The sequence below is a fragment of the Zingiber officinale genome, chromosome 1B, assembly GCF_018446385.1.
Source record: "Zingiber officinale cultivar Zhangliang chromosome 1B, Zo_v1.1, whole genome shotgun sequence".
In the NCBI taxonomy this organism is placed as follows: Eukaryota; Viridiplantae; Streptophyta; class Magnoliopsida; order Zingiberales; family Zingiberaceae; genus Zingiber; species Zingiber officinale.
Genome location: NC_055986.1, coordinates 92,036,880 through 92,108,437, shown reverse-complemented (window position 1 = coordinate 92,108,437; position 71,558 = coordinate 92,036,880). Strand labels below are relative to the sequence as shown.

At 36.8% G+C, this 71,558-nt stretch overlaps 1 protein-coding gene across 1 annotated transcript; it reads left to right on the top strand.

Annotated features, from left to right (window-relative positions):
- The first annotated feature begins 21,000 nt into the window (after window positions 1-21,000).
- LOC122040050 (flap endonuclease 1-A-like) lies at window positions 21,001-23,367 on the top strand. The gene is made up of 9 exons (XM_042599425.1): window positions 21,001-21,059; window positions 21,152-21,205; window positions 21,292-21,340; window positions 21,432-21,479; window positions 21,678-21,743; window positions 21,920-21,970; window positions 22,056-22,175; window positions 22,238-22,322; window positions 23,336-23,367. The coding sequence occupies exons 1-9, from the start codon at window positions 21,001-21,003 to the stop codon at window positions 23,356-23,358; spliced, it is 555 nt and encodes a 184-aa protein (XP_042455359.1). The 3' UTR covers window positions 23,359-23,367.
- Window positions 23,368-71,558: the final 48,191 nt, after the last annotated feature.

Genomic DNA, 71,558 nt, shown 5'->3' with positions numbered 1-71,558 from the left:
TCGGTTTATTATCCATACACCATGTCTTGGTTAGTACAATTGTTCTCTTATTTATTTCAGTTTGCATTTATCCTTCTTATATCAGGAGATTGTACGCATGATTAGTGTTATTTGTTATTTTCTGTATTATACATATCAGTAGTTACCCGCTGAGGAGTTGACTCACCCCGTGGATATTTACTATTTTCAGGTTGAGGCTGTCCAGAGGAGTTCCAGTCGCTAGTCCCCTGCAGATCGCGAGGATGTGTATTTATCTTTTGATTTTCTTATTATACTTTTTAGACTTGTTCTGGTTTCTGACATATGGATATTGTGTTATCTTTATTGCCGATGAGTTTTATTGGATATGTTTTGCTACATGTCTGCCTGGATGACAGAAGAGGTGAGTTCATTCTGATTTGTGTTTTATGGGTGTAGTGGAGTAGGATATCGGATTTGAGCTTTATGGGTGTAGTTGAGTAGGGTTTTTTAGATGACTTTTCTTTATCGTTACATCAGTGTAGTTTTACTATTAAACTGCGTGGTGATTGCTTATTTTATATGTGTATGTTCCGGCCGTGTTGGTCGAGGTATCTGGATGATGTAGTAAGTTTTAGATTGTCACATGTACAGGGGAGATGCTGCCAAAATTTCTTCTGGCAGGGACTCCCCCGGGGCGTGACATCAAGACATAATTTTTATTCCTTAAGTTCTCAAATTTTGATATTTCATTAAAACCTTGAGTTTTCCTTTTCTTAGGCATGTATTTAAAATTCTTAGAGTTATTGCCTAAGTTATCACCTACCTTCGTAGACTTAGGTGTGGTAGTTGTAGCATGATATGCTACATATTTTTTTTTAACCCTATCATGCTTTCTATTTTCATGATAAATAGTATTAAAATGATATAAACTAGACCTAGGATGCTTTTTACCATGGGTCAAAGGAATTGGTTCAATAAATGATACCTTAGGTTTCTCTTTAGAAGCTCCCTCTCGACTTGAGCTTCCTCCTTTGACTTTGGTAGGATTCTTTCCCTTTGGACATTGACTCTGATAATGTCCTCTTTTATTGCAAGAGAAGCACATAATGTGCTCCTTGCCTTTGTGTACCATGGGACTGACCTTCTTTGGCTTCTCCTTAGCCTTAGGTGCCACTTGACCTTTCTTCTTGGTCAACTTAGGGTACTTGCTTTTGTAATGCCTATGTTCCCTACACTTAAAGCACATAATATGATCTTTATTTTTACAAATTAAAATTTTCATACCTTTGCTTGTATAGGAGTGGCACTTAATCCTTCATTTGATTTTACTTGACTTGTGGAGGTGGAATGACCTTTGTCTTCATTTAACCCAGAAGTAGAAGCCTCTTCTTACTCCAGTGTCAATGAATGATGCTCCCCCTAAATCCGCCTCTTCATCTTCATCCTCATGAATATGAAATAAAGAGTATACTCCTTTGCCTTTGTCTTGACACTCCATTGAGGATGGATCTTCTTCACTTTCTTCTTCTTTGGATGTTGAGCATCTCTCAACTTCTGACTCTTCTTACTCTTGATCCAATGAGTCTCCCTCTTTGGATTATTCTTGATTTGGCATAGTGGAGGGGACATCATGAATCTTTATTAATTTGCTCCAAAGCTCCTTGGCATCTTCATATTTTCCAATATTGCTTGACAATAAATTGACCAATACCTTAGTCACTTTGTCATTTTCCTCGCATCTTTGAATTTGTTCCTTGCTCCAATGGCTCCTCTTGATGATTTTACCTTTGCTATCCCTTAGAGCCTCAAATCCCTCCATTAGAGTAAACCATTGCTCTATCTCCATCATAAAGAAGTTTTCAATCCTTGATTTCCAAGAATCGAAGCTTGATTCTATAAATGGTGGAGGTGCCCTTATGTCAAATCTGAGTTCATCTCAGAAATCCATTTTCAAGTTAAGCTCCCTTGATGATAATCTTGACTTGTTAAAATTTGGGGCTTCAACTTCTTCTTCCTCAAGCTCTTTACCCTTTCCGACGATGAGTCCAGTAAAGAATGACCTCATTTTGATACCACTTGTTGAGATACTTTGGAGCTAGAGGATGTGTGAATAGCTCATCTCGCTCACTCGCTTGCTTTGTAGATGTTGATTTTACAGCAGATAAACTTCAAGTAAGCCCTCAATGCTAACAAGAGGGTTTACTTAGTATCCACCGCAAGATGAGGTGATTAATCCAAGGATCCACATATGAGCACACTCTCTATTATCAAAAATACTCCTCAGAATAATCAGAGGTGAAGAAATCTTGTACAACTCAACAATAAGATACAACTTGAAACAAGAAGTAAATATAAGAATACAAATGAAAAACCTCTTCTTGCTTGATATCTTGTTGATGAAGATGCCTTTGGACCAATTTGAAAAATGTAACAACACTTATCTTCCAAGCTCGAAGTCCGATGAATAGTAGTGGAGAAGAAATCATGTAAGCGTTATTTTGTTTGAACCTCATTGTCGCCTTTATATCTGTGCTTCTGGATTCCCAATCGATTGAGTCTGCTCCCAATTGATTGCCATGTCAGATCTACATGATCCCAGCCATCCAAACCTCACAACCTGCACAACGATTATCTCCTAATCGATCGGCTGGTCGATTGGGAGCAGTTATATCAATTGGCTGATCGATCCTAAATGCTTCTGTGCTATCACAAGAGTCCTCAGAATCGATTGACCAATCAATTTCGTCTTTCCTCGCATTACTGTGAGAAATCTAGCCCCAATCGATCACCTGATCAATTAGAGTAGCCCAATCGATCAGCTGATTGATTGAGGAGCACACTGTACTCTTTCATAAACGACCATCGATTAGCGTAGCCCCAATTGATCAGTTGTTCGATTTGGCTATCATTGCTCGCAAAACTCTCTCAATCGATCAACTGATCGATTGGACTCTGGTCCAATCAATCAGCTGATCGATTAGACTCTGGTCCAATTAATCAGCTGATCGATTGACCAACTCTAACTTGACTAACTCAAGTGTAGGGTTCCAAATCCCAACATCTGATCAACCGTGGCTTGTTGGAACTCTCTCATGCCTAGCATCTCATAAACCTTGATCTGTTGGAACTTCATTACCAAATCTTTGGTCAATCCTTTGATCGACTTAAACCTTTCTCTCAGTGCTAAATGTTCATCAATCTTGACCCACTTGGACTTACAGTCTCGTGCTAAGTGTCCGGTCCTCCATGACCCACTTGGATTTTCAAACACCAGATGTCCGATTAATCTTGATCCAACTAGATTTCCACACGCCTGACTTCACTCACCAGGACTTCCACCTGATTTCACTCATTAGAACTTTCACCTGGCTTCACTTACTAGGACTTTCACCTAGCTTCAATCACCAGGATTTTTCGCTGCCTAACTTCACTCACTAAGGTTGTCATCTAAATTCACTCACCAAGATTTTTCCCATCACCTAGCTTCTCTCACTAGGATTTTTTCATTGCTCAGCTTCACTCACCGAGACTTCCACACCAAGTATCCGGTCAACACTGACCCACCTAGATTTTCATCTTCTATCAACCTTCCAATTGGACTTGCCCTTGCCCAACTCAGTTAGGACTTTCCAATCAAGTATTCGATCAACTTTGACCTACTTAACTTTTCTGATCAGACTTTGACCATCAATCTCCATATGGACAATTGCACCAGTAATCTCCATATATTGTCAAACATTAAAACTCAAACATCAAGACTCAAGTTTGAGGCAACTAAAGCTTAGTCAAACTGGTCAACCTTGACTCAAGAGATATTGCACCAACAATACCGAATGAGCACTTTTTCTATATAGATCTTTTGTAATAGTCCAAGTGTGCACCTTAAACAATTATAAACAATTTGTATGCCTAAGATGAAGGATACATGATCCTTCATTTCAAATTCATCGAATAGAAATGACTTGATTTCTAGGAATATACCCTTATCATTGCTAGCAAACAATATATCATCCACATAGAGAACAAGTATAATAAACTTGCTCCTATTAAAATTGATATACAAACACTAATCAACTGGATTCTCTTTGAAATTATATGAAGAAACTACTTGATTAAACTTTCGGTACCATTGACAAGATGTCTGCTTTAAACCATAAATGGACTTCCTTAGTTTACAAACTAGGTGCTTTGAATCTCTCAACTCAAAATTCTCCAATTGCACCTTGTACATAGTTTCCTCAATATTTCCATTGACAAACGCAATCTTAACGTCCATTTGATGTAATTCTAGGTTATAATAAGCTACAAGTGTCATGATTACTCTAATAGAATCTTTTGTCGAAATCGGTAAAAAATTCTCCATGTAATTAATGTCCTCCTTCTGAGTGAATTCCTTAGTAACTAAACGTGTCTTATACTTTTTGACATTGTCATATGAAACTTGGTTTGGTTTTAAATATCCATTTACAACCAATAGGTTCACACCTTTAGACAATTTGATAAGTTCCCAAATGTCATTATCCGCCATAGACTTCATCTTTTCCCTCATGACATTGACCCATTTTTTCTGATGATTGGCATTGTTTGACTTCTTAGAAAAATGTGGGATCATCTTCTAATCCTATGTCAAATTCATGCTCTTAAAGATATATAGATCATGAAACATCATGGATCTTCTTTCTCTAATGGATCTCCTTAGTGACACTTGATCTTGAAGTGGTTGGGAGTCATTCTCAACCATAGTAGGGAACACCTTAATTTGAGATGATGTACCTTTCAATTGGATTAGAGGGGCATGAAAATATTATGGTCAACTACCCCTTCCGGTTGTGTAGTTTCAACTGTATATAGAATGGTAACTATTTCACTATCAGTTGTATCAGTAGTTACGATATTAGGATCATCAATGTTTTTTTCAAATGATATTTCCCCTAACTTTATTGCTCTAACCATCCTCAATAAATTTGGTATTTCATGTCTCAAAAAAGGATCTACTCAAGGGCTTGTAAACTTGAAGCTTATTGAGGTTTTAGAGTATCCTCCAAAATAAAAGCTAATGGCTCTTAAATCTAATTTTCTTTTATTAGGCCTATAGGGCCTAGCCTTAGCTGGATGACCCCAGACATGTAGATGCACTAGGCACTCTACCTTCATAACTCATATGGGGTTTTCGTTACCGCCTTACAAGGAATTCTGTTAAGTAAGTAAATCGTAGTCTTGAGTGTCTCATCCCATGAAGACTCTAGTAGAGAATAAAATGTAATCATACTTCTCACCATGTCTTTTAGGGTTTAGTTCCATCACTCAATTACATCATTTGACTCCGGTAGAAAAGAAAATACAATCATACTTTTCACCATGTCTTTTAGGGTCTAGTTTCAAAGCACGACTACACCATTATGCTGAGGGGTCCCATGCATGGTGTATTGTGCCACGATTCCACACTCTATAAGGTAATCAGTAAATGACTCAGGATGTTGTGTTGGGAATACAATCAAAATTTTATATTGGAAATATATGGAAAATAGTATGTGTTTAAAAGATGAAATATTTCTCTATCGGTATGAGACATTTTGAGTAGAGCTTAAAAATAAATCTATGAAAGCTTAGACCCATAGTGGACAATATCATACCATTATAGAGATATGTGAATTCTTTTAGTCCTAACAAGTAGTGTCAGCTCATGGTCCAAACCAGATGTCAAATGAGGTGACCTTGAATGAAGTTGAGAGTGACTGAATGCTTGCGGGGAGGCTCGAATCCAGTCAAGAGTAATTAGATGTTTGAGGGAAGGTCTAGAGTAGGTCAAGAGTGACCAGATACTTGAGGGTATATTCAGAGTAGGTCAAGAGTAACAAAATACTTAAGGGGAGGCCCGAATCATGAGAGTAATAATGATCCTTCATTTAAAGGGAGGATTGTTGGGAATATAATTAAAGTTCCACATTGAAAATGTTGGAGTGTATACTAAAAGCCTAGCTTTTGGTATAAACATTTATCTAGAAATAAAAATCACATTGGTCAAATGTCTACATTTATGATAAATGTAGTTGTTCAATTAATTTATATTGTAGATGACATGGTGTGTGGTGTCACACACAGAAGATCATGTTATCAGTACCTTATAAATTATAAACAGTAGCTCACGACCATGATGGAAAGGAACAAACCATTGGAGGGTCGTAGTGTAATTAGGTATTAGTTTATCTTGACTATATAATTACACTAGTACACTCAGAGTGTATTAAGTAGGACCATTTGAGGTCGTTTCTTTTATACTGACTTTATAAAGAAACAAAGACCTCGGTTATTATGAAAGTGTGTGCTTTTAATCCTAATATAATAACAAGCACATATATTTGATATTTATTTCTTTAATTTATCAATGGGTGAGATTTAGTTCGATAAATCAATAAGCCCGATAAGTTGGGAAATGGTATCACTTATAGTGTGTGTTGTTGATTATAGAAGGAAACTGTGTCCTAGAGATACTAGGTTGATAATGTCCTCAAGAGGAGCTCATAAGGATTGTCATGTTAAACCCTGCAGGTGGACTTAGTCCGACATGATAATAAGGTTGAGTGGTACTACTCTTGGACTAAGATATTAATTAAATGAGTTGTCAGTAACTCACTTAATTAGTGGACATTCGATATCTTAAACACAGGGAGACTAACATACTCATAATAAGAAGGAGCCCAAAAATATAATTTGGGATTGGTGCGGTAGTTCAATAATAGTTCTCTAGTGGAATAAATTATTATTGATAAAATTAAGTTGTGTGTTCGGGGCGAACACGGGATGCTTAATTTTATCGGGAGACCAAAACTAATTCCTCCTCTCGGTCCCTATCGTAGCCTCTTATTTATAGAGTTCTATACCCACCTATACCCACCTTCTATACCCACCAATAGGGGGCCGGCCAAGCTAGCTTGGGAACCAAGCTAGGGCCGGCCTAGGTATAAAATTGGGTGGCCGGCCCTAGCTTGAACCCAAGCTAGTGGGGGCCGGCCAAATTAAATTAAAAAGGAATTTTAATTTTAATTTTTATTATGTGGAAGAAATAATTTATTAAAGAGAATTTAAATTAAAATATCTCTCTTATAAAAGATCTACAAAAGATTAAAGAAAGAGATTAGATCTCTTTCCGTATTTGTAGATTGGTGAGATATTTTATTTTCTCTCTAAAAATTATTCACATGTTGTAAAATTAAAATTATAGAAATTTCCTTTTATCAACCATGAAGAGATTTTTGAAGAGAAATTTTAATTTTAAAATTTCTGGAGATAAATTAGGAAGTTTTAATTTGTTGATTGAAATTCTCCTAATTTTTCTCTATTGATTGTGGCCGGCCAATACATGGATAAAAAGGAAGTTTTATTTAATACTTCAAATTAATTCATGTCAAGGAAAATTAAGGAAATTTTATTGTAATTGAATTTCCTAATTTGCCTAGGCCAAGGAATATAAAAGAAAGGGTGAGGGTGCCTTCATGGGTGACAACCTCTATTATTTTCTCTCCCTCTTTTGTTCCTTGGTGTGGCCGGCCATCATCATCATCTCCCTCTCTTCCTCTAGTGGTGGCCGAACCTCTCTCAAAGGCTTGGAGCTCTTGTGGTGGCCGGATACTACTTGGAGAAGAAGAAGAAGGAGAGGAAGCTAGCATCTCTTGGAGCTTGGTTAGTGTTTTGATTTTCTTCCTTGGTGAAGCTTCTTTCTTTGTGGCCGAACCTAGCTAGGAGGAGAAGAAGGTGGTTGGTGGTTTCTCATCTCGGAAGATCGTTGCCCACACAACGTCCGAGGTTAGAAGAGGAATACGATAGAAGATCAAGAGGTTTTTCTACAAGGTATAACTAGTAATTTTTCTTTCCGCATCATACTAGTTATTTATGGAAATAATACCAAATACAAGAGGCATACGATTCTAGAGTTTTGAATCTGTTTTCGATATAGTGTTCTTTTGTTTTTCTTTCCCTTGTGATTTGATTATTCTTTTCGGTTAACCTAAAGTTATTTTAGGAAATTAAATATTATCTTTCCATAAAAGGTTTTGTCTAGTCGGTGATGGTTGCTCCCATATCCAAGAAGGTCGTGTGCCTCGCCACGTCAGTACTGGGAACCAATTATGGAAATTAATATTTAATGGAATTAATAACTTAAGGTGATTTGGGTCGAACGTGTTAAGTTCCGTAGGAGACCCAAGTCAAAACCTAAAAGAACGAATAGATTAAGTTTTGGATCAAACGTGTTAAGTTCCGCAGGCGATCCAAAATTTAATTTAAAAGAACACATGGTAGCTAGGAAAAGGTTCAGACCTTTGTACAAAATTTTTGTACAGTGGAACCTCTAGGTTTTCCGAGTAGCAACCAACAGAAAATACATGAAAAAGATCATAGGTTTAAAAGATGAAAGATATCTCCATTGGTATGAGACCTTTTGAATAGAGTCTAAAAATAAATCCATAAGAGCTTAGGTTCAAAATGGGCAATATCATACCATTATGGATATATGTAAATTATTTTGATCCTAACATTTAGTTCACCTGATTCGTCAAATCTACCTAGTATTCACCATCACGGTCTGATCTTATGGCCTTAATCTTCTTATCATGATTTTCAACTTCAGTTTTGAAGGTTTTGAATATATCCAAGGATTGTGACTTCTCATCGATAAGGTACAAGTATCGGTATCGAGAATAATCATCTATAAAGCTTATAAATTATGCTTAACCATTCCAAGAAGCCTTAGGGAATATTCCACAACTATCCATATGTATAATCTCTAAGACTTAATTACTCCACCTTGAACCTTTATTAATTTTTTTAGTTATTTTTCCCTTGATACACTCAATGCAGATTCCAAAATATGATAGATTGAGGAAATTGAGAATTCCTAGTGATATTAAATTTTATAGACATTGTTTAGAGATGTACCATAAATGCCTACGACATATCATGGATGAATTTTTATTTGTCACACTATGCTTCGCACTTATACTATGCATCATAAGGTTATACATATAAGTTTTAGTATTCAATCTATATAGTTTGTCAATCAAGGAACCAATACCACATAAGATAGAATTTTAAAAAATACTGAACTTTCCATTTTCAAATGAACAAATGTATTCAGATTTGTCCAAACATGAAATGGAAATTAAGTTTCATCTAAATGACAGTACTACAAATATATTTTCGAAATTCAAAAGTATATTGTTCCCTAAACAAAATCTAAAGATATATCACCTCTATTTTTGCTTTCTTGTCAATTCCCGTATAGATGAATATTTCAATATCAATTGATATTTAGCTCCTGAGGCAACCCTGCATAGTTATATTTATGTGAGTAATTGCACCAGTTTCTATCCACCAAGTGTTATTAGGTACAATAGCTAGGTTGACTTATGAATTGACAAAGTTGAGAAGTATACCATTCTTAATATATCAATTGATGTATATGGGGTAATCCTTCCTCAGATGATCTTTATTTTTACAAAAGAATTAAGTTGGGTCCAAATCTTATTGTCTTTCCACCTTATGCCCTGAAACCCAAGTTACTGCAAATTGTTTACCCTTACTTTTACCATTCCTCTTTTTCCTCTTTTTGTTCGAATACCTAGATGAGGATGCAAAGCGAGCACTATGAGTGTCATGCCTCAATCTCTCTTATTCTTATATACACTGAGCTATAAGCTCATTTAGTGTCCATTTCTCTTATTGAGTGTTGTAATTTATCTTAAAGGCTGTGAACTATGTAGCTAGAGAGATTAGGATGAGGTTCACAAAGACGCTTTCAGACATGTTTAACTTTAGTGTCTTAAGCCTTGTAATCAAATTTGACATCTCCATGATGTACTCCCTAATGTTACCCTTCCTGTTCTACCGCATGGACACTAACTTTGTGAGAATTATAGTAGCCTTGACTTTTTTATTTGAGGCAAATCAGTCTGCTAACTCTCTAATGAAGGTTTTAGCATTCTCATTTTCAGTTATCAAACCTCTAAGTAATTCTTAAATAAACATCTTCATGATCATTAGACTCGTGCTATTTGATCGCTCCCACGTGTCAAAGATCATCTTTTTATCCACAATGAAATCACTAGTCAAAGGTGTATGGCGATCATGTCTAAATGCAAAGTCTAGATCTATGCAGCCTAACAGTATTGTTATATACTCTTTACATTATCCAAAGTTTGTGCTAGGAAGCATTGAGATGTTGTTCATTAGCAAACATTAAGAGTACAACATAAATAAAAGTAAAGAACACAATTCAATTTAATAAACAAGACATGTATCTTTATAGTTGTGCAATAATAAAGTGCAACAAACAAAACATGCAACTTTATAGGCATTAATTGAGATATCTAGTACAACATTACACTAAATTTTTAGACTAAGTTATAACTTGCTATTGGTACTCTCCAAATCACCTTTAGCTGTCATATAACTTATCTTCCTTTGAACTAACGCATTATGCGAATGATATTTTATTCATAAACTTCCTTAGTTAGCTTATGTTTTCTAACATCACTCACAATACTTCTAATCGATCACATAATGCCCCTTCCCTTGGGTTGACACACTATGTGCATAACTTAGAAGTTTAACTTAATTTGTGAACTTTCTTAAACATATATCCAGTATAAGAATGGTTGTTTTTTTTATTTTAACACCCTTAGCATGGATATACATCCCTCTACGCTAATACTTCTAGCCTCCGTAATAGTTCTTGCTTTGGCGATATTATAAGTTTGACTAAGCAGCAAGAGCTAGGAAGAATCTAGGAAAAAACTACTAAAAACGTAGCTAAACAGTCATCAGTTAACTATATCAGATATCAGTCAACTGATACTATCAATAATCGAGTCCCCATGCTCGCTAGTCGACTGGTACACTACATGTGCCAAGTTCTAGACACACCAGTCAATTGGTGTTGAACGGCAATCGACTGGTCATAGTAGTCGAGTCTTGCAATCAAATTAAATATCTTCTATGCTCGGTTCATTGGGCATAAGTCGACTGGTACCTTACAACAATCGAATGATGGTAATCAGTCGAATGTCCCAGTTGAGTTAGATAAGTTTCTGTTCATGCCTTCTCAAGCATCAGTCGACTGGGATTTATGTCAATCGACTGATGTAATTAGTTGAATGCCCCAATCGAGTTTGACTCGCTTCTGTACATAACCTTATGAGTATCAGTCGATTGATGGCAATCAATTTAATGTTCCAATTGAATTTGGCTCCATTTTGTGTGCAACCTTATGAGCATTAGTCAATTGGTCTTTATCGTAGTTGATTGATGTTAATCAGCCGAATGCCTTAGTTGAGTTCAACTCTATTCTGTGTGCACCCTTATGAGCAATAGTCGACTGATAAAATTAGTCGAATGCTCCAATTGAGTCAGATACGCTTCTATTTGCGATTTCAGGCACATCAGCCAACTGGACTTGATATCTATTGACTGATAAAGTTAGTTGAATGCTCCAATATAATTAGATAACACTCTGTGCTTGAATTTTTTGCTATCAATCCACCGGTGGTCCTTATCAGTCGACTAATAGTCACTAGATTCATTTTCTGCTACTTGCACAGTTCACAAATAGAGGTGGAAAAACCCTATTCCATCGCCATTCTTCGTGTTCTTTGTGAAATTGGTTGAAAAACTCAAAATATAAGTAAAAACCTAGCTTATCCAATGCTATAATCGACGGATACATATCGATTCGCTCATCCATATGAAATTAAATGCAAAATCAATGTATATTTTCTACATCGTCGAAAGTAATCCTTATGCCTTAAAATAAGACAATAAGTTAATTCATAGCTCTGATATCAATTGAAAGCAACATAGATACATCGAATCAAAACCATATGATACATCTTAGGTCTAGTTATCATAATCTATATGAATTCATTGCATTAGTCATTGATTTTACTTGTCGTTAGAGTTCTTGTTGTTGACAAATCTGTTGCCAGAGATATTACGAAAATTACAGAATTAAAATTACACAAAATCAATTCTAACTTATCTGTTGAGATAACTTGAGTAGATAATCTCAGGCTGCCAACGGGGCTAGTTTTGCCAAGCTTCTGGTGGTCCGAGTTATAGAGTTAATGTGGTGCGTAGTAGAATCGGGAGTCGATTATCGAATTGGGAAGAGAATTCGCTGACTAAGACACCGAGACCTACGTTCAACGCAGTTTCCTTAAAATAGATTCATCCAACCTCCGACTTTGCTTCGAGGTTTTCTCGAGTTGTCTGTTTTTCAGGATACAACGGTAAAATCATGCACACAACCAAGCATTGGTTGTTCATGGCGAACTGAGAATATACTCGAGTGCTATCATGAGTAATTCAGCCGAACGGATGCACGACTGAGGGAGTTTTATGGGAGAACATGGGTGCACCCAAGTACTTTCTCTTTCACTTATCTTGTGCTACTCTCTATCCTTTGCTCAAGATCCAATCTCCTTATTTAGGAGTCCTCACCTTGCCTATAATAAATGACCAAATTATGATCATTTAATGCTGGGTTTAATATCGCCATTAATGAGATTAATGTCTTCATTAATGTCGAGATGTTACGTAATTATTATTAATAAGTTTAATGTCGCCATTAATGCCGAGACGTTATGAAGTCACCATTAATGAGTTTAATTTCACTATTAATGTTGATATGTTACAGAATCATCATTAATTTCATATTAATGCTTTCATTACACTCTTGAGTAGGTAGTAAAAAGAGATTTAGGTGGCAAAATGTTAGTTTATTCACTTGGGCAAATCTTGCCTCGACCGGTCCGACATTAAATGTGCGCAGGTTGTGCTCACACACTAGTCAACCTTGGTTTAGTACAATCTAGACCTTGGATTTATACCCACCCCTACGTACCCACGCGTGAGAGAGTCTCTTCCCATATATACGTTTACAACATCAATGCATGTGCTATAATTTAAACCAATAATAAAGCAAAGAGACTTCTAATATGGGACTGATAACTCATGCACACTAGATTCTCTTAGTCTCCACCTCTTTACTTTATTCACATTTCCAACAATCTCTCACATGAATGGAATATATGGTATATGATAACATTCAACAGTTGAGTCAAGTATATGATAGGTAGATTTTACCCTTTGAACCTTCCCTTGTGAAGATCTATTTACATATTAGTTGACAGTAGAGATGATGTCCTTGAACTATTTTACTGTTTGTGTAAGCATTAACAAATCTCACCCAAGACTCTCCCTGATACAACTCAGTTCTCACAAATGTGTTTGTTCTTGGCCATGAACACGCTTGATTCTGTGAGAAACTCTAAAAATTGTGTCTCAAATTCTCTTCGAAGCGGCCCCACTTCTTTTTTACATAGGTGGTCCCTCGAGAGTAGTCATTCACTCTTCTTGATCATTAAAAGCCCATCAGCTTACCCTGGTCCGATTACTATTTTATTGGATTGTCCCCCCATAGTGTATCTAGTCAGTGTAAATTAGTTATTCCTTTGAATCTAATTCTTGGGATCTCCAGTCAGCATAGGTTGAGTGTCCTTTGCACTGATCGCTGACAACAACATCAAACTCATTTCTCGTGATGAGCTTGCAACTAACTCTTGATTTAACCCTTTGGTTAGTGGATCCGTTAGGTTATCCTTTGACTTCACATGGTCAACAGTGATAACTCCCATTGAAAGTAATCGTTTAATGGTATTATGTCTATAACATATATGTGTAGACTTACCATTATACAGATGACTCAGTGCCCGACCAATTGTTGATAGACTATCACAATATATGTAAATTGTCGGCACTGATTTTGGCCATCTCGAAATATTTTCTAAGAATTGTTGTAGCCATTCAGCCTATTCACCACATTTGTCAAGAGCTACAAACTCATATTCCATCGTGGATATGGTATTATGGTTTACTTAGAAGATTTCCAAGAAATGGTTGCACCTCCTAGAGTGAATACATATCCACTCATAGACTTTGAGTCTTTTATGTCATATATCCAACTTACATCACTGTATCTTTTGATCACAATAGGATATCTCATATAGTGCAGTCCATATTTATTAGTAAACCTCAAGTACCTCAGTTCTCTTGTTATCTCTTTCCAATGCTCAACAGTAAGATTACTCATGTATCTACTTAGTTTACTTATTGTGTAGACCAAGTCTGGTCGTGTACAACTCATCAATTACATCAAACTTTCAATTACTTGACAGTACTCTATCTGAGAGATACTTTCACCTTGATTTTTTGATAGATATTAACTTGTATCTATCGGCATTCATGCCAATGCAGTATCACCCTTAGTGAATTTCTCAAGAATCTTGTCCATGTAATAGGACTGACTAAGAACAAGTCCTTCTGTTGTTCTAAGAATTTTGATTCCTAGAATCATATCAACTAAGCTCATGTCTTTCATGTCAAATCTTGAGTTCAACAGATCTTTAGTGGATTTGATTATCTTATCATTACTCCCAATGATAAGTATGCCATTTACATATAGGCACAAGATGACGTAGTCATTCTCTGTGTCTTTCATGTAGACATATTTATCACATTTATTAATCTTGAATCCAAATTTCTTCATGATATTATTAAATTTTTCATGTCACTGCTTTAGTGTTTATTTCAATTCATATAATGACTTCACTAATATACAAACCTTATTTTTTTTGTCTTGGTACAGAAAATCCCTCAGGTTGCTCTATGTAAATTTCCTCTTCTAAATTTCCATTTAGAAAGACTGTTTTTTACATCTATTTGATGTATTTCGAGATTCCATAAAGCTACAATAGCCAACAATACTCCGATGGAAGTTATTCTCGACATCGGAGAATATGTGTCAAAATAATCAAGGTCTTCTCTTTGTCGGTATCATTTGATTACTAATCTAGCCTTATACTTATCAATTATGCCATCTGACTTCATTTTATTCTTGAAAATCCACTTGCAACCTAGTGGTTTACTTCCCGGAGGAAGATCCACAAGTTCCCAAGTGTGATTTTACAAGATAGATTCTATCTCAGATGTAATTGTCTCTCTCCAATGAGGTTCATCAGAAGAGATTACTGCTTTTGAGTAACTTCAAGGCTTACTTTCCAATATGAAAGTGATAAAATCTAATCCGTAGGTTTTTTTTACCCGAGCGCTTTTGCTCTGTCTAAGCTCAACCTTGACTGGTTCCTCATTAGCATCTTCACCTTGTGTTTCATATGCTCATTTTGAAGAGCTAACTTCCACTCAGGTCTTATATGAAAATACTTGCTCGAAGAACGAGATATTTCTTGATTCTATTATCGAGTTCTTGTATATATCCAGTACTTGTGACTTATACATAAAAAATTGATATGCATTGTTGTTATGTGCATATCCAATAAATATGCAATTAATTGTCTTTGGCCCTATCTTAATCCTTTTCAGATCATGCACCAAAATTTTAGCAAGACACCCCCACATTTGTAAATGTTTGTAGGATGATTGTCTTCTATTCCACAACTCATAAGGGCTCTTATCTATTTTCTTCCAGGACACCTTATTTAAAAGGTAATTAGCTATTAACACAACTTTCCCCATATGAACTCTGACAGTCCAGAGTTCAATATAAGAGCATTCATCATATTCTTTAGAGTTTGATTCTTTTGCTCAGCAACTCCATTTTGCTGAGGAGTATAAGGAGCTATTGTTGCATGTTTGATCCCATGTTCAGCACATAACTCAATGAACAGTGATATATATTCACTGCCTCAGTCACTTCGAACCACCTTAATCTTCTTATTAAGTTACTTTTCAACCTCATTCTTATATAGAGTAAATTTCTTTATATCTTCATCCTTACTTTTGAGGAGATACACATAAGAATATTTTGTGTTATCATCTAAAAAGTGATGAAGTATTTATTTCACACCATGTGTTGGTATACCTTTGAGGTCAAACACGTTGAAGTGAATTAGCCCAAGTGGTTTGTTGCTTCTCTCAGCATGTTGAAAGGATGACTTTGGCATTTTTACTTCAACACAAATCTCACACTTATGTTTTGGGTCAAGGTAGAAATTAAATATGCTTCGCATGTTTATTAATCTACATAACACATCATAGTTAATATGTCCTAGTCTACTATGCCACAAACATGAAAACTCAAGCATATAAGTGGAAGAGTTTTTATGTTTATTTATCTTAGGCCTAATGATCATTACATTGAGATTGAACAACCTATCAGATATATAGCTTCTTCTTACAAATATTCCATTCTTTGATAGTACAATTCCGTTTGACTCAAAAATAATGTGAAAGTCATGCTTGGTTAATAGTGATTTGGATAATAAATTCTTCTGAATCTACGGAACATACAACACATTGTTCAAAGTAAGGTCCTTGCCCGAGGTCATCTTCAACACCACTTTTCCTTGGCCCATGATGTCCGAGGTTGTTGAGTTCCCCATGAACAACTTGTCTCCATTGATTTTTTCAAAGTTGTAGAGCAACTCCTTATTGCAATAGACATGTCTGATGGCTCTAGTATTGATCTACTATTGCCACGAGTTTAAACCGATCAGGTTCAGTTCTGAGACCATTACATAGAGGTAGTCCATTTCTGGTCCCTTGTTTAGGTTGGCCTCCTGCTTCTTCTTCAACTTTCTGCATTCCGAAGATTTGTGACTGACTTGACCATAGTTGAAGAACTTTCTAGAAAATTTCTTAATGCCTCCTTTGGGTCCCATCTTGGAAGTCTTAGAGTTCTTCCATTTTGAGTTTTGACTATGTTCAACCATGTTGGCTTTCACAATAGCCTGAGAGAATAACTTTCTCTCTGAACTCTTGTTGTCTTCTTTGATGCGAAGTCTAACAATAAGTTCCTCCATATTCATCTTCTTCTGCTTATGCTTTAAGTAGTTCTTGAAGTCCTTCCATCCAGGAGGCGGCTTCTCAATGATAGCAGTCACCTAGAAGGTTTCACTCAAAATCATCCATTCTGAGTGGATCTCGTGCAAGATCACCTGAAACTCCTGGACTTTGCTGATCATTATCTTGGAGTCAACCATTTTGTAGTTCAGGAACTGACCCACAATGAACTTCTTGACCCCTATATCCTCCGTCTTGTACTTCTTGTCCCAAGACTCCCACAGCTCCTTAGTTGTTCTCTTCATGCTATACACATGTACAGCGAGTTGGCAAGGCAGTTGAGGATGTAATTTTGGTAAATTAACTCAGAGTGAGTCCATGCCTCCATTTCACTGATGATCTGCGCATCAACATCCTCAACATGCTTGAGAGGGTCCTCGATCAAGAATCGAGCCAGATTGAGCGTGGTCAAATATAAGAGCATCTTCTACTACCACCTCTTGAAGTTCAATCCAGTGAACTTCTCTGGCCTTTCCCCATGGTTGATTGACACAGTTCCAATCGGGGTGAGGGAGCCTTAATGTGTTGAGTCTGGTGCACCTCAACACTTTGTTCTGTGACCATATCAATAAAATCGAAGTCTGTTTCAAGATTATTGGACAATCTGTTGCTGAAGATATTGGAAAAATTATAAAATTGAAATTACACAAAATCAATTCTATTTGTTGAGATGACCTAAGTGGATAATCTCAGGCTACCAGCGGTGATGGTTTTGCCAAGCTTCAGTGGTCCAAGTTGAGGAGTTGATGCGGTGCGTAGCAGAATCGGGAGTCGATCACCGAATCAGAAAAAGAATTTGCTGACTAAGATACTGCGGCCTGCGTTCAACGCAGTTTCCTTGAAATAGATTCATCCCACCTCCGATTGTGTTTCGAGGTTCACTCAGGTCGTCTGTTTCCTAGGATACAATGGTAAAATCATGCACGCAACCAAACATTAGTTGTTCATGGTGAACTGAGAATGCACCTAAGTGCTATCATGAGTAATTCAGTCAAATGGATGCATGACTGAGAGAGTTTTGTGGGAGAACACAGGTGGACAGAGGTTCGCTTCTTGCTCTTCCTCTCGCTTTCTCTTTCTCTTATCTTCCGCTCTATCCTTTGCTCAAGATCCAACTCCTTATATAGGAGTCCTCACCTTGTTTGCAATCAATGACCAAATTATGGCCATTTAATGATGGGGTTAATGTCGCCATTAATAGAATTAATGTCTTTATTAATGTCGAGACGTTACAGAATCATTATTAATGAGTTTAATATCGCCATTAATGTCGAGACATTACGAAGTCACCATTAATGAGTTTAATATCGTCATTAACGTCAAGATATTATGGAATTGCCATTAATTTCATATTAATACTTCCGTTACACTCTTGAGCAGGTAGGAAAAAGAGATTCAGGTGGTAAAATCACTACAACAAAAACTGCAAACGACAACACCCCTACGACAACAGTTTTAAGAGAAAGCGTTGCGTATTTGCTCAAAGACAACGATTTTTGCCAAAACCGTTGTCTTTGAACTCCCCATTAAATATAAAAGACAACGATTTTGGCAAAACTGTTGTCATTGAGCAATATTTTTTTTAAACGACAACACTTTTTACAACGGTTTTATAAACCGTTGTCTTTATCCGTGTTTTTAGCATCTAGGACAACAGTTTTGAAAAAATCGTTGTAATTGAATTTGGTCATTTTCCCCCCTCGCTGTTTTCCTTTCCCTCGCTGTTTTCTTTTTGGCGCCGTGTTTTTCCTTTGCGCTCCCGAACCTAGGGCAATTTTCTTTCCCTCTCCTCATACAATCTCTTCACGCCATCCCGTCGACCAATGGATCTTCCTCCACAACGGTGTGCTCTCCTCTCTCTCTCATTCTCACCCTCACTCTTGATTTGTCTACCTTTGCCTCCTAAAGGTTCGAGATGAGCCATGTCCTTGGTGCGCTCCTTGCATCTTCCCCTCTTCTGGCACAAGCCTAGACCCGCTGCCTGCGTGCCAATGCAGGTAGCACCAACTTCGTCATTGACAGCAGCGACGATGCGGTCTTCATCACCTTCTCCGGGACGCAAGCCGTCGCTTCGTCATCTGGCCTTGGCAAAGGGTTCTTCGAACCTGTTTCCCTATATAGTGACACACACGACATCTTCGCACCGCTGGGAAGAGGCGAGGAGGATGACGACGGGAAGCCGCAGCCCATGCTCCTCCAAGCCAGTGTCCTCCGCTTGTTTATGAGCTTGTACCACACCTCCGAGTTCCAGGTCTACGCTCGATCTTTTTTTCCTTCGATTAGGGTTTCCTCTGCTTCAGATTCAATTGAATTAGGGTCATTTTAAAAAAAAAATAATTCAACAAATCGTCTTAATCGTATCATTAATTGAATATGGCGATCATTTTCCACGAGATTTGTTCCTCTAGTTTTTCTTAATGACTTCTTAGATCAGAGAAGAACATGAAAACATACGTTTGTTTCGCATGTAAGCAAGCTTCTTCTACAGGGTTTATAGCAGACTGCAAAGGCATCAGGATTTTAGCCATGGCATCCTTGTTTATTGTTGTTTCTGTTCATGTCTATAGAACTACAGCAGAGTCGGAGATGCATATTTCTACATTATATGCTCCAAGAAGACTGCCCATTTTCTAACAAAGAGAGTCAACAATTTCAGTCAAAATAGGCTAATTTTTCCATGCCTGGAGAAGGCAGCAGAATCTTTGATGTCCAAGTAAGTTTGATCTGCTTTCCATCATAAAATTAGCATGTGACCTCTTCTATACTCCTTTTGTTGTTTAGTCAGTATTAAGATAAGAAGTTCTGATTTTAAATCATTAATTAGTATTAGGATGGTGCCGAAGCCGCTGGACTACGAGTTGCTGAATGAGAATGTGAAGAAAGTTGCATATGCTGTCAAAGGGGAGCTTTACCTGCGGGCTTCGGAGTTGCAGAAGGAGGGGAAGAAGGTTATGATGCTTTCTCATACACAATTTTCGTTGATTGTGCCACAACATGATTTGAGTTAAATAGAATAAATTTTATTGAAAGAGACTCTTATTTCGATTCCTGAAAGATCTGACTTTGCTTGTATCAAGATATGAAGTGCACATATGCCTTTGATTCTTTTTATTGTTAGCTTGTTGGGATGCCACTTGTGAGATTAAAATTTGAGGTTATAATACTGCACTCCCCTTGCAATTTATTCTTAAGAAACAAGATACAAGTTGGACTTACTTTCCATGAGATTGGTTTTATTTGTTGTTTGCATATTATTTTCACAAATGTCGGGAACCCTCATGCTCTCGGATAGAAGCCATTAACATTTCCCCGTCAGGTTTCCATTTTTTCTTTATTCTTTCTCAAAAACTACTTGTATCAAAGTGTTGATCATTCTTCTCTATTGCTTGACTTAAGGAACGCAGTGAGAAAAAAATCATCTTCACAAGTCAAAAATTCCTTGTACATGGACCAATTTCTCCTTCTCAGTGCTCCCTGAGATAAAGAGACATTTTCCATTAGATTTCTCTTTTTAATGGTGTAATTTTTTACCTATACTATTCTCCAGGTGGTAGCATTATGCCAAGCTCCATTTCTATTGGATGACCCTAATGTTGGGCTTTTATTCCCAGCAGATGTCATTGCAAGAGCTAAACATTATCTTTCATTGAATTCGGGTGGTTTAGGTATTCACATATTCCTACAATTTTCAACTCGCAGTCTGCTTAAACCTTTTCCTTTTTGATGCAGTCTGTTTCTCAAGCTAAACTGCTTTACAACTTGTTTCCTCTTGTTAACGGTGATCTGGAAAAGAAATGTATTCTGTACTTGTTTGTGCATTTGTAACCCAAGCAATTTTTATATTGGCCTTTTCATAACATTTGTGCCATATTCCAGTTTTTAGTTGTATCTTTATATGTAACAAACCCAAAACATCATCTGCAGGCCTTGTTATTTTTTTTTTCATGTTGATGAGTAAATATTGTTTTAGTCATTCTGATAAGAATCTCTCCTTTCTTTCGAGCAATCAGGTGCATATAGTGATTCTCGAGGACTTCCTGGAATTAGGAAAGAATTTGCAGAGTTCATTGAAAAATCTATGCATGAGTTGGACGTTTTTATTTCTTCTTCTAACTCTTGACATTTTGTATGACCGATAAGTCATTTGCAAGGGATGTTCAATCGAACTATCAGATTATTAGAAGCAGGTATCGAGCCAGTGTAAGTCCATTTGCATGTCTAAATATCATTTTGTTTATCATTCAGCCACCATATTTTATTATCATCTTTTTTATTCCAGATATGTATTTGATGGTCAACCTCCAGAGCTGAAGAAACAAGAACTTGCCAAAAGGCTAGTCTTTACAGTTTTGTCATTGTCCCCCTCCTTTTTTTTTGTTGCAAGATAATGACAATCTTTAAGCTTATTTTATTCTTTAGATATTTAAAGAGGAAAGATGCAACTAACGATCTGAACACAACAATTGAGGTCATTGCTTGTGCATAACAAGTACCTTTATTGGGACTCTTTAGTGTGCTAGAATTTCTTTTGCTGTCTTGGTTACATTTGTTGTTTGCAGACTGGTGATTTGGAGGGAATTGAAAAGTATAGCAAAAGGACTGTCAAGGTAATCTTTGATATTGCTATTTTATTGGAAATTACCATGAGGATCTTATTGATTATGATGCAATCAGCATAAAGTTAGCATGCTGATTATCTGTTTTCTTCATATGTAACATAGAGTTTCTTTAAATATATTTTGAACTTTCAAATTACTTTCTTGAAGAATTTAATTCTAGTAGATGACTGTAGAGTTTTTTCACAGGTAACCAAGCAACATAATGAAGATTGTAAACGTCTCTTAAGACTAATGGGTGTGCCTACTATTGAGGTAAACTAGTCCACTTTCACTTATTGAATTCTTTATCCTTGCTACAAGAATTTGAACTAACAATGACACAATTTTACTTTCTCTTGCAAACATTTCCTAAAGCTGCATGCAATTGCTTAATATACAAGTATTGTATCTCTAGTTTTAGAAGCTAAACTCATCTTTCTGATCTAAAGGCACCCTGTGAAGCAGAAGCTCAATGCGCAACTCTTTTCAAAAGTGACAAGGTAAAATGATGCAATGTAACACATTCTATTTTATTTTTTTTTAACTTTAATATCCGAAACGTATTTGTTTGTTGTCAATCTCTAGGTGTTTGCGGTTGCCTCAGAAAACATGGATACTTTAACTTTTGGGGTACCAAGGGTTCTCCATCATTTAATGGATCCTAGTTCCAAAAAAATCTCTGTGATGGAATTTGACGTTTCAAAGGTATATTTATTTTGCTTATTGCTAATTGAATTACTGTATTTATTCTCATCCTTATTTTTCAGGTTCTTGAAGAGCTAAGACTCACTATGGATCAGTTCATTGATTTGTGTATTCTCTCTGGATGTGATTATTGTGATAACATTAAAGGTAAACTTTCTTATGAGATATTGTACATTCAACAAGTTTAACATATAAGGCTAGTACTCTACTGCTTACTGTTTACGAAATTTGATAACTAATGTTCATTCAAATCTCTAGTATGATAATGCTTGTGTGGTTGAATATGATGTCAGTGCTACAACTGTTCCATGTCTATGTTACTTGGACTTGATATAGTTCAATATGAGTATGATCGCAATCTCTGACATGACTATTTTTACAAATTATACATGTGTTCAATAGGATTAGTGATTGTTCACTCTTAGTGTCACTGTTTGAGTGTCATTATCCAAGTATTTATATCCAACGCAGATTCCATGAAATAAATTATACACATGTCTTTGCCCAATACCTTATTCTAACATTTGATGTTACATGACGCTTATTTAGTTGTTTCTGCATTATGCAAGGACTGACGGTTAAATTATATTTTGTGAATACCAAAGTTCTTTTCCTTTCAGACACAGCCTTGATATTCCTCTTCCAATGTGTTACTCATGAATGCAGCTAATTGAGAGAGGATTTATTATTATTATTATTAGAACCATATTTCGATAAGGCTCCTTGAGTCACATGGAGTACATTAGTTGGAAGAGTTTTTCCATTTCTTCTAGCAGTGGCTAACAGTTCTGCAACATGTACAAATAGATACTCAAAGATTATGTTCAAGGGTAGTCATAAGTTTGAGTCAATGTAAAACTTGATGAAGTTGCAAAAAATCCTCTTTAAACCAGTCATTAGTTGAAAACGTAAGAGAAGGAGGAAAATTTGTAATTGTCTATTTTTTTCCCTAACTGGATAAAAGTAGTTTTTTAGTTGCTCTTATTCTTTGGTAATCATATTTATAGTAATTTTGACTATAACCACCTCAAACATGCAACTTCGAGTATAAAATGGCTTGTTTCCTTGTATTGCTTATTTTCCAAGAATTCATGTTGTCATGTAGACTATAATATGGAATTATGGAATTTTATAAGTTTTGTTGAATTTTTCTTTTGCAGGTCGGGCAATTCGTGAGGCTTGAGTTTTTTTGATGCAAGAAGTGAGCTTTGTTAGGATGTAGCTTGCCTTGCTAATTTGTAAATTAAAAGCGCGCCATATGGAGAACAACAAATGGAAAACATGTGATTTAATGTATATGGAGAACAGTAATGGAAAACATGTGTATTTTGATGAGTAATAACTCATTTTGTATATTTTTGTATATGTGTGGCTACAAGATGAATTATATATGGATGTTTATTTTGGATTTAATGTAGTAAATATTTAGTTTTGTATTGGTGGTTTGCTTATAGTAAAATAAGATTGGTTGTTTGGTATTAATGAACATTAAAGACAACAGTTAAAAATGTTGTAAAAACTATGTAAACCATAACGTTTTTTTTTGAAAAAAGTGATAAAAGACAACGGTTTTATCCGTTGTAAAATATATTAAAACTGTTGTAAAAAAAAAGCAAAACGAGTAAATATTATCTACCACAACAGTTTATATCTGTTGTAAAAAGAGTCTACTACAACGGTTTATTTCTATTGTTGAAATTAGCTACCACAACGGTTTTAAACCGTTGTCGTATCCTTTGTAGCTAAATTTTGAGCATATATACAACAACAGATAAAAACCGTTGTCAAATGTCTACAAAGACAACGGATTCAAAATCGTTGTCGTAGGGCAATACATTCTACAACACCCTCAGTTACAACGGTTTTTTGACCCTAAAACAACGGATAATATCCGTTGTCGTTTGCAGTTTTTGTTGTAGTGAATGTTTGTTGATTCACTTGGGCAAATCTTGTCTCGACCGGTCTGACATTCAACGTGCACAGGTCATGCTCGCACATGAGTTAACCTTAGTTCAGTACAATCCGGGCCCTATATTTGTAAAATACCGTAAAGGACGAATAACCTTAAAGAAATTTTTAGAAATGTTTGGAGAATTTTTCGGAGCTTGTATGACGAGTTTAAGAGGATGAATTTATAGGCTTGGGAAAAAACTTGTTTGGAATACCCAAAGATGGGAGTTGATTGAGAAATCAACTTAGGGTTTGATTAAATCAAACCTAAGTATATAAACCTTTCTCTTAATCCCGATTTCACTTCCTTCCCTAAGCTCCCGACGCCTTTCCCTTCTCACATTGTCGATCCCTCTTCCTCTCCTCCCCAACCCGACGTCGATCCTCTCGTCTTCCCCAATAGACACGACGCCTCTTCTCCCATAGGTACAAAATCCATCTTTCTCACCAACGCCAACCCGCTTTTCCTCCTCTTTGCGTCGCGCAACACTCGACACCACTGCCGCCTCCTTGTTTTCACCACGATTGTGCCATCACGATAGGGTCGAGCTCGCCAGCGTTGCTCACCCCGCACTAGCTGAGCATCCCTTTGCCCTCTCCCTTGCGTCGTCGCCTTCCATCTTCTCCCGATCTGTCCGTTTCTCGCAGCCATCCCTTCGCGGAGCAGAACTAGCTGACGGTACCGGTAGCCACCGTCGATACGTGCCCTAACCACTATCTCTTCTCACCGGCACCTACTGCCCAAGCCTTGATCCAACGTCATCCGTTCATTCCTGGCCATGATCACTCGTCGGAAGCCAAGCATCCACGTTCTTTGGTTATGCACTAGCTCCATCCATTAGTTTTGACAGAAGCTACCTTGCTGTCACCTTAGAGAGGACAATAGTTTAATTTAGTTCCGGCCACGACACCGTTGACAACCAGTAGCAGGCTCTGCTAGTAGCTAGTCTGATTTGTGCCACCAGCGACCGTTGAAGAAGAAGAGGGTACCAGATTTGGAGATTAGCAACTCTATTTAGCACCGACCGTAATATTCCAGTAGCAATGCTTTTGGCCTCAAATCAACAGTAAAGCACCTTGGAATTGGGACTTTGAGTTACGACGAGCCGCTTGACGTGGAGATTATTTGATACGATCTTCTTTTTGAGGTGGGTACTTTGACTTATCTTTATGATATTGTCATTCTGATATGCTTAGTGAGTTATAACTAGTAGTCATAGTTATGCTTATATATGCTAGGTATGTCATTACTTGATACCCGTAGTATGCCCATACTTTTACCTTTTATGCATTTATGATTATGTCCTTTTGTTTCTTGCATTGTGTACTTATGTAGTGACATACAGTGCATTATCGGATACAGGTCTAGCTACTAGTTTATACTTGGCATGTGTACCTTGTTTATTACTTGACATGTGTACCTAAGTTTACTACTTGGCATGTGTACCTAGGTTTACTATCTGGCATGTGTACCTAGATAATTGTTATGGACTTGGGTTCCTTTTAGGTACACATTATGAGGAGGTTGGTATTTTCATGATTTACATGCTTAATGTCATGCACCATCTTGCATGATTGCATGTTGAGCGATTGTCGGCTCCATTGTTGTTGAAAACATCGCTAGTTATATGACATGCACACACACACACAACTACTCATGGGTTAGTGGTATTTCAGGCAGGGTGTGTGTGGCAGTTTACTCTATCAAGGCTCCTCTGGTCCGCTCAAGCGTAATGTGATTGCAGCGTGGTAGTGGACATGGATTCCTCCTCATGACTATGTGTCACGCCCACAAAGGAGCACCTACCGAAAAATTTCGGCAGCACCTCCCCTGTACCGGTGACAATCTGAAGCATAAGTACAAACAAAATATACATCAGCCACATGCGCCTAGAATATATACACAACCACGCAGTTATAAAATCAGCCCACTCGGCTGAAACAAGAATAAAACACAACCACGCAGTTATATATATACAATAGATAGCCCACTCGGCTGTATTAAACCAACACAGCGGAAAACGATAACGAAAGCCCAACACAATACAAATCAACACACTGCTAGCCGGCTAGGCTTTATACAACAACCACAACAACAAATACAACAACACACCAAATACAACAAATATCGAATACAAATAAAAGATATACAAAACCCGAAACGATCATCGGATGTGACGTAGGACCTGGCAGACAGGATACTCCGAGCGACACTCCAACCATCTACTTAAAACATAAAGATATACATGCGGTGGTGAGTAAAGGTAACTCAGCGGGTAACAGAAAAGATAGTGCATGGTCTATACATAAACATAGAGATCAAAGGTATACAGTCTCAGTAGGGAATCAAAGAACATGATCCTACTATCATAATCAATGCATCTGAACATATCAGACCTACTAACCTGACATATATATCGTACAAACCACAACCGGCATAATGATAGCTACATACCCAATCTGGAATCAACACCTGTTACAATGGTCAGTAAACTCACCATATCTACAACAGACCTACTCGTGACACCTGTGCAATATAAATACGACTGCAAATACATGTAAAATAAATGACATGTATGCAGCATGACAACCATATGCAACAATCATATTGCAAACAAATGCAACATACCACAAACACATGCAACTAGTATCTACTAGGCATGTATGCAAATATATCTCCAACGATGCACCGCGCATCAAATGCAAATGTGCATGCATGCTCCATGGTCACCCCCGCCACCTCTCTAGACACCACGACCCCTGTATGGCCGAGAGGCTTGGGTCCGTGACAAACCGTACTAGCCTCTAGTACATGCACCGCTATAGGCGGCCGAAGCGGACGGTCAGCTAAGTAGTTATATAACTACATAGCTAAGGGTCCCTGACCACTCATAACTCAAACCCTCTGACTACTGTACCCTGAAGACCCACTACTCCAGAGTGGTCGACGTTGACAGAATACTGAGCGGCTGAATGAGCGCGACAGGACTAGCTCCACTCCTAACTACTACTCTCCAACAGTGGTCAAAAGGACGGCTATAAACAACTGACGACTCTCTTAACCACAAGGAAGACGATAATCGTCAGATGCAATGAATGATGAACATGATATATATACATATATAATCATGATACCGACACTGTCATCATCAATGCAACCTCCAAACCACATGAGTACCCCACAATATGAGTATAATCATCATGATACCTCCATATATACCACCAACCACATACGCACAACTACGCATGTATAATCGACCAAAGATCTCCAATAACCCCACAAGACACATGTACACAGAACATAAGTACAATCAACATGTATCCTCCGGTAAACACATCAGACACGTGTATATACAACAAACCTACAACCAACACAACTCATCCAAAAGTACATAACAAATACGTGTGTACACAAGACATGCAAATGTATAGTCAACATGATGACTCCTATCATGCGTACCAACCTACGTACAGTCTACATCATATATCCAATCAGCATGGTAATACTAACAGCCCGACAATCCCTACAAGACCTACTCTACACGTGCAATCACAACAGAGTAGATATCAAGAGTTGAGACTATATATGAATTAAATAGATCATCTCTAAGCTCAAGCAAAAGTAACAAGCAGGAAAAACAGCAACCGAACACGATATAAGGTAAAGTAACATAATCCGTCAAATAACAACCATGCACTAAGCTCAAAGAAAATCTACATAGAGGCAAAGGAAGAAATACCCGCCTTTATCTGTCGAGCATATCAGATAAACCAATCCACGTTGAGACGCTCGCCTCGAATCAAAGTCCTGCGATCACATAATATATTTAGCTAATTACATACGAAGTAAATAACTAAGCAACTTCCCCCACCTAATTAGAATAACCCTAATCAAACATGATTAAGGATTAATCCCACAACTAACCTTAATCATAATATAACCTAATTAAATTAGGTTATACATGATACATCTCCAAAACTCCCCCAAATCAACACATCTCAACCAAATTCCAAATTCTAATCATTTAATCCACGTGTCATCTACTAATATCAAGAATCAATCCTACAAGAACCACAATAATCCAACCACAATAACTCACCCAATCCACATCACAACACTCATAAATCTAAGCAATACAAAACCCCACACAACCCATAGAAAACCTAATTACGTAACACACTACTGATAAGAACCAAAATACCACTGTAGAACACTTACCTTGAGGTATGACCACAATCAAGAGCTCACAACTAACAAGAACCCCTGCTGACAGCTACCAAAGAAGCATCCATACATCAATCCTTCTAACATCTATCTAGAACCAATTGTACAGCAATGAATTACTGAAACCCCAATAAACAAAACTCTACTTATCTCAAATAGACCCTCACCTCTTCACCGAGACTTCAATAGCTACAAGAAGTGGAGAAGCAAAGCTCGGCAGAGAAGAAATCCACCAACTAGCATATCTGATGCCACCCATTAATCCAAATAAAAAAATGTCACAATGGAGATCCAATAGACAAGATTCTTGAAGTTGTATGAATCCAGATGAAACAATACCTCAATTGCTCACCTCCAGGTGGTATTGCCCGATCCAATCCAGCTGGTGTGGAAATACGGGTCACTCTCCAGTGACCATATCGCAGAGGAGGAACAAGGAGATCAACCGGCAAGGGAGGCGACGCGATCCCAAATCCCTCACCGTGCCCTAAAGCCGATCCCCAGTCAATCGGGAGCCAGAAACGACCGATCAAGAGATCGCTCCACCGGAGACAACTTGGTCAGCGTCAGCCCTTCAAGATTCCGGCGACGGTCATCAGGCGACGCGGTGAGGCCGAGACTATCGGGGAAACAAGTTGCCCTCCATCGCCGTCGAGTGCGTCGGATCATCCGTGAGAGAGAAATCGAGAGGGAGAGGAAGAAGGATCAGCAACTCGCTTCCTCCTTAAAGCTCTCGTGTGCACTGCGCCGGCGACGCCGAGAGGGAGGAGAAAGATCGCCGTTGCTATTAAGGGTCGGGAAGAAGAAGGCTCACACGAAGGGAGAAGAAATCGGGAGAAGCACAAGTGGTTCGCCGATTAAACCTAGGTCTAAGTGTTTATACTTAGGTAAATTAGATTTAATGAAATTAATCCATTCCCACTTAAGGGGTATTCCAAACAGGCCTCCAATTAGTCCCACCAGTTTATCCCCTCAAAATAGGTTATACAGATTCCGTTTAAATTCCGAAAAATTTCTAAAAATTTCAGAAAAATTCAATAAGATTTTTCGTCCAATAACATTTATTATTTAATTTTACAGTATCTTACATTCTCCCCCACTAATAAAAATTTGGTCCCCAAATTTACTGGTCAACTCAGGGATCATCCTCCAAGAGTAACACCCAAGCAACAAACTCACTCCAAGCATAACCACTAAGCCACATCCTCATCAATTACTCCAACCTAGCATCATAAAGATATCTCCAACCATGACTATCCACCTCCAAGTGAATAGTAATGACTATGTGGATTATGAGTTCACTCTGCATCTGCTACTCCCACACTGCTACATAGCCAAATATGAATAAATCAACTACCTCTGAAATCCAAAATCCACTATCAGCAGATCCTCCAACATCTGTACAAAAGCTCCCAAACTACCCATCAGTCTGAGGGTAAAAATCTTTACTAAAGCGAAACTCCAAATCCAAAGTCAGCTGAAATCTCGGTCAAAACCAAGATGAAAAATCACGGATCTCCATCCAATTTAACACTCAGAGATATACCATGAGGTTCGGTAATCTCTGTAGAATACAATCCTGCTACTCGATCTAAAGAATCCATCCTACAAATCCATAGAAAAGGAGCAAAGTAATCAACCAAACAATAATTAACCAAAGCATCATATCCACTCCACGTCCTATGTAATCCCACAACAAAATCCATCAAACATGCTCCCAACTCCACTCTAGTACCTGAATCAACAGAGATAATCCTGCTAGTCTATGATATTCAGCCTCCATGTGCTGACACACTATACATCAAGCTACAAAATCCGCAATGTCTTCCTTCATATCGTTCCACCAATAAGAATGCTCCAAGTCTCTATACATCAGGTGTCACCTGAATGTACCGCAAATCCATATTAATGTATTTCCTGCAGTAACTCCTCCTGGATAAGAAATGACTCAAAAACATACATAATCTCCCACGGAAATAAAAATCAAATTCTCATTTCATGAGAATTCAAACTAGTGGCACGTGACTACTCCGCTCATACTACATCAGAACTGCACCAAACCTCGGGTATGATACATTTGTGTAGAGTACAAATCCGTCTACACTAGAAAGTAATACTAAGGCGGTTGTGGTTATCAGCTTTTCATTTCAACTCCTGAAACTGGTCTCGTAAGCATCTATCCCAGAAAGTTTCCTATCATTCCTAGACAGTCCAATCAACGACATAACAATGCTAGAGAAACTCTCAATCCAATCTCCAGTAATATCCAGCCAGACCAAGGAAGCTGCGAGTCTCCGATATAGCTTACGACTACTCCCAACTGATAACAGCCTCTATCTCCTGTGGATCCACCGATATCCCTCTACCAGAGACAATGTGTCCCAAAAATTCCACACAAGACAATCAAAATACGCACCACTGAATTTCACATATAGATATTCCCGTCGAAACATCTCTAGAACTATGCGAAGCTAGCGTACGTGATCCACCTCGGATCGAAAATAGATCACAACATCGTCAATAAAGACAATGAAAAATGGTCTAACACCCTAATAATACCAAATACATCGAGTCCATGAAAACATAACGTCTAGGGTACTGTAAGCCTAAATGATAAAACCATAGACTCATAATATCTGTACAACAGGCACACCCAACCGTAAGATCCCTGACAAATCTGTGATCTGATCACGCACTACAAATAAGCAAAACCATACATATCACTGACAGACCACACTCCATGTCACTATCAACATCAAACACCAAATAATAGATCATTAAATCAAATATCCACTAATAGATTATCAAAAGACAACCTATCACCACACCTGATCTCCCAATATCCACCAATCTCCAATCATCCTCAACATCAATCAATCATACCAGATAGTCTCATAAACAAAGATAGAGTCAAAGGAAAACATCCAACCCTCAACACCTACTGCCAACAAACTAAATGTATCCAAAAGGTCTACCAAATCTTATCATCTCATCCTTTCTGATAATCAAATATCTATAGTAAAAGAATGACAATCCAAAGTCAAAAGATGACATAACCTTCTGACTAAGAGTCTACCCATCAAGAAGATATCTCCATAACTCTCATAATCATCCCATATATGCCCCTCGAATCCTCTATCCTAAATAATTGGTCAAAATATCTGTCAATTGACGCTCTACCCCTTGAAGATCATCATCTGAAATCATACCTAATTATGATCAGAACTCCTAGGTATTACTCAACTAATACCACTACCTCTGTATCATTACAGGTCGTAGATCACTAGGTACATCACGGATATCTAATTATATCCGATAAGTCTATGAGTCAGGATCTCCCGTGGAGCAACGTTAGGCGAGTCTCATCGCCTTATAAACCACCATGCTACCGAAAGAGATAGAGAACTACTCTCTCTCCAAAACATCTCAAAGAAAACACTAAATGATGTCCTGATCTCCAAAAAGCATTCTCTGCTTCCCCTTTCACGTGGTACCGGGTCACGTAAAGGATAAGTAGCTAACTTCAACTCTCTCACGTCAGTACAAATCCTAAATCCAAATGTACTCTTCAAGTTATACCTCCTAGCAACGGTTATATCTCATAAGTGTTATGCAAGTAGCTTTACACTTTTTCACACCGTAGGGTATCCTATCTAAATGTACCTTCTAAGTCCTCCATCCAAGTACAGACAGTCCATGGTCAAAGTCCCCATGGAATAGGATGCATCAATCCTCTATAGACTGACTAAGCCGACAATGGTATACGGCTAATTCAATCCTTTCTAAAACAATACAAGTCAAAATATCTAACCAAGTATGAAACATCCCAAAGATAGGAATCTCTAAAAATAGAGTAAGTCAGCCCCCTACTTGTCGAACCAATAAAATAAATCAGTCAACTACTATCCAATCCAACAAGAGTAAATCAATCATCCACTGCTGAAACTAAGGTAAATCGATACCCAACTACAAATGTCAACCAGGGTAAATCAGTCCACGGTCCTCTACAGACCTAACAAAAAAGAATCTAAAATAATCCTCTACTAACCGAACTAACAGGAGCACAAAGCCAACTAAGGTAAGTTAAAGCATAATTACACAAGTCAACCAAGTAAATCAATCATAGACTGACTGAACACACAGAAGTAAACTTATACTCTACCAACAGAGTCAACATGAGTATATAGATATCCCCCACTACCCAGCTAATAATAACAAAGACAGGTATGTGACTCTAACTCTCAACCAAATAGTAATAGCATACACCAAAACCACTGATAGTATGATATGACCAATCCTCTGAGACTGTAAATCCTTGATCTCCAGTAGGGTCAACCTTGATCAGTGATTGACCCAACACATGCAATGCATGCTACAAACAAATAGGCAGGTACTAACATAAGAGTACTAACACATGTCATAAGAAACTATCATGGACAACAGTACATATACCAACAGAAACGTATGATAATCATATGTATACATACCTCCTATAGCCTGGAGATGTCCTGCTACTGCTTGGTCCCAAAATCTGAAAGTCACATCAAGAAACCCGAAACACCAAATCCAAAAACATGAATAATAGGCATCGTACCTGTTCTGATACCACTAAATTGTCACGCCCCAAAAGGAGCACCTACCGAAAAATTTCGACAGCACCTCCCATGTACCGGTGACAATCTGAAGCATAAGTACAAACAAAATTTACATCAGCCACATGCGGCTGGAATATATACACAACCACGCAGTTATAAAATCAGCCCACTCGGCTGAAACAAGAATAAAACACAACCACGCAGTTATATATATACAATAGGCAGCCCACTCGGCTGCATTAAACCAACACAACGGAAAAACGATAACGAAAGCTCAATACAACACAAATCAACACACTGCTAGCCGGCTATGCTTTATACAACAACTACAACAACAAATACAGCAACACACCAAATACAACAAATATCGAATACAAATAAAAGATATACAAAACCCGAAACGATAATCGGATGTGACGTAGGACCTGGCAGACAGGATACTCCGAGCGACACTCGAACCATCTACCTGAAAACATAAAGATATACATGCGGTGGTGAGTATAGGTAACTCAGCGGGTAACAGAAAAGATAGTGCATGGTCTATACATAAACATAGAGATCAAAGGTATACAGTCTCAGTAGGGAATCAAAGAACATGATCCTACTATCATAATCAATGCATCTGAACATATCAGACCAACTAACCTGACATACATACCGTACAAACCACAACCGACATAATGATAGCTACATACCCAATCTGGAATCAACACCTGGTACAATGGTCAGTAAACTCACCATATCTGCAACAGACCTACTCCTGACACCTGTGCAATATAAATACGACTGCAAATACATGTAAAATAAATGACATGTATGCAGCATGACAACCATATGCAACAATCATATCGCAAACAAATGCAACATACCACAAACACATGCAACTAGTATCTACTAGGCATGTATGCAAATATATCTCCAACGATGCACCGCGCATCAAATGCAAATGTGCATGCATGCTCCATGGTCACCCCCGCCACCTCTCTAGACACCACGACCCCTGTATGGCCGAGAGGCTTGGGTCCGTGACAAACCGTACTAGCCTCTAGTACATGCACCGCTATAGGCGGCCGAAGCGGACGGTCAGCTAAGTAGTTATATAATTACATGGCTAAGGGTCTCTGACCACTCAAGACCCACTACTCCAGAGTGGTCGAGGCTGACAGAATACTGAGCGGCTGAATGAGCGCGACAGGACTAGCTCCACTCCTAACTACCACTCTCCAACAGTGGTTGAAAGGACGGCTATAAACAACTGACGACTCTCTTAACCACAAGGAAGACGATAATCGTCAGATGCAATGAATGATGAATATGATATATATACATATATAATCATGATACCGACATTGTCATCATCAATGCAACCTCCAAACCACATGAGTACCCCACAATATGAGTATAATCGTCATGATACCTCCATATATACCACCAACCACATACGCACAACTACGCATGTATAATCGACCAAAGATCTCCAATAACCCCACAAGACACATGTACATAGAACATAAGTACAATCAACATGTATCCTCCGGTAAACACATCAGACACGTGTATATACAACAAACCTACAACCAACACAACTCCTCCAAAAGTACATAACAAATACGTGTGTACATACGACATGCAAATGTATAGTCAACATGATGACTCCTATCATGCGTACCAACCTACGTACAGTCTACATCATATATCCAATCAGCATGGTAATACTAACAGCCCGACAATCCCTACAAGACCTACTCTACACGTGCAATCACAACAGAGTAGATATCAAGAGTTGAGACTATATATGAATTAAATAGATCATCTCTAAGCTCAAGCAAAAGTAATAAGCAGGAAAAACAGCAACCGAACACGATATAAGGTAAAGTAACCTAATCCGTCAAATAACAACCATGCACTAAGCTCAAAGAAAATCTACATAGAGGCAAGGAAGAAATACCCGCCTTTATCTGTCGAGTATATCAGATAAACCAATCCACGTTGAGACGCTCGCCTCGAATCAAAGTCCTGCGATCACATAATATATTTCGCTAATTACATACGAAGTAAATAACTAAGCAACTTCCCCCACCTAATTAGAATAACCCTAATCAAACATGATTAAGGATTAATCCCACAACTAACCTTAATCATAATATAACCTAATTAAATTAGGTTATACATGATACATCTCCAAAACTCCCCCAAATCAACACATCTCAACCAAATTCCAAATTATAATCATTTAATCCATGTGTCATCTACTAATATCAAGAATCAATCCTACTTAGTTCATCCACATCAATTAATCCAACCACAATAATTCAACCAATCCACATCACAACACTCATAAATCTAAGCAATACAAAACCCCACACAACCCATAGAAAACCTAATTACATAACACACTACTGATAAGAACCAAAATACCACTTTAGAACACTTACCTTGAGGTATGACCACAATCAAGAGCTCACAGCCAACAAGAACCCCTGCTGACAGCTACCAAAGAAGCATCCATACATCAATCCTTCTAACATCTATCTAGAACCAATTGTACAGCAATGAATTACTGAAACTCCAATAAACAAAACTCTACTTATCTCAAATAGACCCTCACCTCTTCACCGAGACTTCAATAGCTACAAGAAGTGGAGAAGCAAAGCTCGGCAGAGAAGAAATCCACCAACTAGCATATCTGATGCCACCCATTAATCCAAATAAAAAAAATGTCACAATGGAGATCCAATAGACAAGATTCTTGAAGTTGTATGAATCCAGATGAAACAATACCTCAATTGCTCACCTCCAGGTGGTTTTGCCCGATCCAATCCAGCTGGTGTGGAAATACGGGTCACTCTCCAGTGACCAGATCGCAGAGGAGGAACAAGGAGATCAACCGGCAAGGGAGGCGACGCGATCCCAAATCCCTCACCGTGCCCTAAAGCCGATCCCCAGTCAATCGGGAGCCAGAAACGACCGATCAAGAGATCGCTCCACCGGAGACAACTTGGTCAGTGTCAGCCCTTCAAGATTCCGGCGACGGTCATCAGGCGACGCGGTGAGGCCGAGACTATCGGGGAAACAAGTTGCCCTCCATCGCCGTCGAGTGCGTCGGATCATCCGTGAGAGAGAAATCGAGAGGGAGAGGAAGAAGGATCAGCAACTCGCTTCCTCCTTAAAGCTCTCGTGTGCACTGCGCCGGCGACGCCGAGAGGGAGGAGAAAGATCGCCATTGTTATTAAGGATCGGGAAGAAGAAGGCTCACACGAAGGGAGAAGAAATCGGGAGAAGCACAAGTGGTTCGCTGATTAAACCTAGGTCTAAGTGTTTATACTTAGGTAAATTAGATTTAATGAAATTAATCCATTCCCACTTAAGGGGTATTCCAAACAGGCCTCCAATTAGTCCCACCAGTTCATCCCCTCAAAACAGGTCATACAGATTCCGTTTAAATCCCGAAAAATTTCTAAAAATTTCAGAAAGATCCAATAAGATTTTTCGTCCAATAACATTTATTATTTAATTTTGTAGTATCTTACACTATGACACAGGGAGATGAGAGCATTGAGCTCCCCCACTTATGATTTAGGGTAGGAGGATAGGTGTACTCTGACATCATCCTGTCCACTAAGTCACTCAGGAGTAGTGATGACAGAATGCACAGTTGTCATAGCCCTACCCACTCCGTCTCACTATCATGTGTGAGATGGCTGATTAGCATCAGGGGTGCCTATGTCATTTGCATCATATGCATGGATTACATTTATTGTTTGTGCTTGCTGCATTTTGGATGCTGCATTTTGGTGGTTGCATATGATTGACATGCATATAGGAGACATGATATATTTAGTTTGATGACCCTACATCTGTTGGTGTGGTTCCTACCCTTATGTCAAGATATGAGGCCCTGGTTCAGTTTTGCATTACCTGTTATTGTTCAGGAGATTGTACTCCATGATTATTACTGGTAGCTATATCTTACTATGCATATTAGTTCGATACCCGCTGAGTTGTTGAACTCACTGCCCCCTTATTTTTTCCTGTCGTTTTCAGGTTAGCACAAAGATATGTCGTGTTGCTTGAAGTATCATGTCTGTCGGTCCCATATCATATCAGAAGACAGTTTACCTCACTATTAATTTCTTTTTATATATTCTTTATTGATTTAGACTATTTTGTTGTTTTTGTGTTGTATTTGTGTTTAAGCTGTGCTTGAGTATATAACTGCATGGTTGTATATATATATATATATATTGTGAGCTGATGTATTTTGTTTGTGATGTATTCATGCTTCAAATTGTCACTGGTACAGGGGAGATGCTGTCGGATTTTCCTCTGGCAGAGACTCCTCTGGGGCGTGACAGGATTTACACCCACCCCTGCGCATCCATGCGTGAGAGTGTCTCTCCCCATGCATATATTTACAACATCAATGCATGTGCTATAATTTAAACCAACAATAAAATTAAAAGACTTCTAATATGGGACTAACAACCCGTGCATAATAGATTCTCTTCATCTCCACTTTTTTATTTCATTCACATTTCCAACATGGTATACACGATATACTAGGAAACATGCCAAATAGTTCACGGTATACATGATATACCCTCTCTCATTTATATGTAATTCTTTTTTCTCTGTTGCATGTAAGGTGGTACTATTTTTTCTCTGTTGCATGTAAGGTGGTACTAATTTGTAGAAGCCAACATCAAGCACAAAAGAATATATCTAATCTAATGTCAATCCATCCATGAACCTTAGTCCACACTTGCCTAGTGATGGCACATTGGAAGAATATGTGCCCATTGGTCTTTTCATCTCATCGACACAATGAACAAGTCTTGTAGTGTTTATAATTATATAAACAAGTGTGGACCACATATATGTTTGGGAAAACTCCATCTACAAACCCAGATCCATACTTCCAACCCCGTCCCCTTAGTGAACCACATGTTAAGGAATAAGAATAACGCAAAAATAGAATAAAGTCAACAAATTTGAAATTTGATGATGTTTACTTAAACTAAGCTCGTGAAGGACAAAATGATTGGATTAAGCCATTCTTAGGTAGCATGTGAAATAGAACAATTTTTATGAACTTGTGTGCCCATTCAGAAAAATCAAATAGTAAATAATTTGATTGGCTCTTTTGGTGAGATAAAGCCATGATCAATGTTAATTTTGAATGTTCCAAAGGTGGTAAAATTTGTAGACCTCAATCTTTTGAGACTAATTTTATAATACTGTCAAATTACACATGTGACTCATAAATATTTTACTGTTATAATAAAATGATTCAAAGATAAAATTTAAAGTTAAACATATGTCATATTCCTTCTAGCAATAGCCATTTAATTTGAGAGGTCTACACCCAAAACATGACTTGGCAAATTGATCTGAATTTTTTGAACTATAAGGTTTAAATAATCTTAGCTTTTGTATAACTGCACTCAGTATGAAATAAATATAACCTTTCTGACAAATGAGAATTCCAGAGTTGATTTACTAAACAATTAAACAAATAAATAAATAGAAGACACTTTCCAATTAAACAACATTTACTAATCTAATAATTTCCATATGTTAATTTAGCGATTAAAATTTTATTTGATCATTAATTTGCAACCGAAAATTTAATCGGTCTTTAATTTGCGACCGAAAATTTTATTCAATCATTATTTAATGATCAAATAAAATTTCGATCATTAATTCGATCTTAATGGATAGTTTTCTTATAGTTGTCAATCGAGTAGAATATATAATTTAATACAATAACCTATTTGAACATTTACTTATACATGAATTAAAATAAAAATATTTATAGGTAATTCTTAGACCATCTAACTAAAATCTTCAAATAATTTGAAGATCATTTTGTAATTGTATTCCTACAATTAAAAATTTAGAAATTAATTAAAGAATAAATAAATAATTATTAGTTTACACATGAAAAAACTAATGGATAAATGAATGTTCTTCTACTAGGTGAATGTCTCGTTCAGCTTTGGTTTAGAAAATATAATATTGTCGCATTTTTTCACAATTAAATCACTTTGTATATCATGATGATTTTTGTTATGTTTTTTGAAATTTTTTTCTAAAGGATATCTTTACGTGGAAGGACTCCCTTTTAAACAAGGCAAGTATAAAATTTCTCTAAGGAAGGAGGATTCTTTGTCTTTGTTCTTAAATTAAAAAATAATAATAATAATCATATTTAATATTATCAATATGAGAATAATATGTATTTATAAGGTTATTCATAATACTTCTACTATGAAAAATGACAATTTTTTATAACTGAACACACCTTTTTCATAACCGAACACACCATAAAAATAAGAGGAACAATATAATTAGCATTGCTTTGAATTTAATAGATAATTATTAAATAATTAGTTATTGAACTTGAGTTTGTTCACATAACCCCGATTAATGGAATGAACGGATTTTGTGGAGATTTCACTAACTCTTATATAGAGATAAATCAAATCTTAATTGTTATTATCAATTAATCCAAACTGATTTGAATTAGGAAGGTGATCGAAATTGAACAAATTGATTTTTTTATCTAACCGAATTGACGAAACTTTTATAAAAATCGAATCAACTAAATCGATAAAATATTAATTAAATAGGTGGAAAACTAATGTAATTGAGCTTTCGATTTTTATTGGACTCGGCATGGGAGGGGAGGGCAGTCATAAATTACAAAATTAGAGATTTAAACGCCTGATTTTGATTCGTTGAATTTGGTTTAATCATTTAATCAAATTCGGTTCTTAAAATCGAGACCAAACTTATTTAATGAAAATAATCGATATGTTTCTTAAAAAAATAAAATTTCAACTTAACCAACTAAAATTTTAATTTAATTATGTTTAACCGTCCCTTACTTACCTCTAATTGTGTAAAGTTTTTAAATAATCACGAATGTTAAGTGTGAATAGATTTTGTTAAAAGTACAAATTTAATTCCATCAAAAAAAAAAATGTGGAACTGTCACATCAGCGGCCCCTCTAGAACTGGTCCCACGGATATAGAGGGAGGTAAATGTAGGTACACAGCTGAAAGTGCATAGCCGGGATGCTAACCCCAGACAATGACACCATGAGGATCGAACCCTGGACCTTTCGGCCATGAAATCATGCGCCCCCAGCTGTGCTACGCCCTGGGGACAACCTAATTCCATCAAAGCTAAGTCACTCTCTTCATCGGGTGGAATCATATGGTGCTCAATATGCATACAAATCTAAAAATCTGGAATCGATAAAAGTCCTAGTTGTCCATTACTATTTATTTATCATCCTCGAGTACATCAGATTGCCGCGACATCGCCAACCAGATAGTCAAGTTCAAGAACGTTATAATATACATTGAAGTAGTTAAAAATATGACTATTAATATAGGATTTTATTATCTTGTTACCTTATAGTGCTTATCTCTGAGCACGATATTTTTTTTCTTTATTAAAAATATGACTAATAATATATCTATGATAAAATTTATATATAAATAATTAACATAAATTAAAGGGACTTATAAAGTGGTTTAATTTTGGGGTTTGTGTGGTATCTTGAAAAACTAATTCAGGAGATTTGAAGTCACCTCTAGCTGGTCTCAATTAAAACAAAAGAAACCACTATATATATATATATATTAGCAAACATCAAGAAATTATCTTTCTATGTGATAGCTAAGTTTGATTTCTTGATTTACTCCCTTTTAATAGTATGGAATAGTTGTCGGGAGGAGGAGGTGCGGTGACAGATTTCACTTTTTACAAAATTTGTAGAATATATGCCGCAGGTCATCTTACCCCATGCAAAAAAAGTTAATATGTTGGATGAAGTTCCAATGATTTAACTCTATTCTAGATTATATAGGATAGTAATAGAGGGGTTCTGATGTAGGAGAATCTAGTAGTACCATCATGTTATATCCTCTAATATGGTTATGTTCCCCTTCAAGTTGTGATGAGAAGAAAATGAGGCTATCAACCTACCTTTTGTGCTTTGAAAAAGGTGATCGAGACTATCAACAAGGAAGATGATTTGTCCATGGCCTCTTGATATGATTATGATCTATTTGGAGTCCGGATGTGGTGGAATCGACTTTCTAATGGCTGGCACTTCCAAGTCGTGTCCAAGGGAACGATAGTATTTGTGGTGTCATGGTTCACGTGAATCGAGTCTCCAAAATTCTAGATTTAGTCTTCGACCTTTTCTTTTATTTGTTTCAAATTTTTTAGAATTAGTTTCTTTTCTAAAAATTAATTTATTAGTTCTTTTTACGTTCTTTTTCTATTGTGATTTTTCTCTTGCATTTTTTTTTTTTTGTAATTCTTAGACTATTTAAATAAGGGTTAGAACTCTTGTAAAAATATGTTGATATAGATATTGAGTTTGATTTTGATTTAAATAAAAAATTATTTTTGTTTAAATCTAAAGGAAGCTTTTTTTTTATGAATTATCTTTCTATATCTTTTTCTACAAACCTCTAATTCAAAACTCTAAGATATCTTCCCCTGGTGCCTAGAGGTGAGGGTTATTACCTTTATTGTAATACATGTCAAGGGAGGAACCCGAGGCAATGGTGCAGGGTCGTCTGTTGTGATAGCTTCTCCATGAGTCAACCCTAGTTCAGTACAAACTTGCCCTGAATTTGCACCTACCCCTGCGTGAGAGTATCTCTCTCCATGCATATGCTTACAACATCAATGCATGTGCTATAATTTAAACCAACAATAAAGCTAAAGGACTTCTAATATGGGACTAAGAACCCGTGCACAATAGATTCTCTTCGTCTCCATATTTTTATTCCATTCACATTTCCAACATGGTATACACGATATATTGGGAAACATGCCAAATAGTTCACGGTATACATGATATGCCCTCTCTCATTTATATGCAATTCTTTTTTCTCTCCTGTATATAAGGTGGTACTAATTTGTAGAAATCAACACCAAACGTGAAAGAATATCTTTGATCTGATGTCAATCCATCCACGAATCTTAGTCCACAGTTGCCTAGTGATGACACATTGGAAGAATATGTGCCCATTGGTCTTTCCATCTCGCCGACACAATGAACAAGTCTTGTAGTGTTTATAATTATATAAATACAATTGTTGTTGTAATTGCAATTGCAATCGAAATTCAAGGAAGCAAACCATCTAGTGAAATTGCCCAACGATGTTACCAGGCTGATTCAGCCGATATCAAATTAAAGCCAAGTTAAATGTTCGAGAACATATGCCAAATAGTTTACAGTATACACAATATACCCTCTCTTATTTACTTGCAATTCTTTTTTTCTCTCATAATCTATATGAGTCCATCGTATTAGTCATTGATTTTAGTTGTTGTCAGACTTCCTGCAAGCACGGAATGATCTTTTACATGACTGAGCGACAATCCGTAGTCCTCTATTGGGGAGAGAGGAGAAAGAAGAAGCTCCCCTTGAATGCCAAGGTTCAAGATTATGTCCTAATTGGGAGCTTCTTCCATACCAAGCTCATCTTATATGAATTATTCACATAAAGCTCATTCATCATTGACAACTTATTAATGTTAATAAACCAGGCTGGGTTAACAAATCTACACATTGAATTCACATCTAATAATCTAAACCCTTTTTATGATATAAGCATTAGATCACTTAATTAGGATTTAATTTCTTAATGATAATTAGCTATGTATGTTAATCATTTGTAAACCTGACCTTATGAAGATTAAACCTACCAATGTGGACTTAATCGAATTGAGTCCACCCATGTGGACTTAAATCATTCAGTATTTTCACTTGGACTTTTGCCAAAACTATCATCTTTTCAATGGGAATAGCAAATTCGCCAATAGATTTCTCCTGATATTTAGTAGCTTCGACAATGGGATTCTTGGGTTTAGGAAATGTTGCTTCCTTCACAATGATAGAAGACTCCTTTTCTTCGATCATGCTCGGCCAATATCGCTCCTTCCGTTGAGCCATCAAAGGCAACGGGTTCAGATGGCGAGACTCTTCGATAGATCGAGAGCAATGATGCACTTGAGGGGACGAAGATGTAGAGGAAGAAGACACGGTAGATCCGCCATCATACTCCTTGATCTCCTCAGGTGGAGGCGGTGCCTTGCTGTTGTGATTACCATTATATGAAGATTCACTTGCACGAAGAAAAAAGAGTTCTAATAGGAAAACAACCATGAGAAGTAGAATGGAGGAGAAAGAAGAGGAGGAAGAAGAATTAACCTATAGCAGGAAGATCTAGGTGGCGACGGCTGTCTTCTTACACTTGGCCGCCTTTCTCTTCTTCGGCATGAGGGAGTGAGTTCTGGATGAAGGATTTAGAACTGTATAACAAGTCTATTCTTTTTCTTCCCATATTGACGGGGCGGGCTAATCTGACGAGTCGAATCCAAATTAACGGCTCTAGTAGAAAAATAGGGGATCTGGAAATTGGAATAGGGAGATTTGGAAGGGACGGGCGGGAGATTTAAGTAGAGGAGGAGAAGAGAAAGGTAGGTAGTAGAGCTTACATGAGTTTTTTTTTTAATCCTTCACATAAAAAATATAAAATATATTATTTTATCGACCGTAAAAAAACCTTCTTTATAATTTTCTGTGTGTAGATTCTTCCTTATCAAATCATATATCTTTACTTCTATTAATCTCACCGGATTACTAATTTCAAAACAAAATAATTTTAAAATTTTATTGTTACTCTTAAAATAAAATTTTTTAATTTCATGCCGAATTAGAATTTTTCAGTTCATTTTTTTATTGTACAACCATAAGTATTTTTCTTCTCCATCTTTGTGAGTTTGTGAGACAAACGGAGGAACACTTGTTCGTGTGGATACCGAAAGAGGTACGGACGCTCGATCGTGCTGAGATTCGAGCTGTCGGGAGATCGTGTGCACGCTACAAAGGTATAATTTCATGCTCTTAGAAACATAGTATATAATCTTGTTTCCCTTCGCATAGATCTTCTAGAGGAACTAGTATTTTCCACCGTGCGTTTGCGTGTTTAGCGCAACTAGTTCCTTACATATGCAGCAACGATAATCATGGTGCAAATTGCTATAACCAAGAAAAACACATTGTAGTGAACGAGAGTCAAGTTTGTGTTTAGAATAGGGGCGTAACCATAGATAACATGCACAACCAAAAATTCGAAGGAAAGTGTAATCAAGGGTTTGATTATAAAGTTTTTCAAAAGAATACTTATGATTGAGCAATGGAGTAGGAAGTCGATTTATGAGATATACTGCAGTGCTAACAGCTTCATCCCAAAATTTATGTGAAACTGATGCATGATGAAGAAGAGCTAAGGTAGTTTCAACTATATGTCTATGTTTTCTCTCAACAGAGTCATTTTGTTCTGGAGTGTGAGGACAAGAAACTCAATGAACAATTCCACAAGAGACAAGATGATGATGGAGAGCTTGATATTCGCCTCCCCAATCAGAATGAAAGAAAGTATTTTACGATTAAAATATCGTTCAACTTAAATTTGAAAATTACAGAATATATCAAATAAATCAAATTTCCTTCTCATAGGATAGAGCCAAGTATATTTACTAAAATGATCAATGAAGGTAACATAATATTGGAAACCTTGATTAGACAAAATAGGTGCAGGGCCCCAAACATCAGAATGAATTATTTCAAATGGAAAATTAGAAACATGATCAGATAAAGAGAATGGTAGTTTATGACTTTTAGATTCGATGCAGACCCTACATGAATGAGATAGAGAGGAGGTAATGGAAGTAGGTAAATCATACCTATTGATGATTGATTGAACAATATGAAGGGAAGGATGACCAAGTCAAGCATGCCAAGCTGATTTATTTGTGCGTTCACCAACAAAAGCTTTTATTGAAGAATTCTGAAGATAGTAGAGGCCATTTTTTATATTCCCATAAAACACAATAGCATTTGTTCCTCTATCCTTTATAAGATAATGATTATGATGAAACTCAAAAATGACATTGTTATCATGACAAAATTGACGTGTAAAAAGTACATCTTTAGTGATAGATGGAATATCAAAGACATTGTGCATGTGAAAAGTTCGATTATATAAATGAACATATGCGTTTCTAAGGTTAGCAATTTGCAAACCTGAACCATTGCCTACTTGAACCATATCTGAGTCATAATATGACATTACGTCTGTAAGAATATTATAATCTGATTTGACATGATGAGTTGCTCCAATGTCAATATACCAATCAGTAGATGAAAACTCTGGGATTTTACCACAAGTAGGTACATATGAGAGGACTTTAGAATATACTTGTGAAATAGATAGTTGTCTTGAGGCTATAGGACCATCAATGAAATTTGAGTCAAATGGGCTAGGACATTGAATATCAAGATGTCCAATTCCGAGATAAATTTTACATTTTACCCGAGACCAATTAAGTCTTTTAGGGCATATATTTTCAGTATGACCAATGATGTGACAAATCTGACATCGATTTGAACTTTGCTTCTGGCCTCTTTGATGTCGTTGAGTATTTGGCATCTAAGTAAAAATAACTTGTCTGGGGGCAGCTGTTGGATGGCGTCACAAGAAAGAGCTTCTACCTTGTGGTCGACAGCCGTGGAGAAAAACCATAGAAACAGAATTGTTAAGGAAACATTTTTTTTTGGGAAGAGAAACACGGAGATTAAGGAAGAGGAAAGAGAAACAAAGGGGTTGGTGGCAGAAGAAACCAGAGAAAAATAATAAAATTAAAATACGTAGGAAAAAAGAAGAGGCTTGAGGAAAAAAAAAAGCTTCGTCGTTTATTGGATCTCCGATTCAAGAAGTTGAGGGATGATAAAAAGAGATGGTTCTGATACCATGTAAGAATAGGAAGAGAGCAATAATATGAGAGTAATAAAATCTATTGTTCATTGATATTTGCCCTAAGGATAATACAATATATAATGTTCAAAAAGTACTTGGTCAATTGACCAATTAATAAGTAACAGAATTATTCTTAGAATAATTCTGAGAATTATTCTAATAATTATAATAGAATTATTAAAATAATTCAAATACTAATTTGATTTGATTTGATGATTTGATCGGGTCAATTAGGATTTAGGGCTTAGGGTTTAATTTTCTTGTATCTCTTTTAGATATAAGTGGAGATGATCCAATCAAGAGTTATCATTAATTGATGATGACATTGAATTCTCTAGCTCTTTCTTATGATCTTTAATCCGTAAATATCATGATCAGTACTTAACATTCTTAAGCGCCGGTGAATTATTCCAAATTTTGAGACGTACACATTTGGTTTATGAAGACGATTCTGATGATGCAACAAAGCGTGAGAGAGTAGGATTTATGATTTTCAAGTATAATTGTGAGAGTAGTTCTTGGGATGGAATTAGATGTTTAGGAAACAAATCTATTTTTATAGGCATGAATAATGCCTATTTATTATCCGTCCAAGATATTGCTGGACTCAAAACAAATTGTATCTACTTCACCGACACAATGCGAATATGGGTAGAACAAATCCGGATATTGGCTTCTTTGATTTGAAACAAGCAAATTTTAAGTGTTGTTGCTTGCCATATGAAATTATGTTTCCTTCGCCAATTTGGTTCATGTCATCCATGAAGCGCTATGAATGATGATCGAGACAAATGTATGAAGGATTTTTTTTTTTTAATGGTAAACATATAAATAAACTAAAGAGGATATACAAGCACTAGATGTCTATAAATCGGTAGACATGTGTGTGTGCTTTCCGAAACATGTTTTCAACATTAGGCTCAAGTCTCTCAAACTCTCTGGCTTACCATAAGGGATAAATCATACAAGAGACCAACAAGGAACACACCTTCACCACTCATCCTTTGCCATAGAACTACCTTTGGGAAGCTCGAAATAGGCTAGCCACCGTGTGAATCTCTGATCTAATGCCAATCCATCCACGGACATTAGTCCACAGTTACCTAGTGATGACACATTGGAAGAATATGTGCCCATTGGTCTTTTCATCTCGCCAACACAATGAGCAAGTCTTGTAAGGTTTATAATTATATGAATACTATTTTTATTGTAATTGCAATCGCAATCAAAATTCAACGAAGCAAACCATCTAGTGAAATTGCATGATGATGTTCCCAAGCTGACTCGGCCGATATCAAATTAAAGCCAAGTTAAAAGTTTAAGAACACATGCCAAATGGTTCACAGTATACACGATATACCCTTTCTTATTTACATATAATTTTTTTTCTCTCTTGTATGTAAGGTGACACTGATTTATAGAAATCAACATCAAGATGGTATTGGTATATATAAATAATTTGTTTACAAAATTGATAACCATAACCACGTACAAATTAAATAATTTGTATACAAAATTGATAACCATAACCACGTGCAAATTAAATATGCTTTAGCATAAGCAGATGGCTTGATATTTGAACCATAACCACGTGCAAATTCCTTAGCTCATTTCGTTTTTTTTAGTTTGGATTGGGTAATCAGTTTAAGTCAATTAATCATGAGACAATTAGTTTGGTTCCATGATTATTTTCCATTAATCATTAGGATAAATCGAGAAGTGATCACAACAGATGATCCATCAGTTCAGTATTTTTAGATCAACCACCCTGATCTACCCATTAAAAGAAATTCATCCGTTAATTCATTAAAATTAAGACTTAATCCTTAGATATATGGAAAACTAAGAAGGCACCCCGCAGCTGCACCATTGCCCCGGGGTTCCTCCCTTGACATGTATTACAATGGAGGTAATAACCCTCACCTCTAGGCACCTAACGCGGGGAAGAAATCTTAGAGTTTTGAATTAGAGGTTCGTAGAAAAAGATATAGAAAAATAATTCGTAAAAAAAAAGAAGCCATCTTTAGATTTAAACAAAATTAATTTTTTATTTAAATCAAAACCATACTTAATATCCATATTAACATATTTTCATAAGAGTCTTGACCCTTATTTAAATAGTCTAAGAAATACGAAACAATCGCAAGAGAAAAATCACAATAGAAAAAGAACTAATAAATTAATTTTTAGAAAAGAAACTAATTCTAAAAAATTTGAAACAAATAAAAGAAAAGGTCTAAAGACTGAATCTAGAGTTTTGGAGACTCAGTTCACATGAACCATGACGCCACAAATATTATCATTACCTTGGGCATGACTTAGCAATGTCAGTCATTGGAAAGCCAATTCCATCTCATCCGGACTCCAAATAGATCATAACCATATCAAGAGGCCACGAACAATAAAATCATCTTCCTTGTCGATAGTCTCGATCGTCCTCTTCAAAGCCCAAAAGGTATGTTGATAGCCTCATTTTCTTCTCATCACAACTCGAAGGGAAACATATGTTGGGTTCTTCGGGCCGCGAAAACCGCTTTTTCGCGTCGCGGAAACCCCGAGTCACCCAAAGCCGTAGATCCGTGCAAAGATTCGTAAACAAAACTTTTCGAAAAACCTTTTCTTGTACGAGTTTGTAAAACCTTTAGATCTACACTAGATAAGGGTTATACCTTCGAAGCGTGCCTTTCGCTTATCCCGCTCGTCCAAGGAGTTGCCGGATCTCTAGACCGTCAAGCGCCGGTCCTCTAGAAGTATCCACACGGACACGTAGGTGGAGAAAAAACTTCACACGAAGGTGTGCTAGCACCTTGGTGAGATTCGGCCAAGCAAGGAGGAGAGGGAGAGGGAGAGCTTGAGAGGAAGAAGGAGGAAGAATCACCACACTTGAATGAAAATGAATTCACACACATTCACCAAGTGGCCGGCCACTTTCTCCACAAGAATAACTCCCCATTAAATGCAATTAATGTGGAGTTAATAAGAAAATGGCTTTGTAACTTCCATGAGGTGGCACACCATGATGATGTGGAACATCATCATTGGTCCACCTAATGCCAACTCACAAATGAGGTGGCAAAAGGTCAAGTCAAAATTGACCTTTGGTCTTCCTTCTCTAGTCAAGTCCAACTTGACCCAATCTCTACCATGGTTGATCTAATCCAACCATTTGATTCGAGCCAACTTAATATAATGAATCTAATTCATTAAATTAAATTGATTTAATAAGTCATAATCTAAATTAGACTCATTAAATACATGAATCAACTTGAGTCGAACTCAAGTTAGCCCAATTAGGATTACTCTTAATCCAATTTGATTCATCAAATGAATCTAATCCTCTTGGTTCATCATATGAACCTAATCTCCATCTAATTGTCCTAAGTGTGTGACCCTATAGGTTCTTGTAACGTTGGCAATGCCCTAAACCCATTTAGGAGCATAAGTAATGAGCGGTATCTAGCAACACATCACTACTACCCAAGTTACAAGAATGTCGAGATCCGACATCACCTTGTGACTACTAATTGTGACTCCTCACAATATGTGACATTGTCCTTCTATCCTAGACATCTAGATTGATCAATATGAGGCATAGACCGTGTCATCCTCTAATCAATCTAAATCTTGAACTCCAAGTAGACTCACTCGATCAAATGAGCTCAACATCTAATGTTGACTCATTTGGGCATGGCCATGCGCTTAGTGGTCTCACTCTATCAAGAATAGCGATGTCGCTCCCGTCATATGGGAGGGATAGATCCCATCTACATCACTCACATCCCTCTGCATAATTCGTTACATACCCAGTAATCGCCTTTATAGTCCACCCAGTTACGGGTGACGTTTGACGAAACTAAAGTACATAACTCCTTATGTAGGGATCCATGGTGACTTCAGGTCTAAGGACTAATAGTCATACTAATAGCCACATGAGAAAGTATATGACACTCATATAACGATCCATGATACTTTCTCATGGCGGGTCATTCAGTATACATTCTCCAATGTATACCCATGTGTCAGCTTGATATCTCTATATCCATGACTTATGAGATCAAGTCATCGAACTGACCTACATGCTAGTCTTATTGCATTAACATTGTCCCTGAATGTTAATACTCGACTAGGAATGATTTAGAGTAGTGTTCCCTATATCATCTCACTATCGATTCAACTAATCGTTTGATATAGGTATGAACCCTCTACTCAAGGACGCTATTATACTTAGTCTATTTGGCACTAATACAAATAAGTATAATAACCAAACAAATGCTTTTATTAATATACAAGAATATGATATACATGAGTCCATACAATCATCAAATGATTGGATCTAGGGCTCTAACTAACAACATAACCATATTAGAGGATATAACATGATGGTACTGCTACATTCTCCTACATCAGTGTCCCTCTATTACTATTCTATACAATCTAGAATGGAGTTAAATCATTGGAAACTTCGTCCAACATAGTGACTTTTTTTTGCATGGGATAAGATGACCTGCGGCATATATTCTACAAATTTTGTAAAAAGTGAAATCTGTCATCACACCTCCTCCTCCCCAACAACTGTCCCATACTATTGAGAGGGAGTATATGGAAATCAAACCTAATTATCACATAGGAAAGTAATTTTTTGGTCTTTATATATATATATATATATATATATATATAGAGAGAGAGAGAGAGAGAGAGAGAGAGAGAGAGAGAGGGGTTTCTTTTCTTTTAATTGAGACCAGCTAGAGGTGACTTCAAATCTCCTGAATGAGTTTTTAGATACCACACAAACCCCAAAATTAAACCACTTTACAAGTTCCATTAATTTATGTTAATTATTTATATATAAATTTTATCATAGATATATTATTAGTCATATTTTTAATAAAGAAAAAAAAATATAGTGCTCACAGAGATAAGCACTATAAGACAACAAGATAATAAAATCCTATATTAATAGTCATATTTTTAACTACTTCAATGTATATTATATCATTCTTGAAATTGACTATCTGGTTGGCGATGTCGCGGTAATCTGACGGCTGCTAGTGGAGGAAGAAGTATTCGAGGATGATAAATAAATAGCAATGGACAACTAGGACTTTTACCTATTCCAGACTTTTAGATTTGTAAGCATATTGAGCACCATATGATTCCATCCGATGAAGAGAGTGACTTAGCTTTGATGGAATTAGATTTGTACTTTTAACAAAATATATTCATACTTAACATTCGCGATTATTCAAAAACCTTACACAATTAGAGGTAAGTAAAGTACAGTTAAACATAATTAAATTAAAATTTTAGTTGGTTAAGTTGAAATTTTATTTTTTTAAGAAACATATTGATTATTTTCATTAAATAAGTTCGGTCTCGATTTTAAGAATCCGAATTTGATTAAACTGATTAAACCAAATTCGACTAATCAAAACTGAGAGTTTAAATCTCTAATTCTGTAATTTATGACTGCCCTCCCCTCCCATGCCGAGTCCAATAAAAATCAAAAGTTCAGTTATTTTAGTTTTCCACTGATTTAATTAATAATTTATCGGTTTAGTTGATTCAATTTTTATAAAAGTTTTGCCAATTTGGTTAGATAAAAAAATATCAATTTGTTCAGTACCTTCCTAATTCAAATCAGTTTGGATTAATTGATAATCTTAAACAATTAAGATTTGATTTATCTCTAGATAAGAGTGAGTGAAATCTCCACAAAATCTGTTCCTTCCATTAATAGCTAATGGATCATGTACAATAGAACAAACTCAAGTTCAATAACTAATTATTTAATAATTATCTATTAAATTCAAAGCAATGCTAATTATATTGTTCCGTCATGAAAAATTGTCATTTTTCATAGTAGAAGTATTATGAATCACCTTATAAATACATGTTATTCTTATATTGATAATATTAAATATTATTATTATTATTTTAATTTACGAACAAAGACGAAGAATACTCCTTCCCTCTATAATGATAATAGAGAAATTTATACTTGCCTTGTTTAAAAGAGAGTCCTTCCACATAAAGATATCCTTTAGAAGAAAATTTCAAAAAACATAACAAAAATCATATATACAAAGTGATTTAATTGTGAAAAAATGCTACAATATTTTCTAAAGCTGAACGAGACATTCACATAGTAGAAGAACATTCATTTATCCATTAGTTTTTTGATGTGTAAATTAATAATTATTTATTTATTATTTAATTAATTTCTAAATTTTTAATTGTAGGAATACAACTACAAAATGATCTTCAATTTATTTGAAGATTTTAGTTAGATGGTCTAAGAATTACCTATAAATATTTTTATTTTAATTCATGTATTAAGTAGATGTTAAAATAGGTTATTGTATTAAATTATATATTCTACTTGATTGACAACTATAAGAAAACTATCCATTAACGACCGAATTAATGACCGAAATTTTATTTGATCATTAAATAATAATTGAATAAAATTTTCGGTCTCAAATTAAAGACCGATTAAATTTCCGGTTTTAATTGGAAAGTGTCTTCTATTTAAAAGTAATTTTAAGGACCTTGTGAAGAATACTATCTATATTTTTATTTGTGATTATGAAAAGAAAAAACATAAAAGTTCGATCAACTCTGTAATTCTCATTTGTTAGAAAGGTTATATTTATTTCATACCGAGTGCACTTATACAAAAGCTAAGATTATTTAAACCTTATAGTTCAAGAACTTCATATCAATTTGCTAAGTCATATTTTGAGTGTAGACCTCTCAAATTAAATGGCTATTGCTAGAAGGAATATGACAGGTTTTACTTTAAATTTTATCTTTGAATCATTTTATTATAAGTAACACTAACATATTTACGAGTCACGTGTAATTTGACAGTATTATAAAATTAGTCTCAAAAGATTGAGGCCTACAAATTTTACCACCTTTGGAACATTCAAAATTAACATTGATCATGACTTTATCTCACCAAAAGTGAACTAATTTTAGTCAATCAAATTACTTACTATTTGATTTTTCTGAATGGACACACGAGTTCATAAAAATTATTCTATTTCATATAAGGGTGTCAAAAATAAATCTGACTCGATGATTCAATCTGAATCGATCCGAAAAAAATCAGGTTCGAGTCGGACATTTTCGGATTCGAGTCAGGTTGGAATTGGAGGGTTCAAAATTTTCAGGTTGGGTCGGGTTGGGTTCAGGTTGACTCAGGTTGACTTAAATATAGGGTTTAGTGGATTTTTTGGGATTAAATTAAATTTTATTTTAAAAATTAAGATGTTTTTATGTATATTAATATTATGTTTATATGATAATGATAGAGTATTGAGATAAAAGTGAAGAATTATAAGAAAAATAATCTAAAAAGGTCGTTTTGAATCAAATTTCTAGTTATTTGGATTGGGTTCGGGTTGATCGGGTTCGGGTTCGGGTTTAGATGTTTTGGATTGAACTCGGATTCGAATCGAGTTCAGGTTGAGTTAAAAAAAAAAATTTAATCCGACCCAACCCGACCGAGTTGACACCCTTAATTTCACATGCTACCTAAGAATGGCTTAACTCGATCATTTTGTCCTTCACGAGCTTAGTTTAAGTAAACATCACCAAATTTCAAATTGTTGACTTTATTCTATTTTTGCGTCATTCTTATTCCTTAATAGGTGGTTCGCTAAGGGGACAGGGTTGGAAGTATGGATCTGGGTTTGTAGATGGAGTTTTCCCTATCCTAAGCCCCATGGCTCAGCAGATTCAAAAATTTGTACAGAAGGAACCAGATGCTTCCAAAGTATGGGGGGCTTCACTGAATCACTGGACACTCTCCCTACCACTCATAATGTGTGGGATGATCTTATTAATGTGTCAATTCAACTTCCTCTCAACAAGCAATAGGATCCTATTATATATATATATATATATATATATCTGTAAGCATCATCTTCTACTGTTTTTGTTTTTAGAACTTACATTCACCTGTAAAATAATATTGGATCAGGCACATGTACAACACTCACATTCCTTTTGTTATACATTATCGACTTGACAAGCTCTTGGAATTATGGTTATTCAAAGATCAAATGTCTATAAACAGGGAATAAATGTTTTTCTACTTTTATCGATAGCATGTTGGGTCATGGAAAAAATATTTTAGTAGTTACAATTTATATTGTAAACTATGTTGCATGCATGTTCCTAAGATTTTTTTCTCAATTTATGTTGTATTTCTTCCATGAGTCCTATCTAACAGATTACATGTGAAAATTCTTTAGCGTCACTGATTCATAAAATTGAGGAATGTTCTGTAGGTTTGTGAGTGGATACTATACAAGAGCTCTTTTGATGTCATATATATGCTTCAACTTCTTATAGACTCATAGGGTCAGAGGAGACAGTAGAGGGAGGCAGAGGCGATTTACACGGATCTACTTGAAGGTCAATGCATCCCAACTGAGGATACTTATGCTCTTCTGTTGGGTGCTTACTCCAGATGTGGGTTTTACAAGAAGTGTGAGGCTATCCTTATTGAAATGAGACAAAATGCACTTACAAAAACACACACACTTTGGGACGAATTTTGCAATGAAATAAAAAAAAAAATCATTGTAAAATGAATATGCGACGAAATCATTTTGTTCGTGAATAAGCCGTCACTAAATTTTACGACAAAATAATATAAATTCATCATAGATTCAAATTTATTTTTCGTCGCCAAAATCATTACAAATTTGCAAAAATATAAAATTCATCGCACAATTTCATAATCTCATATTTGCGACGAATACTTGTATTCATCATAAATTTACGATAAATCAGGATTCGTCGTAGATTTATAACAAAACTGGGTATTCGTCATAAATCAATCCAAGTATTCGTCACAAATTTAATATAAACAGCGATTTACGATAAAATTATAATGAAAATTTATTCGTCGCAAAACGATTTTTTTTACAGTACCTACCCATTTATGCATTTTGTCATGTATACAAATATAACCCCGTTTGTTTCATATAAATACACAAATGAATACAATAGCACATCATATTCATACAACAATTTTTCATCACATCATATCCATACAACACATATATCTAAAACAAATCAACTTAAATCTTTTCAAACAAATAATCAAATCCAGCATTCCAAACATTCTTCTAGTCATAATATTCAAATGACAATATCTCATATCAAAATGTCTCCAAACGTAAGAAAGATATAAAAAAAACTCATCCCTTTGGTTACTTGTTAGGCACTTCCTTCTCCTTCCAAACTTCTTCTTCTTCTTCTTCTTCTTCTTTTCCTGCATCAGAAAATAAGAAAACAAAAAATATCATTTTTAACAAAAAGAAAATCCTATAAACTAACATAAAAATAAATATGTAAAGATTTATTTCTTCTGATGCGTATTTCCAACCACCACCTTCCTTGGCCACACCAACCATGTTCAAAACAAAAATAACAATGCTAATCCAAAATACAAAATGAAGGATCAACAACCTGAATCAAATAACAAATTTCAAAAACACTAATTACAATAACATTCATACATAACAAAATCATGAAGAACCATTACCATCATGATCGTTGTCGTCGTCGCCACCATCATCACTAGAACCGGGAGAAATCTAACTTGAAATGGAGTTTAACTAAGATGTTGCATTATCAAGTTCTGTTGTAGACGCAAATCATCAATTACTTGATCTCTTTCCTTCATTTCCTGTCTGTTTTGCTATATTATCCTTCTTAAATGAGTAACATCTTCAGTCAAGTTATGTATCTATGTCGTTCTTACTGGTGGGGTGGAAGAAGATGCATGAGCAACTCTATGAGTTCTACTAAAAAAAACTCACTCCCAATATCATTCCCCTTCGGACCATACTTGTCTCTAGTCATAAATCCAAGTTATTACCAACAAAGGACTCAGATACCTCATTATCATCACTAACACCTGATAGACTTTTGTGTACTAGCTCTAGCTTAGTATATTTCTCCTGTATAGTAAAAAAAATAAAATTAAATTTACAATAATAATATTTTAGAAACGCATATAATCTTAATTAGATGGACTATAGACACATATAATATAAAATTAGAGTAGTCACATAACTAATATAATCTAAGTCAAATTAAGATCCAAGATAATCCAAACCTTAATTGCTTTGATCTCTCCCCGCTCCAAGTCTTGTCTTCTTTTTTTTTTTGAAATATGCAGGTGAAAGTTTCTATAAATATTGGCTCCCGCCCCATTTCCTTGGTCTAAAAAAATATTGTTACAAATAATCTAATAGTCTAAAATAGATTAAAAAATAGTATGAGAGTTAAAAAAAATTATCAATCTGCGTATATGCTCATCGATATTAATAGAGCCTCCTGCATATGTCACAGATGATTCTCCAGAACTATAAGATTGATTTACTTTATTCCGTTGACTCGTTTATTTGTTCTCCTCGGTTTTCCAAAAATTAGAGATCCTAGTCCAATTCTTCTCAGTGATGCAAGGTGGCTTTCTCCCCTAGTTTTAGCATGATTTAGTACATATAGGATGTGATTATCACCTTTTTTTTTTTAAAACTCTCTTTATTTCCAACACTTCATTAGGGTCCCAAGTGAATGACCGCTGCAATAGAAAAAAAATAATTAATTATATATTCACTTTTATTTCACATATAAAATGAAGGGAATATACCATAAACTCACTCCACCATAGCTCTTCTGTAGGTGCTGGAGTGCTTGTATATGTTATTGAATCTCCTCTCTAATGGTTATTTATGATTCTATTTATCTTATGAATAACATGATCTTCTGTGTGTGACACCACACACCATGTTATCTACAATATAAATTAATTGAACAACTACATTTATCACAAATGTAGACATTTGACCAATGTGATTCTTATTTCTAGATAAATATTTTATACCAAAAGCTAGGCTTTTAGTATACATCCTAACAATATCAAAGCTGTCTGTGTTCTCGGGTAGAGCTAGAATAGGTGCACTGGTCAATCTTCTTTTTAACTCGCTGAAGCTGTTCTCACAGTCTTCTGTCCACTGAAATTTCCTGTTCTTCCTGGTAATAACCTGTCAGTCCCAGAAAGCTTCTGATCTTGCTAGCGTTCTTGGGTCTTTTCCAGTTACTCACAGCTTCTATCTTACTGGGGTCTACCATAATACCATCCTTTGAGATGATGTGACCCAGGAAGGACACCTGATCTAACCAAAATTCATATTTTATGACCTTGGCGTACAACTGGTTCTGCTGAAGGGTCTGCAGTACTATTTTCAGGTGCTCTGCGTGTTCTTCCTGAGTTCCTGAATAGATAAGAATGTCATCGATGAATACGATAACGAACTTATCTAAGTATTCTCTGAATACCCTGTTCATGAGGTCCATGAAAGTAGCTGGGGCATTCGTCACACCAAAGGGCATGACTACGAACTCGTAATGTCCGTATCTGGTCCTGAATGCTGTCTTGGGTATATCCCCTTCTTTAACTCTCACCTGATGATAACCTGATCTGAGGTCTATCTTAGAGAACACTGCTGCTCCCTTTAGCTGATCGAACAGGTCATCTATTCTGGGAAGAGGATATCTGTTCTTGATCGTGACTTGGTTTAGTGCCCGGTAATCTATACACAGGCGCATGCTCCCGTCCTTCTTCTTCACGAACAATACAGGCGCTCCCCATGGTGAGTGACTAGGGCGTATGAAGCCCTTGTCAAGCAGCTACTGTAGTTGCTCATGAAGTTCCTTCAGTTCTGCTGGAGCCATGCGGTAAGGCACTTTGGAGATAGGATTTGTACCGGGAATGAGTTCTATCTCGAATTCAATCTCCCTGTCTGGTGCTAAGCTTGGTAACTCTTCAGGGAAGACTGCTGGGTAGTCACATACGACTCGGACCTCTGCTAGTTGGTTCTGCATCGACTACATGTGCTAAAAATCCCGTGCATCCTGAATCCATTAATCTCTGTGCCTTCATAGCTGAGAGAAATTTCTTGGGCTTTCTCTTTGGTTCTCCGATGAACTCGAACTGTGCTTCTGCTTCAGGTTGGAATACAACTTTCTGCTTACGGCATTCTATTGAGGCACCGCATTTGATCAAGAAGTCCATCCCAAATATGACGTCGTAGTCAGTCATATTTAGCACTATCAGATCACAAAAGAGCTCTCTGTTTGCTATAATGACTGGCACTGCCATAATTTCTCCTGAAGGTAAGGTCGTCAGAAACTGACTACTGAGTACCTCTGGAGGTCTTGCTAACTTCTCAGCAAATGCCCTGGATATATAAGAATGGGTTGCCCCAGTATCAAATAAAACAGTTGTACTTTGCTGTAAAATACTAATCGACTGTAATAACCGCCGAGGCATTTGCTACGTCCTCTCCGGTCGGTGAATAGATCCTCGCATTGGTCCTAATCTGCCCTGACTGATGTGTGGACCATCTAAAGCAGCTTGCATCTGATGCAACTGTGCTGGCTTGGCTTCGTACTGGATCAGCTGTGGTGGAGGGAAGCTGGCCTTATTCGGACACTGCTTGGCCATATGCCCTTCCTATCCGCATTCGAAGCATCCTCGTGTGCCCTTACGACAAACTCCAGGATGGAATTTCCCACAAGTAGCACACTTTGGGTAACTAGGCTTCTTGCTAGCTGGTCCTCCTTTTGGGTAGCTCCCTGGTTTGCGCTTGTTGCTGGAGTTCCCTTTCCAGTTAGAGTCGTGGGAGCTGTGGCCCTGGTGTTTCTGAGTGCCTGAGCCTCCTTGACCTTTAGATTCTGAGGGGACTTGCTTCTGCTGCTTGATGCTATTCTGGTTATGCTCAGTGGTTAGGGCGCTGCTAACTAGTTCTTCAGTGGTTTGCGGCCTAAGAATGCCGCCAGCCACGGTCATTGCTATTTCCGGCCTCAGCATCTTGAGCATCAACCGAACTCATTCTTTTTCTGCACTGACTAGTTCAGGGCATAAACGAGCCAACCTGTTGAATTTCTTCACGGCTTCCTCAACTGAAAGGTTGCCCTGACGAAACTCGGTGAACTCGTCGTAGTGGCGGTTTGTGACCCGCATGTGAAAGAATTCCTCAAAGAACTCCTTCTCGAAGTCTGCCCATGTCATCTGGTTTACTGGGCGCTTCGCTCTAATTCTCTCCCACCACATGCGTGCATCCCCTGTCAAGTAGAAAGAGGCGCACTTCACCTTTTCACACTCTGGCCAGTCCAGGAGCTCCATCGTACTTTCCAGTGTTTTGAACCAGGCTTGAGCATCCCATGGTTCGTTGGTGCCTGAGAAATTCTCTGGCTTGACTCTCTGCCACTGGATCAGATAGGCTTCTCTCTGTGTTCCTGCTGCTGGATTCTGCTGATTAGCCTTTAAGGTGGCTATCTCCTGTTGCTGTTCAGCTAACTGCTGCTGTAACTGAGCCACTAATGCTGTCAGGTTTGGGGGAGGCACTGAACTGCCTGCCTCATGCTGGGGCTCAGTAGCTGGTGCCCTTCTAGCTGGGCGTCCTCGTGCCATTCTAGAGACATAGAGGCATATATGACTAATACAATCTTAATAGAGTAACTACTGTTATCATATTAACTACTATCATAAGCAAGCATGCTTTAGTTATATCTGAACATGGAAACAAGAAACATAGAGAAAGTGAGAGACCTTCTTACTTGGAAGCTACAGGTTCAATGCTGATGTGTGTGTAGGAAGTATGGAAACTGCTCTGATACCACTCTGTAACGACCCGCCCTCTACTGACTAAGCTGGAAGGCCGATCGTCACATTATGTTGTGCTAACTATTCCAAGACCATCATCCAAATCTAGGTGCGGAAGCTGTACTAATTAAAATTTTGCTAAATTGTCAAGATTTCTTGGTTCTACATGTACTAAGGGGTGTAACTAAAGTGTACTTAACATATACTACATCCCCTATGGTCCAAGAACTGAAATCAACGTTTTCCAGCTGTTATCAGACCTCCCAATCGATCCACCGATCGATTGGAATGGTTGAATCGATCCAGTGATCGACTCAGCCGGCTACTGTATGCGGGACTTGGGTCGGATCGATCCAGTGATCGATCCAGCACGCTACTGTTCTTGGGACAATATTCTGGATCGATCGGCTGATCGATCCAGACTGGTCAATCGATCCTGTGATCGATCCCAGAGCTCTCTGTTCGCGACAGAAACTGCTGGATCGATCGGCTGATCGATCCAGAAGCCTACTGTTCGCGGAACAAATTGCCCAATCGATCAGCTGATCGATTGGGAACCCCCAATCGATCCACCGATCGATTGGAGTTTCTGATTTTGCAGCTAAGCTCTGATTTCAACACCTGTTCGTGCCAAAATTACTCATATCAATTCTAAACTAAATGCAAAACATTCTAACATCACACAAATAGTATTTTAAGCATGATAGGGTGCATGACTAACTAATTCATAGCAATTAACATACTAAGGTGCAAAATAATAAAATGCTAAAAGGTTCTAATGCTTAAAACAAGCTTGCTGAAATTCCCTAAGATCTTTATTCCAAGTTCCTGCCCACACACATCTTCGTAGCATTGCCCTCCAGCCTCCGCTAGTCCATCTTCCCTTTACCTTTATCTGCAGTATAAGGAAAATAGTATCTGTAAGCTTGAGAGCTTAGTAAGAAACCATCTACCTCACTAAAACATGCATTCGATGCAATATGCTTTTGAAAGAATGCTATTAAAATCATATGCTGAACTTGAGAAACATGGCATACTGAAATCATTACACATGAATACTAAAACATGGCATACAGGTTCATAAGATATGGAAATCAAAACTGATCATAAGACTATCACATGCCTCCATAAGAAAACTAAACAGAGCATGGACTGAACTAAGCTGATGCTAAACTATTGCTAGAATTATACTACTTTCACATAGCTATTTTGTGAGGTTCTGAAAACTATTTACATAGTAAGTGAAAATACATAATCATGCTGTTGTTTGGGCCCGACAACTGTACTTTGCGGTGCGCGCATCCCTAACTAGACCCAGGTTTGCAAGTCCCGAATTTAGTAGGGTTACTAGGTTAGCTGAACCTAGGGACGACTATGGGAGCCCAACCCAATGGATATCTAATCCATTACAGTGCCACTGAGAAAGTAAAATACTGAACATAGCTAATTGTTACTTGTCTTGCTCTTTCTAGGTTATCTGAACCTAGAGCTAGGTTGTCTGAACCTAGAGGCGACTGTGGGAGCCCACCCATTGGACGTCTAGTCCCATAATAGCTATAGCAAGACTAATAAGCTGTAAAATGCTTCTATCGCATTTATCTAAACCAGTAAAATGCTTAAGTTGCATTTTAACTGTGCTAATAATTTAATCGAACACGTGGTGTGCGCTAATTCGCATCCTTTGTGCCGAAAGTCTACGTACTACTAAACTGAAGCATGAAATTCATACGAAAGCTACTTATACTACAGGTGAGGGGTTTCTTACCTCTGTTCATAGTTTCTTACGATTCTAATCGCTAGATTTTCCGGTGGAGACGATCTTCTCGACGATTCTCTCGCGTCTACGTGTTCCTCTCGCGAAGGGAAGCATCCTCGTGTCGGAGTCGTCGCCGGAAGGTGCTCCTAGAACCCTTAGGTTTGGTGCGCCGAGAGAGGAAGAGGAGGGGAAGTGGGCGGCGGTGAGGGTTTGAGGGAGAGGAAGTTCTCGGTAGAAACTAAAAATAACCCTCACTTAAATCCCTATTTATATTTAGGAATTAATTCACCCAACTCTAACTTAAATAAAATTGTTTCCCTTTCCTTTCAGCACGACCCTGCTGGGTTCACTTGGTTACTAAAGTTATCTATAAGTCGTAGGACCCATAGGTCTCGAGTTCAATTCCCCCTTAGGCTATTTTCGTTTTCTATTTATTTTTGCTACTTCCGCTACTCTAAAAATTATGTAAAAATATCCTAAAATTCCAGAAAAATACTAGGATATTTCTAATAATTATTTTGAGAATTTTTGGGCGTTACAATATTATCGGCTGAATAGAGGTCAAACGAGCACCAGTGTGCTTATATGCGCTCGGTTAGAAAAAGCCCGGCCGAGCTTAAAAGTACTTAGCCTTATATAGTTTCTAGTGTATTATCGGTTGAGTGAAGGTCGAGCGAGCACTAATGTGCTTATATACGCTTAGTCGGAAAAAGCCTGACCGAGCTTAAAGGCACTTAGCCTTATATAGTTTTTAGTATATTACCGGTCGAATAGAGGCCGACGAGCACTGGTGTGCTTATATGCACTCATCCAGACAGAGCCCAACCGAGCTTAAAGGCACTTAGCCTTATACAACTTTTAGTATATTACTGGCCGAATAGAGGTCGAGCGAGCACCAGTGTGTTTATATGCGCTTGGCCGGACAAAGCCCGACCGAGCTTAAAGGTACTTAGCCTTATACATCTTTTAGTATATTATTGGCCAAATAGAGGCCAAGCGAGCACCAATATACTTATATGTGCTCAACCGAACAAAGCCCAACCGAGCTTAAAGGCACTTAGCCTTATACAACTTTTAGTATATTACCGGCCGAATAGAAGCCGAGCGAGCACCAGTGTGCTTATATGCGCTCGGCCAGACAAAGCTCAATCGAGCTTAAAGGCACTTAGCCTTATTTAGCTTTTAGTATATTACCGACCGAATAGAGGCCGAGCGAGCACTAGTGTGCTTATATGCGCTTGGCCGAACAAAACCCAACCAGACTTAAAGGCATTCAGCCTTATAAAGCTTATAATACATTATCGACCGAAACATGCTTAACAGAAAGTATTCCCAATATATACATGGCCAACTTGAATGATTGGCTAAGACATATTTAACAGAGGATGGTGTACAAGTAGTAAACAGCTTTATGACAGCTTGGCAAATTTGGCAGAAAATATTCTCTAGAAGCTTCTTCAGTTACAGGGACATGTTCCTATTCATATTTCATCAGGAATATGAGCCATAAATGACAAAAGAGGTGCATCTGGAGTATAAAAAAGATTCCTTGAGGGATTATTGTACAAAGCCCAAAGTGGTACTTCATCTTCTAACAAACTCTAACAAATAGGGGATCACCTCATGACTACGGATGTTATATGAGGTAGTTTAAAAAGAGAAATCCTCTCCATTGGCAAGGTAAACAACTCTAGCATCCAAAAATCTACTTCACAGGGAATCCTCATGACTAATTGGCAAGGAAGACCTAGTTGGAAACTAGGCAGTGGAAGTCCTAACGGGCTATGTAGTGAAAACCAAGTTGGGAACAAGATAGTGGAAGTCCTAGCTATTGGAATGTATACTAAAAGCCTAACTTTTTGTATAAACATTTATAAGAATCACATTGATCAAATGTTTATATTTATGCTAAGTGTAGTTGTCCATTTAATTTATATTGTAGATAACATGTTGTGAGGAGACACACAGAAGATCATATTATCAGTACCTTATAAATTATAAACAGTTGTTCACAATCAAGATGGACTGGGATAAACCATTGGAGTGGTTGTAGTGTAATTAGGTATTAGTTTATCTTGACTAATAAATTACATTAGTACACTATGAGTGTATTGAGCAGGACCATTTGAGGTAGTTGTTGGAATGTATACTAAAAGCCTAGCTTTTTGTATAAATATTTACTTAGAAAAAAGAATCACATTGGTCAAATGTCTACATTTATGCTAAGTGTAGTTATTCAATTAATTAATATTGTAGATAACATGGTATGTGGTGTCACACACAGAAGATCATGTTATCGATTCTTTATAAATTATAAACAGTAGCTCACAACTAAGATGGAAAGGAACAAATCATTGGAATAGTCTTAGTATAATTTGGTATTAGTTTATCTTAACTATAAAATTACACTATTATACTCTGAGTGTATTGAGCAGGACCATTTAAGGTAAGTTCTTTTTATACTGACTTAATAAAAGAACAAGACCTTAGTTATTATGGAAGTGTGTGCTCTTAATCCTAATATAATAACAAGCACATATATTTAGTATTTATTTCTTTGACTTATCAAAGGGTGAGATTTAGTTCGATAAATCAATAGGCCCGATAAGTTGGAAAATGATATTACTTATAGTGTGTATTGTTGATTATAGAAGAAAATTGTGTCCTAGAAATCTAGGTTGATAATGTCCCCAAGAGGAACTCATAAGGATTGTCATGTTAAACCCTGCAGGTGGACTTAGTCCGATAGGACAATAAGGTTGAGTGGTACTACTCTTAAACTAAGATATTAATTAAAATGAGTTGTCAGTAACTCAATTAATTAGTGGGCATCCGACATCTTAAACACAGAGAGATTAATACACTCATAATAAGAAGGAGCCCAAAATGTAATTTGGGATTGGTGCGGTAGTTCAATAATAATTCTTTAGTGGTATGAATTATTATTGATAAAATTAAGTTGGGTGTTCGGGGCGAACATGGGAAGCTTAATTTCATCGGGAGACCAAAACCAATTCCTCCTCTCGGTCCCTATCGTAGCCTCTTGTATATAGAGAATTATACCCACTACATACCCACCCTTAGGTGGTCGGCCAAGCAAGCTTGGAGCCCAAGCTTGGGCCGGCCAAAGTCAAGGGATTGAGCCAAGATTAGTGGCCGGCCCTAGCTTGGATCCCAAGCTAGGTGTGGCCGGCCACATATAAAATAAAAAGGGATTTTATTTAAAATCTTTCCTTATTTGGAAGTCATAGTTTTAAAAGAGAGTTTAAATTTAAATCTTTTCTTTTATAGCTTTCTACAAAAGATTAAAAGAAAGGTTTGATATCTTTCCTTATTTGTAGTTAAAAGAAAGATTTTAATTTTTATAAAACTTTCCTTTTATGAAACCATCCTCATGATTTTAAAAGAGAGTTTTAAAATTAAATCTTTCCTATTATAGTTTCTACATAAGATTAAGAAAAGATTTGATATCTTTCCTTATTTGTAGATTGAGAGGAAGATTTTAATTTTAAAGATAACTTTCCTTTTCGAAAATCATCCACATGTTTTAATAGAGAGATTTTAATTTATAAAATTTCCTTTTATATCCAACCATGAAGGGAAAATTAATAGAGAAATTTTATTTTAAAAATTTCCTGAAACAAATAAGGAAATTTTAATTTTGTGTTTAAAACTTGCCTTATTTGGAGCTTGGGATGTGGCCGGCCATGATAAGGGTTAAAAGGAAAGTTTAATTAAATTTTCCTTATTAACCAAAGGCAAGGAATATAAGGGAATTTTAATTATAATTAAATTTCCTTATTTGTCAAGACCAAGGAATATAAAAGAGGGGGTAGAGGTGCCTCACCTAATAACAACTCTCTTCTATTTTCCTCTCCTCTCTTCCTTGGTGGTGGCCGGCCATATCATCTCCTCAACTCCTCTTTTTCTTCCTCCTTAGTGGCCGAACCTCTTCAACCTCTAGGAGCTTATTTTGGTGGCCGAATCTAGCTTGGAGAAGAAGGAGGAGGTTTTGTTTCCTAGTTTTTCCTTGGAGCTTGGTTGGTGGCCGAGACTTATAATCTCTTGGAGAAGGTTGCTTGGCCGAAACTTGGAGTAAGGAAGAAGAAGGGCTTGGGTGGTTCTCATCTCAGTAGATCATCACCCACACAACGCCCGAGATAAGAAGAGGAATACGATAGAAGATCAAGAGGTTGTTGCTTACAAAAAGAAGGTATAACTAGTAATTGTCTTCCGCATCATACTAGTTTTCTTTGTATGAATTCCAAACACAAGAGGCATATAATTCTAGGTTTCGAATTTATGATTCAAGTTTGTGTTTTTTTTGTTTTTCGAATTTGTGATTCGATTGTTCCTTTTGGTTAAACCTAGGGTTATATAAGGAAATTAAATATTAGATTTCATTGAAAGGCTTTGTCTAGGAAGTGGTGGATGCTCCCATACCCAAGAAGGCCTAGTGCCTCACCATGTTTAACCTGAAAGATGATTTCTGAAATTAATATTTAATTGAATTTGTAACATGAGTGGATTTGAATCAATAATGTTAAGTATCATTTGCGATCCAAGTCTAAACCTCTAAGAATAGATAAGTTAAATTTGGAATCAATAATGTTAAGTTCTGCTTGCGATTCCTAATTTAATTTCTAAAGAACATAATAGGTTGTTAGGAATGGTTCAGGACTTGTAAAAAAATTTTATACAGGGGAACCGGTATGATATTCCGAGTATCAACCAACAATTGGTATCAAAACTAGGGTTTATCTCGTTTGGTTTTCAGTTTAATTATGCACATATCATACATAATTTAGGCAGGATAATAGTAGGATATGCTAACTCCGTGGTTGCAGGCTCCAACTATTATGGTTTATGGTTATTGTGTGTGATTGGACCCTTGGACATGTCAAGGGCATTTTATTGTGTGTGCATGATTGTATTTAACTAATACAGTAGGAGCTATATTAGCCCTAGGATTTTACATTTATGTTCGATCTAGACTTGATGTACATTCTCTTGTGGAATATAGGATCGATGTATGTAAAATTTTATTTTTTTTCTGTCGCGGATCGTATCCTTGCGAGGCGTGGTGCTATTGGAGGACCAGAGGTGCAGCAGAAAAGGAAGCTCAATGAACCCGACGGCATGAACCCTAGGGCTGGCAGCACACGAAGGATAGTGATGGAAAGGCCATAATAGTTGGAAAATTAATTTCCATATTTATTGCTTTTATTTACTGTGATGTGTGTGATGTGTGCTTGCTAGGTTAAAATTCCTCACCTTAAATAACTAAGTGGGAGAGAGATTTTTAAATAAATTTCACAGTCTCCATTACTGATTTGTATGTGATGCAACAAGCTTGTGTGTTGGCTCTGAGTGCCTCCCTCCACAACGGATGGGTTTGTTGCGGATCACTAGATCAAACTTTCTTTATGGATGGTTATAAGAAATTATTTAGGAGTGTGTGATCTTCTCCAACTGAAGGGGTGCAATCCTATTTAATGGACTAAGTATCAACTAATGATATACACTTAGACGCATTCAATAGTATCCTCCCCAACGGAGTCACTGCTATTATTTTGCGTGACCAAAGGAATACCAACTATTAATTTGTCATGAAGCTATGTGAAACCCCCTCTTACAAATGTCTGAATTTGTATACGTCCACACTAATGTGGCATACATAATTCATGGTGTTTGAGATAATTTTATTTGTCATAAAGTTAGGTTGACAAGATAATAAAATGGGTAAAACCTCCTCTTACAAATATTTGAATTTGTATACGCCCACACTAACGTGGCATACAAAATTCATGGTGTTTGAGGTAATTTAAGGTTGACAAGATAATTAATGGGTAAGACCCTCCTTTTACAAATGTTTGATTTTGTATACGTCCACACTAACGTGGCATACAAAATTCACGGTGTTAGAGGTGTTGGTGAATTTAAATGATATTGTTTTGAGGACTCAATATTATTTTAAATTCAAAGTTTTGATCAAATATTTGATCAAAGATAGACCAACTATTAATTTTATTTGTCATAAAATTAGGTTAACAAGATAATGAAATTAATGGATAAATCACAAGGATTTTGAGGTGTTGGTCTTGACCAAATATTTTTGTGATTCTTAGGATTTCAAATGTTTGTCAATCACCTAGTTGTTATACTATAGAATAGACTTAGTAGTCCCAATTATAATGAATAGAAACAAAACTTGGACACTAAGGTGGACTGTCCTCTCAGAACTGAGAACAATAAAGGTGTATTTTATTCATTAGTTGTTGAAACATGTTTAGTGATGTTATCTACCAGCATCTTGTGTGTAGGTACAAGAGCCACTGATCATGTTTGTAATTCATTGTAGGGGTTCCAGGAAACCTGACAACTATATGAAGGGGAAATCACCATCTACATGGGCACTGCTGCAAAAGTAACAGCTGTTGCAGTGGGAGATGTCTATCCTCCGATAGGAATAAAACATGGATTTTGAGAAATTATCTTTACGTACCAAGTTTAGAAAGAACTAGATTTCAGTTTCTAAAAACTTGATATTCTATCTCTTTTGATAACAAAGTTGTTATCAAGAAAAAGAGGGAAGTTATCTGTTCTAGTACGTTGGTTGACAATTTATATAAATCCAATAAATTCCACGATGCAACAAATGGAAATTAATAACACATCTTCTAACTCTAATAAGAGAAAGCAAACCTTCGGAAATGAACCAATCATATCTTTGGCATCAAAGGCTAGGTCATATTAACTTGAGTAGGATTCAAAGGATAATAGCTGATGAACTTTTAGGTTCATTGGTGGTGGAAAACTTTCCAACCTGTGAGTCTTGCTTGGAAGGAAAAATGACCGAGAGGCTTTTTAAGGGGTATGGAGCCAAAGATGTGTTGGAATTAGTTCATTCTGATTTGTGTGGACCTTTGTCTATCAAGGTAAGAGGTGGTTTCGAATATTTTATCTCTTTTATAGACGACTGTTCGAGATAGGGTACATTTACTTGATGCGCCAGAAGTCTAAGTACTTTGATAAGTTCAAAGAGTACAAGCCTGATGTGGAGAAACGTCAAGGTAAAACTATCAAGACACTACGGTGAGATCGTAGTACCTCTTAGGAGAGTTTAGGAGTCACTTATCAGAAGTCGGGATTCAATCCCAATTGTTTGCACCTGGTACACCTCAATAGAATGGTGTGGTAGAATGAAGGAATATGACTCTTATGGAAATGATTAGATCGATGATGAGTTATTCAGAATTACCAAATTCATTTTGGGGATATTCATTGGAAACAGCAGTATACATTCTAATCTGGTACCTTCTAAACCAGTACCCTCTACTCCCATGGAATTGTAGAATGGGTGTAAGCCTAGTCTGGGTCATATTCGGATATGGGGTAGTCCAGCACATGTGCTGAAGGGAGATACTAACAAGTTGGAATCACGTACAGAAGTTTGTCTGTTTATGGGATATCCTAAGGGAACGAAAGGTGGTTTATTTTATAATCCTAAAAATCAGAAGATCATTGTTAGCACCAATGCTCGATTTTTAGAGGAAGATTATGTAATGAACCACAAGCCCATGAGTGAAATTGTTCTAGAAGAAATTAATAAGGGACACATCTAATCTAGTACCAATAGTACAAGAAGAGATACCACAAGAAACTGCAACACGTATCACAAATGATGCACAATTACAGAAAGTACCTCGTCTTAGTGGGAGGGTTTTTAGGCAACCTGAAAAATTCATGTTTTGGGAGAGTCTTTGGACTTAATCCCTGATGAACATGAACCTGATCCCCGGACATATGACGAAGCGCTCCAAGATAAAGATGCAGCATCTTGACAAAGAGCAATGAATACTAAAATAGAATCTATGTATTCTAATAAAGTCTGGGAGCTTATAGGACCACCAAATTGGGTGAAAACAAGTCTACAATAGAAAAAGAGGGACAGACGGGAAGGTGAAAACTTTCAAAGTAAGGCTTGTTGAAAAAGGGAAACTCTTTTACCGGTAGCCATGCTTAAGTCTGTTCGGATTCTTTTATCTATTGCTGCTCATATGGATTATGAGATTTGACAATTGGATGTCAAGACAACTTTCCTTAATGGAAGTCTTGAAGAAAGCATCCATATGAAGCAACCAAAGAGGTTCATTACAAAGGGTAAAGAGCATCTAGTATGTAAGCTCAGTCGGTCTATGGACTGAAGCAAAGCTTCAAGGTCTTGGAACATCCGGTTTAATGAAGTAATCCAGACCTATGGATTTATTCAGTGCCCGGATGAGTCCTGTATATATAAGAAGTGTGATGGAAACGTGGTGGTATTTCTTGTACTATACGTAGATGACATTTTTTATAGTTGGAAACAATATCAAAGTGTTGTCGGAAGTAAGGGTATGGTTGTCCAAGCAATTCGATATGAAGGACTTGGAAGAATGTGCACATATTCTCGGGATCAAAGTAATAAGGGATCGCATGAAAAGAATATTGTGCTTATCCCAAGCTTCATATATCGATACGATCCTAGCTCGTTTTAGTATGCAAGACTCCAAGAAAGGTTTTCTACCTTTTAGACATGGAGTAGGTTTATCTAAAGAGATGTCTCCGAAGACATCAAAGGAGATAGAGGACATGAAGGCAGTTCCTTATGCTTCGGCTATCAGAATCCTAATGTATGCTATGCACGAGACTGGATATCTGCTTTGTAACCCTGGACAGGGACATTGGACTACTGTAAAACATATAATAAAGTACCTGAAAAGGACTAGAGATTATATGCTGGTTTACCAAGCAGATAATTTGCTCCCTGAAGGTTACACGGATTTTTGACTTCCAATCAGATAGAGACAATAGTAAGTCGACCTCAGGGTTTTGTGTTTACTTTAGGAAGTGAAGTCATAACAATGAAGGAGTGTTAAGCATAGATGCTTTTCGGACTCCGCCATGATAGCTGAGTATGTGGCAACCTCTTAGGTAGCCATAGAAGCTGTATGGCTCGGAAACTTCATGATGGACTTAGACATGATTTCTGGTTTGCCCAAAAATTATTACAATTTATTGTAATAATAGTGGTACAGTAGCAAATTTGAAGAAACCATAAGTCCATAAGGCAAGTAAACACAATAGAGCGCAAGTACCACCCAATACGAGACATCGTATAACGAGGAGAAGTTGTTGCCGCTTAGATTGCATCAGGTGATAACCTGGGAGATCCTTTCACTAAGGCCCTTAAGGCAAGAGCTTTTGATGGGCATGTTGAAGGGTTGGGAATTAGATGTATGGTAGGATATATGGCAACATAGTCTTTTAGTATAAGTGGGAGATTGTTAGAATGTATACTAAAAGCCTAGCTTTTTGTATAAATATTTACATAGAAAAAAGAATCACATTGGTCAAATGTCTACATTTATACTAAGTGTAGTTGTTCAATTAATTTATATTATAGATAACATGGTGTGTGGTGTCAAACATAGAAGATCATGTTATCGGTTCTTTATAAATTATAAACAGTAGCTCATAACTAAGATGGAAAGGAACAAACCATTGAAATAGTCGTAGTGTAATTTGGTATTAGTTTATCTTAACTATAAAATTACACTAGTATACTCTGAGTGTATTGGGCAGGACCATTTAAGGTAATTTCTTTTTATACTGACTTAATAAAAGAACAAGACCTTAGTTATTATGGAAGTGTGTGCTCTTAATCCTAATATAATAGCAAGCACATATATTTAGTATTTATTTCTTTGACTTATCAAAGGGTGAGATTTAGCTCGATAAATCAATAGGCCCAATAAGTTGGGAAATGATATTATTTATATTGTGTGTTGTTAATTATAGAAGGAAATTGTGTCCTAGAAATCTGGGTTGATAATGTCCCCAAGAGGAGCTCATAAAGATTGTCATGTTAAACCCTGCATGTAGACTTAGTCCGACATGACAATAAGGTTGAGTGATACTACTCTTGGACTAAGATATTAATTAAAATGAGTTGTTAGTAACTCAATTAATTAGTGGACATCCGACATCTTAAACACAGGGAGATTAACACACTCATAATAAGAAGGAGCCCAAAATGTAATTTGGGATTGGTGCGGTAGTTCAATAATAATTCTTTAGTGGTATGAATTATTATTGATGAAATTAAGTTGGGTGCTCGGGGCGAACACGGAAAGCTTAATTTCATCAGGAGACCAAAACCAATTCCTCCTCTCGGTCCCTATCGTAGCCTCTTGTATATAGAGAATTATACCCACCACATACCCACTTCATACCCACCCTTAGGTGGTCGGCCAAGCAAGCTTGGAGC

Excerpts from the sequence above, each read along its gene's own strand:
- LOC122040050 (XM_042599425.1), top strand. The coding sequence starts at position 21,001 with ATGACCGATAAGTCATTTGCAAGGGATGTTCAATCGAACTATCAGATT. Across the intron at positions 21,341-21,431 it reads ATCTGAACACAACAATTGAG|ACTGGTGATTTGGAGGGAAT; the intron begins GTCATTGCTTGT and ends TGTTGTTTGCAG. Across the intron at positions 22,176-22,237 it reads TGGAATTTGACGTTTCAAAG|GTTCTTGAAGAGCTAAGACT; the intron begins GTATATTTATTT and ends CTTATTTTTCAG.